Here is a 72,089-nt window from a genome sequence, read left to right as displayed (position 1 = left end):
TTCCACAGACTAATTTCACCTCAGCTGGAGAGGACACATTCTCACAGTGTCAACTGCACCGTTTCAGGACATTCTGATGTGGCATTCCAAAATAAGAGCCCCCCAAAACTCATGTTTCTGCTGTTTTGCTCATATTTTCAGAAATTCATAAAAAATAAAATACTAGTTTCCACAGACCAATTTCAACTCAGCTGGAGAGGACACCTTCTCTCAGTGTCAACTGCACCGTTTCAAGACATTCTGATGTTGCATTCCAAAATAAGAGCCCCCCCAAAACTCATGTCTCTGCTGTTTTGCTCATATTTTCAGAAATTCATAAAAAATAAAATCCTAGTTTCCACAGACTAATTTCACCTCAGAAGGACAGTTCACCTTGTCACAGTGTCAACTGCACCGTTTCAAGACATTCTGATGTTGCATTCCAAAATAAGAGCCCCTCAAAACTCATGTTTCTGCTGTTTTGCTCATATTTTCAGAAATTCATAAAAAATAAAATCCTAGTTTCCACAGACTAATTTCACCTCAGATGGACAGTTCACCTTGTCACAGTGTCAACTGCACCGTTTCAAGACATTCTGATGTTGCATTCCAAAATAAGAGCCCCTCAAAACTCATGTTTCTGCTGTTTTGCTCATATTTTCATATTTTCAGAAATTCATAAAAAATAAAATCCTAGTTTCCACAGACCAGTTTCAACTCAGCTGGAGAGGACACCTTCTCACAATGTCAACTGCACCGTTTCAAGACATTCTGATGTTGCATTCCAAAATAAGAGCCCCCCAAAACTCATGTTTCTGCTGTTTTGCTCATATTTTCAGAAATTCATAAAAAATAAAATCCTAGTTTCCACAGACTAATTTCACCTCAGATGGACAGTTAACCTTGTCACAGTGTCAACTGCACCGTTTCAAGACATTCTGATGTTGCATTCCAAAATAAGAGCCCCTCAAAACTCATGTTTCTGCTGTTTTGCTCATATTTTCATATTTTCAGAAATTCATAAAAAATAAAATCCTAGTTTCCACAGACCAGTTTCAACTCAGCTGGAGAGGACACCTTCTCACAATGTCAACTGCACCGTTTCAAGACATTCTGATGTTGCATTCCAAAATAAGAGCCCCTCAAAACTCATGTTTCTGCTGTTTTGCTCATATTTTCATATTTTCAAAAATTAATAAAAAATAAAATCCTAGTTTCCACAGAATAATTTCAACTGAGCTGGAGAGGACACCTTCTCACAGTGTCAACTGCACCGTTTCAAGACATTCTGATGTTGCATTCCAAAATAAGAGCCCCCCAAAACTCATGTTTCTGCTGTTTTGCTCATATTTTCAGAAATTCATAAAAAATAAAATCCTAGTTTCCACAGACTAATTTCACCTCAGATGGACAGTTCACCTTGTCACAGTGTCAACTGCACCGTTTCAAGACATTCTGATGTGGCATTCCAAAATAAGAGCCCCTCAAAACTCATGTTTCTGCAGTTTTGCTCATATTTTCAGAAATTCATAAAAAATAAAATCCTAGTTTCCACAGAATAATTTCACCTCAGATGGAGAGGACACATTCTCACAGTGTCAACTGCACCGTTTCAAGACATTCTGATGTTGCATTCCAAAATAAGAGCCCCCCAAAACTCATGTTTCTGCTGTTTTGCTCATATTTTCAGAAATTCATAAAAAATAAAATCCTAGTTTCCACAGACTAATTTCACCTCAGATGGACAGTTCACCTTGTCACAGTGTCAACTGCACCGTTTCAAGACATTCTGATGTTGCATTCCAAAATAAGAGCCCCTCAAAACTCATGTTCTCACAGTGTCAACTGCACCGTTTCAGGACATTCTGATGTGGCATTCCAAAATAAGAGCCCCCCAAAACTCATGTTTCTGCTGTTTTGCTCATATTTTCAGAAATTCATAAAAAATAAAATCCTAGTTTCCACAGACTTATTTCACCTCAACTGGAGAGGACACATTCTCATAGTGTCAACCTCACCGTTTCAAGACATTCTGATGTTGCATTCCAAAATAAGAGCCCCCCAAACTTCATATCTATGCGCTGTTTTGACTATACGTTCAGAAAATCATAAAAATAAAAGTCCTAGTTTCCACAAAACAAATTCACCTCAGGTGGACAGTACACCTTGTCACGGTGTCAACTACACAGTTTCAGGACATTCTGATGTTGTATTCCAAAATAAGAGCCCCCCCAAACTTCATATCTATGCCATGTTTTGTCTATACATTCGGAAAATCATAAAAATAAAAATCCTAGTTTCCACAAACCAATTTCACCTCAGATGGACAGTACACCTTGTCACGGTGTCAACTACACAGTTTCAAGACATTCTGATGTTGTATTCTAAAACAAGAGCCCCCCAAACTTCATATCCATGCGCTGTTTTGTCTATACATTCAGAAAATCATAAAAATAAAAGTCTTAGTTTCCACAGACTAATTTCACCTCAGATAGACAGTAAACCTTCTCATAGTGTCAACTACACTGTTTCAGGACATTCTGATGTTGTATTCCAAAATAAGAGCCCCCCCAAAACTCATGTCAGCTGTTTTGACTATACATTTAGAAAATCATAAAAATAAAAGTTCTAGTTTCCACAAACCAAATTCACCTCAGATGCACAGTACACCTGCTCATAGTGTCAACTACACCGTTTTAGGACATTCTGATGTTGTATTATAAAATAAAAGCCCCCCAAACTTCATATCTATGTGCTATTTTGTCTATACATTCAGAAAATCATAAAAAGAAAAGTCCTAGTTCCCACAAAACAAATTCACCTAAGATGGAGAATACACCTTCTCATAGTGTCACCTACATCGTTTCAGGACATTCTGATGTTGTATTCCAAAATTAGAGCCCCCCAAACTTCATACACAGTTTGGAATACAACGTCAGAATGTACTGTAACGGTGTATTTGACACTGTGATAAGGTGTACACCCCATCTGACATTAAATTGTTCTGTGGAAACTAGGACTTTTCTTTTAAATGATTTTCTGAATGTATAGACAAAGTGTATATATGAGATTTTGGGGGGCTCCTATTTTGGAATACAACATCAGAATGTCCTGAAACAGTGTAGCTGAAACTGTGAGAAGGTGTACTCTCCAGCTGAGGTGCAATTGATTTGTGGAAACTAGAACTTTTATTTTTATGATTTTCTGAATGTATAGACAAAACAGCCGAAACATGAGTTTTGGGGTGCTCTTATTTTGGAATGCAACATGAGAATGTCTTGAAACGGTGCAGTTGACACTGTGACAAGGTGAACTGTCCATCTGAGGTGAAATTAGTCTTTGGAAACTAGGATTTTATTTTTTATGAATTTCTGAAAATATGAGCAAAACAGCAGAAACATGAGATTTGGGGGGCTCTTATTTTGGAATGCAACATCAGAATGTCTTGAAACGGTGCAATTGACACTGTGACAAGGTGAACTGTCCATCTGAGGTGAAATTAGTCTGTGGAAACTAGGATTTTATTTTTTATGAATTTCTGAAAATATGAAAATATCAGCAAAACAGCAGAAACATGAGTTTTGAGGGGCTCTTATTTTGGAATGCAACATGAGAATGTCTTGAAACGGTGCAGTTGACACTGTGACAAGGTGAACTGTCCATATGAGGTGAAATTAGTCTTTGGAAACTAGGATTTTATTTTTTATGAATTTCTGAAAATATGAGCAAAACAGCAGAAGCATGAGATTTGGGGGGCTCTTATTTTGGAATGCAACATCAGAATGTCTTGAAACGGTGCAGTTGACACTGTGACAAGGTAAACTGTCCATCTGAGGTGAAATTAGTCTGTGGAAACTAGGATTTTATTTTTTATGAATTTCTGAAAATTTGAGCAAAACAGCAGAAACATGAGTTTTGGGGGGCTCTTATTTTTGAATGCAACATCAGAATGTCTTGAAACGGTGCAGTTGACACTGTGACAAGGTGAACTGTCCATCTGAGGTGAAATTAGTCTTTGGAAACTAGGATTTTATTTTTTATGAATTTCTGAAAATATGAGCAAAACAGCAGAAACATGAGATTTGGGGGGCTCTTATTTTGGAATGCAACATCAGAATGTCTTGAAACGGTGCAGTTGACACTGTGACAAGGTGAACTGTCCATCTGAGGTGAAATTAGTCTGTGGAAACTAGGATTTTATTTTTTATGAATTTCTGAAAATATGAAAATATGAGCAAAACAGCAGAAACATGAGATTTGAGGGGCTCTTATTTTGGAATGCAACATCAGAATGTCTTGAAACGGTGCAGTTGACACTGTGACAAGGTGAACTGTCCATCTGAGGTGAAATTAGTCTGTGGAAACTAGGATTTTATTTTTTATGAATTTCTGAAAATATGAGCAAAACAGCAGAAACATGAGTTTTGGGGGGGGGGCTCTTATTTTGGAATGCAACATCAGAATGTCTTGAAACGGTGCAGTTGCCACTGTGAGAATGTGTCCTCTCCACCTGAGGTGAAATTAGTCTGTGGAAACTAGGATTTTATTTTTTATGAATTTCTGAAAATATGAAAATATGAGCAAAACAGCAGAAACATGAGTTTTGAGGGGCTCTTATTTTGGAATTCAACATGAGAATGTCTTGAAACGGTGCAGTTGACACTGTGACAAGGTGAACTGTCCATCTGAGGTGAAATTAGTCTTTGGAAACTAGGATTTTATTTTTTATGAATTTCTGAAAATATGAGCAAAACAGCAGAAACATGAGATTTGGGGGGCTCTTATTTTGGAATGCAACATCAGAATGTCTTGAAATGGTGCAGTTGACACTGTGAGAATGTGTCCTCTCCAGCTGAGGTGAAATTAGTCTGTGGAAACTAGGATTTTATTTTTTATGAATTTCTGAAAATATGAACAAAACAGCACAAACATGAGTTTTGGGGGGGCTCTTATTTTGGAATCCAACATCAGAATATCCTGCTGAAACGGTGCCGTTAACACTGTGATAAGGTGTCCTCTCCACACGAGGTAAAATAGTTCTGTGAAATGTATTCAGTTTCACAATGTATGGACAAAACAGCGTATGAGTGTTGGAGGGCTTTAATTTTGGAATTCAGCAGCATACAATGTCAGGCTTTGAGGTTTACTATCATTTTCAGGTGAAATTGAGCTGTGAAATATTTTTTTTTTAGTTATTTTTATTGACTGACTGACTGACTGACTGAATAAATGAATGAATGTGAAATCACGTTCAGATCGGTTCACAGACAGTCTTACCGTAATACCAAGTGCGCGGACCGCGAAATATAGGGGCGGCTAGATTGACCGCTCATTTCTGGGTGGCGGCTGGCTTGACCGCAGTCAAATACGCTTCGTGTATTTCCCCGCCGTCGAAATCAGGCATAAATGTCAGCAAACACGACTCCTGGCTGCATGTCAATATCGATGGATTAGGTTTATTTGACAAGTTGTAAGGAACACATTCAATTCCAACCTTTAGTGTAATTCGTTTGTTTTTCTCGCGTTTTCGCAGTTTCTCCTATTAATCCAGTCACGCAGCAGGTTCTTTTGCCACTGGGCAAACGTCGATGCATAGCAACCCTCTATGGAAGGCCGTTTCAGCATAAAAACGTTCCAGCGTTACTCGTCGTAATTATATTTGTACTAGTAACAATTAAATTAAAGAGCTCTATAATTTAATTTGTACTAGTAACAATTACAATTATAGAGCTCTATAATTCAATTTTTACTAGTAAAAATGATGATTGTAGAGCTCTCTAATTCGGTTTTTACTAGTAACAATAACAATTATAGAGCTCTACAATTCAATTTTTACTAGTAACAATTGAATTAGAGAGCTCTCTAGTGGAATTGTAGAGCTCTCTAATTGGAATTGTTACTAGTAAAAACTGAATTATAGAGCTCTACAATTCAGTTGTTACTAAGAATACAATTGCAGAGCTCTATAATTCAATTAGAGAGCTCTACAATCATAATTGTTACTAGTAAAAAATTGAATTATAGAGCTCTATAATTGTTATTGTTACTAGTAAAAACCGAATTAGAGAGCTCTACAATCATAATTGTTACTAGTAAAAAATTGAATTATAGAGCTCTATAATTGTAATTGTTACTAGTACAAATTAAATTATAGAGCTCTTTAATTTAATTGTTACTAGTAAAAATATAATTACGACGAGTAACGCTGGAACGTTTTTATGCTGAAACGGCCTTCCATATACCCTCAGCCTCAGTATCTATGGTAGCCTATATCAACAATCGTGTGACGTATGACGTATGACGCAATGTTTTCCGTGACGTCCTGACGCAAATACCAACGGTATCGGTATCTACAACACCCTCTAGGCTTGCCGTTCAGGTGAATCTGTAACTTTGTCCTTAAGCGATTTCATTGTTTTTATTAAACAGTATAAGGACAACACAAAAACAAAGTTTTGTTCTTTTGTAGTTGTTTACCTGTTAGACCCATTTATTGCATTTTACATGAAGTTCTGTCCTTTGTGAACTGTAGGAAAACATGTTGTATTCCAATCTTGAATACATTTACTGGCGCTTGACTTGTGTGTGTAACACAGGTTTGGCTATACTTGTGGAGGACACAAATTTAATGAAGCCTTTTTAAAACCGACATTTCAGGTTAATTGAAGTGGTTCTTGTTATTTGAAAGGTTTACAAATCTGCATCATCATATCACCATATCCTCTTTTAAGACAAAAAAGCAAGAATGAATTAAAGCAGTGATGTTCATTTTAAGACGAAGGCTAGTATATACATAGAGAGTTAATGATATGAACAAGATATAGCCTAGTTAGTGTTAGAAGTGTTAAAAGACAGCACAATTACAGCGAGAAAAAATAACTATTTAACAGTAACACTTGCGAGTAGCTGTCCACGTCCGGATGCCTTCCTAAGTAAAATAAACCACCTTTTCTGACTTAAAAAAATCACATCACATGAAGCAATTCAAAGCCGCTGACAATGTTTCTATGGTTTTGTAATGGGTTTGGTTTAAAACTCGCTCAACCACATTGCAACAGAGGCGGAGCCTGCAAATAAATAGCTACAGTGGAGAAATGGACTGACATCTCAAAGTTCATCAGGTGTGATCGGGATCGGAGCTCTGCTGTTGATCTGCTGCTGATCTGCTCGGAAGGCTTCCCCGACAAACCACAGAGCAGAGGACAGTCAAAGTTCATCTGGTGTGATTCAGGGACTAAGATTTAACTGCTACTAACCGCCGTGGATCAGGATATGAACCTGAAAGTGTTCTGCCTGTCTCTCCTTCTTTTTGAAGCCTCCTGTTTCAGTGAGTACTTCTGATAAATTATTGAAGCTGTTATGAAAATGATCCAAATTATCCAGCCAATATTAACTCTGCAAGTGGCAGAACTAGCTAGATCTATTACCGGACTGATCAATCAAACTGAGATTATTCAACATTCTGGTGACAGTTTACAATAAGGTTCATTAGTTAAACATCAGTTAATGTATTAACTAACATGAACTAACCATGGGCAATACATTTGTTACTGTATTTACTAATCTTCGTTAATGTTAGTTAATGAAAATACAGTTGTTCATTGTTTGTTAGTTGACAGTGCATTGTGAACAAGATTTTAATAATGTATTAGTAAATGCTGTAGAAGAAAGGTTAATAAATGCTGTAGAAGTGCAGTTCATTATTAGTTAATGTTAACTAAAGTTAACTAATGTTAACAGATTAACCTTATTGTAAAGTTGTCACCAACAGTCTTTAAAATATTATTCAACATTCTATCAGCTTACAGGGAAAATAAAGATTTTTCCTTTTTCCCCTCTTCCCTCTTTCTTGTTGTTCTAGCTGCTGTAAAGTGTAGGTGTCCTTGGGGCTTTTTATCACTTAAAACTTTTATCTAGAAGTCAAATGTTTTTTCTTCAAAATAATTTCACCCACATTTCATTGGTTTCTCACCAAACAATAATAAATTGTGTGAAGTAATGTATAAAAATGCTATTTAATATGTCAGAAAATATATTTTATGTATCTTTCTTTTTTTTTTGTATTTTTATTTTTAGAAGAGGAAAAGTTGTGAAATACTTAACGAAATAATCATCTCATCAACCATAAATTCACTTTCTGTAAATCATTTTGGCAAGTCAAGATCTGCCAACAAAATCATACTGCAAGTAATGATTGATTGTGAAACTCTGATAGGCTGATATATTTTCTCTCCTTCACTTTCTAGCTGAGTTTGAGATAACTGTGCCCAGAGCTCCTGTCACTGGGTTTTACGGAGAGGCGCTGATCCTCCCCTGCTCCTTCCCTGTGGACTCGTGGGATCTGAGTAGCACCGTTATCACCTGGCAGCGCGGGCTGGACGTTGCTCACAGCTTCTACTACAGTCGGGACCAGCTCGACCGTCAGAATCCTCATTATGTGAACCGCACCAGCCTGTTCATCCAGGAGATGGCAGGAGGAAACGCATCACTCAAACTGGACAGAGTCACTCTGCAGGACTCTGGTGTGTACACCTGCTCCATCAGCACCAACACTGGCAGCCAGAAGAAGAGCTTTAGAGTCGATATTGCAGGTAACAAAACAACATGGACTGATGTTCATAGAAAACCATGTGAATCAATCTTGAGGTCTCACAGTGTGATTGAAACAGTCGTGTGTTTGTTTTAACGTCTGAATTCTGTTGTTTTTCAGCGTTCTTCTCTGAACCTCGTCTGCAGTTCTCCATGTTAACTGATGGAGTCAACCTGCTAGTGACATCAGATGGGGGTCACCCGTCTCCTACACTGCAGTGGCTGATGGAAAACTCAGACATCACTAACCAGACACAAACACACATCATGGAGGACACACAAACTGGACTTTATATTGTGTCTAGTTGGATAAATCTCACTGAAGTCACAAACTCCTCTCTGACGTTCATACTGAACAACAAACCTCTGGGTCAAAACATCAGGAGAGAGATCCAGCTATACTCAGGTGAGGACAGACAAAAACATTAGTACTTTAAAATGCTCTTGAATAATCAATAACATTGAGGAGACTAAAACTAATTATCCGTTTTAATTCTTTTTACAGATAAGAGCGAGAGTCAAGGAGAGTCAGCGCACAGATGCCACGGATGCTTCATATTGATCCCTGTTTTTCTGCTGCTGATCGTGATGGGTTTATTGTTAGTGTGCATTATAAGCAGAAGAAGAGAACAGACCAAACTAAATGGCTTTACTAATATGGGACTCAAGTCTGAAACTCAAATTCTAAATGGAAAATGTCAGCAGTGTCCAGGAGCATAACATCATAATGTGGTTTGACAGAGACATGGACTGTAAGAGATCACTGTTGGATGTTATTCAGACTTAAATATGGTTAATGTTCTTATTTTCATCAAAAACACCAGCTTACCATCTGTAATACAGGACATACGTATTGCTTTGTTCAAGTCTGAAACTCATAATAATCTCAGTGGAAATGTTTAGTATGTCCATAATGGTTATTCTTTTATAAAACCATTTCAACTAACAGTGATATTATTTATAAAATTTAAAGACTTTCTGTGATTTGCAGACAATAGCATTATATTTATTTTAACATTGTATTATATTTCCTAACCTTGGCAGCTTTTAACAAACAGTTTATTGGTTACGTGACACTGATTATTTACACTAGGTAACATTTCAGTTCATCTCCTAGTGATGTGTATAACACAGATAATTGTAGTGTCTCTCTCAGCCGAAATGACCAAATCTACTTGGGTGCTAAACAGTCTTAACAGAACCAAAATGAATTCTAAATAGAATTTTTCACTCATTAAATACATGCAGTGTTTTGTTTAACAAATCTATTACATATAGTTATTTATTATTCGTGGATGTTGAGTTTGTGCACTGAAACATTGCATTGTATCCATAAATACTCTGCAATTGGAAAAGATATTTCATTTTTACCTGATGGCAAGATGACATTGCAGTAAATCAACAAAGTTTTTGTTACATTATTTATTGAATCTTGATGTAAAATGGAATTTAACAAATTGCTGTACACTAATGAATGTTTGTTTTTAGACTGTGTATTAGGATTTTTAAAATTCTTTATATATATTTTTTCTACATTGTACGGAGATTTTCATTTGAGGTCTGTTTGAAACAATATTTTCCTTGCACAACTGTAATATGTTTACCTTATTACACTGTATGAAAACTGTACAGTGATCAAGAAAAAATAAAATATATATTTTCATAGTATCTCATGCGTGTTTAATATTGTTTCACAAATAATAACTGAACTTGACAGTCTATAAAAAACTTTTTTCTTTTCTGTTTCAAAATGACACCTGCTAACTCAAACGGAAAACCACATAATCAGAAGGAATTGTTCCAGGAACTACGGATACACGCAACCAGTTCTTTCAAATTTACAACCATAACAGTACTATTGACATTACAACACACAAAAACGTCAGTGTGGGTGAGGACCACAATATGTCTTTTATAATGTCACAATCATTTGTGAATAAACGTTGCTCCATTGAAATTAAAATATTTAGTCTGACTTTTCCTGAAGTCTTGAAATGTGATTGTACAAGACCAAACATGTGCTAGACCCATGATAACATTACACACAGCATGAAGAACTTGTATTTAAGATCACAACTAACAGGATATTCTTATTCAAGCATTGAAAAGGCTTTTTTGAACATAACGAATAAAAGGGCATTACCATGGAAACCAGGAAACCATGTAACAAAAGTAATTTAATATCTCAATACACAGCTTATTGGTCAAAATCAAGACATCCCTGAAATACTAGTTTTATTTATTCACCATAATGTGGTTCTGTGGTTTATTCATCAAAATGAACAAAAAATACAGACATTTTCTAAGTCCTCAACAATTTTGAATCACACCCCTTCTGAAAAATAATCATCATCTAAGTCTTGCGTAAGATCCATTTTTCTAACAATACCATGCTCCACCAGCTCATCAGATCCAGCTGGAAACTCTTCACCGTTTGAAGAGACGTCAATTAACAGGAAATCCAAATCTTCCTTTTTATTTTCAGATGAATTTACATCTTCCTCACATCCATCATGATGTTTCCGGTCATTGACCATCATAGCTGATGTCTTCATGGAATTTCCCATTCCCTGAACTGTCTTTGGCCAATAACTCATATCCTGCAGCTTCCCGTTTCCAGCCCAGCCTAAGGATTCAACATCAAACTGCTCCGTGGAGTCTAAATCTGGCCTTTCATATCCCACAAACCTCTTTGTCTTCAACCATATCTTTCCTTTCCTCCTCTATGAGTTCCACTGTGCTGGTGCGAGATGGCTGACTCTTATCATGGGCCTCTTCAGAAGATATGAGGGTAACAGAGGCAAAGTCCTCATGGGTGTCCTCTGGGGCTCTTTGGCCAGTTTGGCTTCAAACCAGATGGTGTCATCATTACTATGAGCCATGAGAGTGGAGTTTAAAGATGAGGAAGCCATAGATGTGTCAGAGAAGAGTACTTGATCACTGCTTACGAACCCTGATGCAAAGAATAAAGAGAGGAGAGGTCAAGACCTTTATTTTCTCGATGACCTTTTTTTATGCAGCACAATAAGAGCTGTCATTTCCTTTGTACTAATTTTACCATGTTAACCTAAAACCTATAAACCTAACCTTTTACAAAGGACTAATCCTAGAGCTACAACCTTCGACCTATAAAAATATATGAAATGCTGAATAATCTGATACCAAAATAGTAGAGCAGATAGAAAAGGTCAGCTCATGATATCACATCAGTAAATTAAAAGACATTAAGCTGACTATTAAAAGACAATACTATTTAACTGTTTGTGTGCTACTGCTGCTTCAATGTATATCTTTTGATTGATTTATAATCAAGTTATTACTTAATATTCATCCTTCTAAATATTGAATGATTTGAATGACTTCAAGTGTATGATTAAGCAGCTATTTTACTTTTCATCTTCAATCATTAGACTGTACCTCTTACTGTGTGAAAGAACATGTTATCAAGATGTTTTGGGGAAGTGTTTAGAGCAAGAGCTGACCAACTTTCACTTTGAAGTTGCTGTGTATCTGTGTATGTGTGCTAGTATTTTTTGTTACAGATCCTGTATTGGAGAGGTGGACAAGCGCATATCTGTGACATAGGTCACTTCGTGCCTAAACCATGGTCTTGGTGTCATCCGGATAATCGATGTGCTTCTGCCTATCAGTCCATGTGTGGACATTTTCTAAGTTGGTCTATTTCTTAACCAATCAGAATCATTCACCCTGAAGTAATGATGCAGTTTAGTGACTTGTGTAAAGTATAACTGCTGCTTCGTTGAATGTGTTTGTGGGGTGGCCTACAAACTCTTTGCTGAGTACTGAAGCTGACTTATGCTGATGAAACTACAAATTATTCTTCAGTAAAATGTTCTTCAATTTATTTTTTTAAACTCTGACTCCCGGTCTTCACTGATCATATCTGGTCTTCGGGTTTTTAACTGTAAATTCCCCTACAACAAAGTATGGGGAAACTCAAATTATGAAATAAAGGTTTTTCTCCAATGCATGTTGGCCACAATTATTGGCACAACTTGAAATTCCTATATCTCTGAAGTATATTCCCATTCATATTTACAGGTTTTTTCATGATTTCCTGTTACACAGGAGTATAAACATGAGGAAACACAAAGGCCAAATTCCCTTAATGATTCATCACAATGAGCAAAACCAAAGAATTTAGTTCTGATGTGCAGCAAAAGTTTGTTGAGCTTCACAAAATAGAAAGTAACTGTAAGAAAATAGCTAAAGCATTGAACAAATCCCCCATTTGAACCATCAGGGCAAAAATTAAGAATTTCCAGTCAGCTAAACAAGTTACAAATCTGCCTAGAAGAGGACATGAGTCTAATTGAGTGGCAAAAGACTCTCCTAGGCTCACAGCTGGAGAATTGCAGAGATTAGTTGAGTCTTGGGGTCAGAAAGAATCAAACAGCACCTATATCACCAAAAGTGGTTTGGGAGGGTTTCAAGAAAAATCATCCTTGCTCATCCACAAACAATCTCCAGCATATTCAGTTGTCAGACATGACTGGAACTTCAAAAGGGAGCTGGTTTTATAGTCAGATGAAACTAAAAAAAAAAAGAGCTTTTTGGCAGCAAACCCACCAGATGGGGTTGGTGCACACATGGATAAAAAGTGCCCCATGCCCACGGTTAAATATACTGCTGGATCTTTAATGTTGTGGGCCTATTATTTGCTGGAGGTCCTGGACATCTTGTTCAGATACATGGCATCATGGATTCTATCAAATACTAACAGATACAAATCAAAACCTGACTGCTTCTGCTAGAAATCTTATAATGGGCTGTGGTTGGATCATCCATCAGGACAATGATCCAAAACAAACATCAAAATCAACACAAAAATGTGTCACTGAGCACAAATTGAAGCTTCAGCCATGGCCATCCCAGTTCCCTGACCTGAACCCTAAGAAAATGAGTGGAGTGAACTGAAAAGATGAAGCACCAACATGGAGCTGGGAATCTGAAGGATCTGGAGAGATTCTGCATGAAGTAATGGTCTCTGATCTCTTGTCAGGTGTTCTCCAAACTCATCAGGCATTATAGGTGAAGACTCAATGTACATTTATTTTCAAAGCCCCCTTTGATCATATTTGACAAGGATACCAATAATTCTGGAGTTTACTGTACATAAATAATACTAAAATACATTTTTGATACTTTTTTGCTTTGTAATAATTATTCTTGAAATATTCTTCCATGGATATCATGTGCAGGTGTTTTCATCTTTCCAGTAATTTGACTTTTTGAGACTACAAACCAAAGTAATCTGGATATGCGGGCTTTTAATTTTTTTTTTTTTTTTTTTTTTTTTTTTTAGCGTATAACTACTCAGACTATTTATGTTAATGGTTTTGCTTTGACTTACCTTCATAAATTATTAATTTGCTTTTAGTCTGATTGCAGACAGAGTCACAGCAATCACAGACAGAATCTTTCCCTAACACAGAGATCCATCTAGAAAAGAAGAAGCAGAGAAGGGAAAAAGTCGTGAGAGACGAATCATGGAAGGCATGAATTTGCTGGATATTTACAGAATTTAGTGGTATAGAATGGAATGGAATGGAATGGAATGGAATGGAGTGGAATAGTAGTGTTAGGTGGTACAAGGGTGACTCCACCGGATACAGAGACATCACAATGGAGTGAGACCTAGGGAAAATGTAGAGAATATGAGGAAGCACACAATGAACACATCACAATGCACACTACAGCATTGCTTTGTCTTCAAAATGGGTCACCGTTGAGAAATAATCAAGATTATAAACACACCTGGGCATCTGGAGCCTCAATGAATTGGAAAGCGCCAAAGGAGAATTGAATAACATTGTCTGCCCTGGAGAATCTGAATCTTGAAGCACCTGGATTTATCCAGCTTTCCTGTAAGCACATGGATGTGTGTAAGAGAAAGCTTTGTGTTTGACAAATGTTCCACAAATTTAGCGTTTTGCTTCACTCACCCGTAATTGTCTATGATGCTGTATTTGGTGGCTTGACTCAAAGTGTTAACGGTAGCCACATAACAGCTGTTGATAAAAAGCTTGACCCCAGGATAATGGTGTCGAGTGGAGATCTGCACGTTCACATTCTGACCCAGCAGGTACACAGCAGACCTGACTGGAGAAGACCAGGAGTCTACAGCACAGGCAAACACAATATAGATAGCATCAATATAGAGCATCAGTATCATTTTACAATGCCCACATTAAAGAAAACAAGTTTACAGATTAAATCCGGGTTAGGTCAAACACATATGCTGTGTAAGTATGGGAAAGTTAAAAAAAAATAAATTCTCAACAGACAAGCTCAATTTCACAAATTACTGCATTGTGAAATGTATCATTTCATAATGCAAGTACATGTTGCATTCAAAGTTTTGCTAGCAACAGTTTGAAGACAATCTTTTTGAGCAAGTTAGTTAAACATGTTTATAGCTGGCTATGAATGAGAACACATGTGGTTAATGCCACAGACCTTTGAACTTAACTTGCTATCTCCTCTGTAGCATGCTTATAATACATTGCATAAGGCATTCCCTGCCTTAACATTAGGTTCTGTAAACTAAATATTCTGTAAAGATCTGTAAATAATAATATATAACAATGTATTATTACATTTTACCATATTAGAGTTGGTCCTTCAAGTGCTTGTCTGTGGTTGCAACTGCTTGGCTTAACTGCAACTGACAATATAATTAAAATCTTGCCTGTATGTTTAGGAAATGTAATGTACATAAAATCTATGTCAATTATACAAAATATTAGACTATTCTACACTGATCTGATTCAAATATATATATATACACAAGGTGTGTCCAGAGTATTATGAGAATGAAGTTCCCACGCTTGAGAAGTGCTCTGTGAAGGGAGAAGCTGGCCAAGGTCACTTGGGAGCCAAGGTTTATGTTAAAACACTGATCAGTTGCATTCCAGCCCTATCAGTCGACACATTCTTTTTTGACACACCCTGTTCAAGTGCCTCGTATTAAGAAAAATGCATGCAAGTTTGGAACCACAGTATGTGATAAAATTTTGTGTGAAATTGGGTAAAAGTGCATCAGAAACTTTGTAACTGGTGAGGAAAGCTTATGGAGAAGCTGCGCTATCATCTGCACAAGTGTACCAATGACACAAGGCCCTCAAAGAAAGGACGAGAAGGTATTGAAGATGAACAACAATCAGGACACCCATCTTAGTCAAAAAAGACACAGAATGTGGATGCAGTGAGGTGTGTTGTCAACCAAGACCAACGGATCACTATCAGAATGTGATTGCAGAGGAATGTTTTTAACTGGAATGTTTTTAGCTGAATGATAACACATGTAGTTTAATTTCATAGACCTTTGAATGTAACTCGCTATCTCCTCTGTTGCGTGCTTATAATACATTGCACAAGGCATTCCCTGCCTTAAAGTTGGGTTCTGCAAAAGGTAAATGTTCTGTAAAGATCTGTAAATAATAGTTTATTATAATGTATAATGTATTATATTTTATTATATTAGAGTTGGTCAGTGAAATGTCTGTAGTTGCAACTGCTTGGCTAAACTGCAACTGACAACATAATTAAAATCTTGGCTATATGTGTAGGAAATGTAATGTACATAAAACCAAATTTTATTTTATTCTACAAGGCATACAAGTTAATCTGGAAAGCATGGTAGAGGTAGTATCATGGCATGCATGTCTGCCTCTGGAACAGGCTCACTTATCTTTATTGATGACTTATTTAATAATGGCAGCAGAAGAATGAATTCAGAAGTGTACAAAAGAATCTTGCCTATACCAGTGTTCAAGAAAATGCCACCAGACTCATTGGCCCTTGCTTCATATGTCAATAAACCTGTGTTTACTCGCATTTGGATCTTCTGTACTTCTTTGCCACAGACGCTGACAGAAAAGCATATCACAGTGTGAAACCAAAGAGTCTGTTGATGTCTGTTGTTGGGTCACAGACTCGCTCCTGTGATTGCTTGCAAGGGATTTACAATTAAATATTAGCTTTTACACTTTTACATTTGCTTTAAATTAAACAATCCCAATACAGCTCACATTAGGCAGAGGGATGAAACTCTAAACATTCTGTTCTTCTTAGTTGGTGAAACATTTTGTGTTGAAACAGTCAATAATAAAATGTGACCTTCTGTACTTCTGCTTCATATTAATCTTTTAATCATATTTATAGATGTCTTGACACCACAGCTAACAGATGATATAGTGAGAATGAAGTTCCTGTGCTCAAGAAGCGCTCTCAGAAGGGAGAAGCTGGCCAGGGTTACTTGGGGTCGGGATGTCATGGTTTACATTAAAACACTGATCAGTTGCATTCCAGCCCTATCAGTCGACACATTATTTTTTGACACACCCTGTTCAAGTGACTTGTATTAAGAAAAATGCATGGGAGTTTGGAACAGCAGTATGTGATAAAATTTTGTGTGAAATTGGATAAAAGTCCATCAGAAACTTTGTAAATGGTGAGGAAAGCTTATGGAGAAGCTGCGCTATCATCTGCGCAAATCTGGAATTCTGGAATCTGAGGGTGCAAAAAAAAAAATCAAAATATTGAGAAAATCGCCTTAGCAATGCATATCCACTCAAAAATAAATTTTTGATAATATCTTCATGGAACATGATCTTTACTTAATATCCTATGATTTTTGACATAAAAGAAAAATCGAAAATTTTGACCCATACAATGTATTGTTGCCTATTGCTACAAATATACCAGTTGCTCAGAGAATCATGTTTCTGTTTTATCATGACTGTATTGACTCTTTCACTGTATGGTATAGCGGACAGTTAAACATACTATGAAAGTCAGTGGGGCTCTGGGCCTGTTTGGATACACATATTCTTTAAAATATATTTTTTGTGTTCAGCAGAAGAAACAAATTCATACAGGTTTGGAACAACTTGAAGGAGCATAAATGATGACAGAATTTTCATTTTTGAGTTGACTATCCCTTTCAAAATGTAGGCTTTTTTAATGTTTAAAATACATGATTTAAATGTTTAGGAAATTTCAAATTTATTAGGCTATATCTATATTGATTTATTACTACTATTACTACATTGATTATTGTACATTGATTTGAAACCGTTTTAATTTTTTGATGATATAATTATTTGAACTCTTTAAAGAATAATAGTAAAACTGGCAAGAACTCTCTTCTTTTGAAAGAAAACAAAATTGAATTAAAATTAAATAGCAAAATAAAAGAACAGAAAGGTTTCAGATTACATTTTGGTGACCCAAAACCAAACATTACCTTTTATAGCGACACTGCACACCCACGTTAAAACCGCGGACAGCACACTGTGCATACCAATGAATTTCTATGGTATGTAACCAATCGTGCCATGCGACGTCCTTATGCAAATACCAGTTCTTCAAGTTGCTGTCGATCTGTAACTTTGACTTTAAGAGATTTCTGTGTTTTTACTCATACTCTGTTTGGATTATTTTGACCCAAAATTGCTTTATTTCGGGTTTTTTATTATTTGATTTTTATTTGGTCACACAAATAAATAAAACAAAATCTGACACAATCCAGAACACACACAGCCCCAATGCAGAAAACACTCAAGACGCACCAATAAATTAGTAGGCTAGACTACAATGCAGACCATTCAAGATACAAAGTCCCTGCAATCTTATGGCTTAGGGCTAGTGTAAGGTCCCCCAGCAGGCTGCCCACGCAGGGCCCCTAAGAATTTGCTCATTTGCAAAACATTGGCCCCTTAGCGCTGGCCCTGCACGGGCAGCCCTCACTTAGCCCCCAAGAAGCCCTCTCTAGGCTCACACTATTAATCTACAACAATAAATCTGGCAGCATATGTGCCACACATTTACCATTAATGAACACAACAGTTAAAGATTGATAAAAAAAAAAAAAGAAAAGGTTAATGACTGGCAGATGTGTGTGCCAAACAAAAATATCCTAAATTATACTCTGTAAAATGTAAATCTCTTTGAATCTGACCACTGCATGATGACTGAATCATCAATAATTAATCAACTTCATCTGACCAGAACTTCTCTTGTAATTTTTACAATAACAAATGTGCTTCAGAAACATTAAAGTTAAGAAGTCAAGGGTCAAGAGCACAACTAAGCAAACACTCACCTCCATAATGGTGATTTCAAACTTTATTATTTTCTATAAAATATCCACATTTAAAAGTTTTGTATGAAAGAAATAGTCAAACTGGATTGTAAGAGGAGATGCTGAAATCTAGGCAGATCTGTTAGTGTTTAATGCTCTGTTGCTGCATCATGTGACTGTGTTTTCAGCTTATTTAAATAAGAAGATTTTACTTTAATTTTTTGTTTGGCAGCGATTGCTGACAGTCATTTGACTGTTTTATCATCTGTTTTGTTATTGTATTAATTACAGATTATGTTTTTAATTTGACATACATTTGAATGTAATTTAAGAAAACAGAAAATACAGTATAAAAATACAGTAATTTTTCAGTTTAAAAAAATGTGAATTACTAATTTGTCATTAATTTTTATTCCTTCTGTGCAGCGTTATAAATGGAAGGTCTTATTGAATTTCACATTCAATTTTAAAAAGCAGTCAAACAGAGCATGGGACACGAAAGTGGGCTGCGTAACCTGCACAGGCCCAAAGTTATAAAAGTTGGTCTGGGCCTGAACGGGCTTAATGTGGACAGTCTGCTAGTGTGGGCTGCTCACAGAGAGCCCGCAGTGAGCCCAAAGCTCTGGGCTCCGCCTGCACTGGGCCTGTTTAGGTTTGGTGTGGGCTGGCCCTAGCCCACTGTGCCTGCAAAAAGCCAGCATGGGACATGTTTGCAGGGGTGGTTATTTGAACAGATTTACAATGCAAAACAGTGACAGTGTTTTAGGGTGCGTTCACACTTGTCATGTTTGGTTCGATTAAAACGAACCCTGGTGCGGTTGCTCGGCTAGTGCGGTTCATTTGAACATATGTGAACGCTGCCATCTGAACCCTAGTGCGCGCCAAACAAGCGTACCGAGACCGCTGAAAAGATGGGTCTCGGTCCGCTTCCAAACGAACTCTGGTGCGGTTCAAATGATATATAAACGCAACACGGACCAAAGACATGTAACCGAACCAAAAACAGGAAGACGAGACCCTAAAAAGGTAAGAATCCTCACGCATGTCGGTTTTTCTCGTCATAGGCGCCAGTTTGCCCATCACAGGCATCAGACGAGCGTCTCCATGCAGCAAATCGTTTGTGTGTGTGACGGATGGATTCCCGCTGGTGTTTTGACTACTTTACACATTTTATAATCTCTTCACGAGTTCCAAGCTGGCCAAAATACCATCACATGCAGGCTACGCACACACAACGAGCGCATTTACCTCAGAAAACAGCATTGTTTTGGATGTTCGGTAAGTTCCGTCTCAAAATAGGCAATACGTCATAAAATCCGACCAATCATGTTGTGAATGTATCCCTATGCCTTAGGGTTCGGTATCTTTTGGTTCGGTGATAAAATTGCCAATGTGAACGCTAACCGGACCAGGACTAAATGTTTTTTTTCTTCTTTGGTCCGGACCAAATGAAGCAAATGAACCAAATGAACCAAACGAACCGAACTACAAGTGTGAACGCACCCTTAGTGAACCATTTTAAGTGTTTTGGTTTACAACTCACACAACCAGAATTTCGACATTAGAGGCGGCGCCTGTAAATAGATATAAATACAGTGGTGATGTGGACTGACATCTCAAAGTACACCAGGTGTGATTGGGATCAGATCTCTGCTTTTGATCTACTTGGACGGCTTTTACGACAAACCACAGAGCACAGTCAAAGTTAATCTGATTTACCTTTACCAACAGCTGTCGGTCAGGATATTAACCTGAAAGTGTTCTGCCCGTCTCTCCTGGACGTTGTTCTTCTGCTACAGTAGGAATATGATATGATATGACCCCAGCGGTAAAGCAATACATATCTGGTGTTATCATAACAGGATCCGCTCAGATTATTTCTCCAGCACTCTATGGAGGATCTAACTGTTGGAACTGGCAGGCGGCCATGAACAAGCTTAAACATCAAGCAACTTTGTTCTGCTGGTCTATGCTTCTTTTTGAAGTCTCATGCCTCAGTAAGTAATTGTGAGAAATTATTGAAATTTTAATTGAAGTCTAAAATGTTTGTTATGAAGCCTCTCAGAAAGTGCAGACATCCATCCAATTTTACTTGCATTATAGCTAAACAGAAACGTCACCATATTAACACCAACATATTTTCTCTCCTTCACTTTAGCTGAGTTTGAGATAACTGTGCCCAGAGCTCCTGTCACTGGGTTTTACGGAGAGGCGCTGATCCTCCCCTGCTCCTTCCCTGTGGACTCGTGGGATCTGAGTAACACACTTATCTCCTGGCAGCGCGGGCTGGACGTTGCTCACAGCTTCTACTACAGTCGGGACCAGCTCGACCGTCAGAATCCTCATTATGTGAACCGCACCAGCCTGTTCATCCAGGAGATGGCAGGAGGAAACGCATCACTCAAACTGGACAGAGTCACTCTGCAGGACTCTGGTGTGTACACCTGCTCCATCAGCACCAACACTGGCAGCCAGAAGAAGAGCTTTAGAGTCGATATTGCAGGTAACAAAACAACATGGACTGATGTTCGTAGAAAACCATGTGAATCAATCTTGAGGTCTCACAGTGTGATTGAAACAGTCGTGTGTTTGTTTTAACGTCTGAATTCTGTTGTTTTTCAGCGTTCTTCTCTGAACCTCGTCTGCAGTTCTCCATGTTAACTGATGGAGTCAACCTGCTAGTGACATCAGATGGGGGTCACCCGTCTCCTACACTGCAGTGGCTGATGGAAAACTCAGACATCACTAACCAGACACAAACACACATCATGGAGGACACACAAACTGGACTTTATATTGTGTCTAGTTGGATAAATCTCACTGAAGTCACAAACTCCTCTCTGACGTTCATACTGAACAACAAACCTCTGGGTCAAAACATCAGGAGAGAGATCCTGCTGTACTCAGGTGTTTTCAGTTAAAACAGCTCAATCATGCTTTTTTATTCTAGGACTAGCTTGAGCCTTGTCTGTGAAACTGGGGGTATGTGTCTAAAACAAATGATCAGTTTCACACCACAGCTCTTTTAACTATATCTTGCTCATAACCTTACAGTGTAGTTTAGGTTCAGTAGTGTAATTGGATTATAAATAACTGATTACATCCACTATTACTACTTGTTTATAGTGGATGTTTTCCTGAATATTTAATTAAACTTTTAATTTCTTCTCACAGATAAGAGCGAGAGTCAAGGAGAGTCAGCGCACAGATGCCACGGATGCTTCATATTGATCCCTGTTTTTCTGCTGCTGATTGTGATGGGTTTATTGTTTGTGTTCATTATAAGCAGAAGAAGAGAACAGACCAAACTAAATGGCTTTACTAATATGGGACTCAAGTTTGAAACTCAAATTCTAAATGGAAAATGTCAGCAGTGTCCAGGAGCATAACATCATAATGTGGTTTGACAGAGACATGGACTGTAAGAGATCACTGCTGGATGTTATTCAGACTTAAATATGTTTAATGTTCTTATTTTCATCAAAAACACCAGCTTACCATCTGTAATACAGGACATATACTGACAGGTTCAAGGTAAATTCACCAAACTCTCACTGTAGAAATGCTGCTTTATTTAAATGTTGGATTTGCCTATATTGTATTTATTATTACCAGTATAATTAATGTACATTGTGATGTTTTGATGTTTATTATAAATTGAATTATGTTCATTCATTTGTTTTTGTTTCTTTATGAATGGTATGATCCTTAAGGTGGGGCTACATTAAAAATGGAGGCTCCTTATAGACATTTGATCTGACAGAGTTGGAGAGTGTGTTGCAAGTAGTTGGTTGTTTGTCAATTTTGGGCCAGATTATAGGCAATAAACCAAAACAACATCTATTATGACAGTGCTATGAAGAAAAATGAATTAAAAGTGTCATCTGCAGCATTACTTTGATTCAGATCTGCTCACATTGCATTAAAGATTTCTTTTTACAGTTTTTGAAGTATTGAGCATTGTGTTAATAAACATGCCATGTCAGATGCAGCTTTTGTTCCACCTTTGTAAAGACGGCTTTTGTTGATAAAATATTATTAGTAAAAAAAACTATAGTGTTCTGAATGATTGATTGATGGCTAAATTCAGTGCAGCGACTTTACAGACAGCATATTTTACAGACAGTTTTAAAATGTTTATGATCTTTTTCTGACTGCTTTTACTAAGTGTCAATGATAAGTCCTTTATTGTACACCAAATGTAAACATTTAGGGTCCGTGTACTTTTGCGTCCATTCCTTTTTCGTTTTTTAACCACGTCAAGAAAAACAAAAAACGAACGGTTGTTGTATTTTTAAATGCTATGGTGAAAACCAAAATTTAAATTAAAACCGAATACACAAATTTCATGTGCACAAAATAAATATTGACATTTTCAGATTTTTGTTTATTACGTTTTGCATCTTTATAAACCAAAATTAAAAAAGGACAGATTAAAGTCGAAAAAATTTCAATTTACAAGTTTTCTTTTGTAAAATTGTTGTTTCCCCCACACTTTCGAGAACCATGCCTCTGAAACATAATACATGACTTAGGCTGACCACCTGGCTATTGATCTGTTGCAGGACAGTAGATGTGATTTTGCGAGACACATGAGACAGATACATTTAGGTACACCTATTACGCTATGTAAATATTGATTTATTTGTTGGCAAACTTGGCATATGCGCAGATTTCTGCCGGTGCCTATAATGTTGCGCTTATGGCAACATTAAATCCTGGAGAGAAGATAGATTCACGACTGCATGCAGGAGGACAAAGTCTGAGCGCGCAGATGTAATATCTGAGCGATAGCGCGCGCGCGTCCAGTTTTGTGCAAGAGAATCCGCTTGTGAGCGGAGAGATTCCTGCTCGCGTAGATATTTGATGCGCTCTCGTGATACAATAATGCGCTCTCGACATTTTTCATTATAATAACGCCATAAAACCCGCATTAAATGAACTATTAACGTGTGAAGAAAGTCGTGTCTGAATTTCGCAATTTTGTATTGGTCAAATCTCGTTTTTCTGTAGGTGCTCGACCATTTCCGTGTGTGGCGCTTGATCGTCGCCATGCTTTGGAAATATTTAACATCAGGATGGATGATTACATGCTTTAATCGATTTGGGCAGCTTTAAGCAGGTATTGAGGTTCTTATCCAGTATGTGAGATGAAATCCTTGCTAGTGTAGTGTAGTTGTGTTTACAGAATTTGATGAGGCCTGTTCAGTTGTCATCAGATGGAAGACCCCTCTTGCGTTGGTTAATTATTTTCATAGCTAGAATATGACGGCAGCGCAAACAGATTTTTAAATGCTCCTAGTTTTTATTATATTTCTTACTGTGGTATTGTAATTTCAGGGATGAAAAAATAAATAAAATACAGACATAAATGAAATGCGGGACACTACTTAAGTCTTGCGGGAAGCGGGACAAAGCTCCCAATTTCGGGACTGTGGTCACCCTATCTTGACTTGATTCCCGTTCTCACTCACGAGGGGTCCGACACTGCCGCATGTCCAAGAGATACTGGCAGCGCGGGACATTCTAAGTGCTTAACGTGAAAAATATTAATGTGGCTTAATGGTTATACGGGTGTGCCCCATACGTCCTGAAAAGTGAAGCTGCAGCCTCTTTGATCGCCCCCTGGAGGCTGGATGCAGTACAGTTCATAAACCGCGCCCGCTCAATGCAGACGAATGAGACTTAAGTTAAAACATAAAAATAAATTAGGCTATGCTTCAAATAAAATTTTCCAAAAGATGGTTCTGGTCATTTAAAGTAGTTGTTATCACGCTGATTTATATTCAATTGTTCGTTTTTGTGATAAGTTTGATTTTAGCTAGCAATTTGGTGCTATAGAAACGGGGCGTTTCGTCGTGATTCACAGTTGATTGACAGCTCGTCTGACTGTCGGGGCTTCGAGGGGAGAGTGAAGATAAATAAATAACTATTAATTTTCAGTTTCTGTCAAGGGTGTAGATTTGGTTTCAACTTTGGGGGGGTTGAATGTTGGTATGGTTGTATTGTACTGGGGGGGGGGGGGGGGGGGGGTTGGTTGTAACTGATTGGTTTGAATATTGGGGGGTTAACTTCCCCCCCCCCATCCCCCCCACAAACTACGCCCCTGGTTTCTGTGTTATTTCACACCGACAAATTGAGCTGTTCAACAGTAAACTGTACTAACTGACAGGATCTGATGGATATCTGAGCTTTTCTCGGTAACGTTAAATGTGGGCTTCATAGGCTAATTAATAAACGTTATTAGTTAAACGTAATAACATGTCTACGTTAGCCATGACGGGGAAAAAGCAGGTGATCGTTATCTGGCAGTTATTTTTATGGGTATAAAATAATAATTAGCAGGATAAAACTAATGATAGCCTACTCTAATTAATTCTAGAGCACTGTCTACAGCAGTCGAATTTCTCAGTCGAATTTATATAGCCTATTTAAAATACATCAATGATGACGCAGCCGTCTGGGCGGAAGTTTGATACCGCGACTCCGCCTCCGGGCAATAGGATCTGGCTGCAGCAATAGGATCTGGCTGCAGACCATAAGCGAGTGGAGCTCCACTCTCGAACAGGAAATACGTCACCTCCACTTGAATTAATAAAGGAGGACAAAGATGGCGTCGCTGTGAGTTTTTCTCAGGTAATTTTACCACAGCATCGCTACAATGGCAGACTGACGCTGTTGCGAGCTCCACTCGCTTATGGTCTGCAGCCAGACCCTTCTCCCTCCGGGCTCCACTGACGATTCCTTCTGCGCATGCCCAGGTTCCAAACTGACGTTTTTGCGTAACGTGTCAGCGCCCATCTGCGTCCGTTGTGGCTTCGGTTCAATACAATGGAAGGAAGCGGCGTCGCGACGTCCATCTTTTTTTACAGTCTATGTGGCGATATTGGAGGAGCAAATTCACTACACCTTATAAGCAGCCCACTATGAACACAATTAATAACATTAAGCATTTTCCTAGAAAATAAAACACAGTTATGAAGAAAACGCTAATGCATTAATACACTGATATTAAATTATAAAAATATATGCAGACAAAGCAGGCCGAAGGCAACGCGCTTTCAACGTTCAGCGTTTTCCACTTGTAGAAAACCGTTATAAACGCATAACTTTATATTGTCCTTCCATTTTGTTTACGTTGCAGTTATAGCAGATGCTAGTGATGACAAGAAAATGTGTGAGAAAATGTAGTTTCTCCCTGGTTGTTGTTTTAGTAGGATTAAGCCACGTAAAGCGTAATGTCCAGCGACATGACCGTAACGCATTGCTTTCAACGAGAAATTAGAAATATTTCATGTCAGACCTCCACTGAGGCAAAGGGCATGGGAATTTTGTCTTCACGAAATCACATATTCGGGTATAATTTTGTCATCATAACAAATGTTGGTATATTTTCAATTTGAACAGCATAGCATATAAAGTGACTCCTAATCCCAACAATTTCTCCGTATAAAACTATGTAAAAAACCTAACAGAGCCAGACAGTCAGTAATTTAGATCGTTTTGGCCTTTATTCACATAAAAAGCAAAATAACGGGATTGAGACCACAAGCGGGAACTCGACCATGTTAGAACGCTAAACAAGAGGCTATAAGTTATTTATCTATAAGAAATTTAATGTTTAGGTTAAAATATAAATTTACAAATAATAATAGTAATTTAATGAATGAAAATTAATCAATGTCATTTAGGCTGGCTCTTGAAGTGAGTCATTCTGACGCCAGAGGAAAAAGAACTATAGGGCGCTTTAGCGTCTGTGTGTATGACGCAAAACACTGTAAATTAAATTTAGCATTTTTACATATTAAATAACAACTTGTATATCATTAATGTTATTTTTAATAAAATATTAATCTTGCATAAAGAAAACTGGCTTGTATCTGCTAATTATATTCATCAATGTTAAAACAAAAAACAAAGAAACCGCATTTTCCATATTTCATTTAAAAAAGGAAACGAATGGACGCAAAAGTACACGGACCATTTAGTCCAATCTACTTAATTATAGTTGAAAAATTGGTCCTATGTATACGTCACTGGTGATTCATTTGTGTCACTGGTGTTACTGTTTTTTGTCTGTCACATTAAATAAAATGTGTCATATGTGACATGATGATATTTTACATTCATTGAATTCTGCTACACTCAATAACTGATTTTCAAATATTTTCATTGTTATAGCAAATAAATGGTTGCGCAATTGAATTATCATCATTCAATCACACTTATAACTAACTTGATTAAAATAAATAACACAATATTCTGTAACTCTGACTGCATGTGCTGAAAAAATGTAGAAATAATATTTCATAAAAATGTTTAAAAATGCCAGAGAAGTAAGGTAACACCAGTGACAAAAAAGGGGACATGCAGTCTTTAAATAAATGTACAAAAAAAAAAAAAAAATCATTAAGATGTCATTTATGTGTATTCATAGTTAAAGTGTAATATAATAATATGGTCTAAGTTTAAATGTTAGAAAAATAAATACATTTTAAGACATTTTGTCATACCAAAAGGGGACGTTTCTGTAGAATGACCCTTTAAACCTACCTATATTATAGTTTAAAGCGTTTACAGGCAGATTTGCTCTGTGTTTCCCCTGCGTCAAAATAAGGCACAGAAAAATGTCAGGAAACACGATTCCTGACTGCATGTCAATATCCATGGATTAGGTTTCTTAGGTTTCTTTCATAAAGAACGCTTTTCAACGAAGCTTTAGTGTAATCCTTTGTTTTACTCGCGTTTTCGCAGTTTCCCCTATTAAATCATGCAGCAGGTTCTTTTGCCACTCAGGGAGCGTGTTCTGGAGGGAAAGTGACGTTAATGCAATGCATAGCTACTCTCTGTTAAGTTAAATAAAAACAAGCGAGTCACGTGACAGTTAACAACTCACACTGTGTTTGTGCATCATAGCAACCCGCTCTTTTTTTTTTCTTTTTTTAGCAACCGCCTCCTCAAGCACAACCTTTTGTTTTGGAGGTTGCTGTTGTGTTAAAATAAATATACATTATATAAAAAAATAATAGATATTCACATTTAATACTTATTTGACTAGAGAATGTGGATAGTGGGCTACTTTATTTATTGTCAGCGTTTAAGCACACATTAGGAACTGCACAAAAATCATTTTCCACTTTAATCTATTTAAATTATTTGTAATAACTTAAATTGACTTTAAAAACTTTTAAAAGGTATCTAGGAGGTCAGTCCTCTGAAATAAAATCAACCGCCTTATTGCCTGAAGTTTGACAACCTAAACGGGTAAAGGAGGTGGGTGTATAACTCCTAAAAAACAAACACTGAGGAACGGGTCTGCTCTCTGAACGAAATACAACTTTTCCTTTATTTTCGATGAGACCTTCATTTCTGAACTTGACAGGCGACTGCCTGATTTAGACCAATGAAATCGTTTGTTTATTTGTTTTGGTTTTAAAAAAAAAAAAAAAAAAAAAAAAGGAGGGAGAGGGGGGCGGGGCCTATATAGTAAGACGGTTAGTTAAATTGACGTGAACAGGACAAGGATCACTGTATTGATCTGTTCGGACATCTTCCCCGACATACTCTCGTAGTTAATCTGTGATCAGAGACTTTGTTGTGTGATCAGGACTTGCTTGCCATTAACGGTCGTGGATCGTGATATGAACCTGAAAGTGTTCTGCCTGTCTCTCCTTCTTTTTGAAGTCTCCTGTTTCTGTGAGTATTTCTGATTTTAAGACGATATCCATAACAAAGGGCTAAACAAACAAATATGAAAAATTAAAAAAAAAAATTTTTTCAAACTAACTAACTTTTTCAAAAGACATTTCCATACCTTATAGTGCGCGTGATGTAACCTTAGGCTAATTTCGTTATCACTGTAAGTTACGCGCTGACCATGTGTTCAGTGAAAAGGCTGTTATATGCCAGAACTGGAACTGAAATTCGGATTTTGATTCACACGTTGAACCTGAACATAACTGAAGAAGAAATTATTAACCCATTCTGTCAAAGGACAGATCTGCCTTTATAGGCATCATATTCATAATATTTTAAATGTTTGTAAATGGTGAAACAGTTTTAGTAAAGTTCCAGTTTCTGGAAAAATCGAAGCAAAGTTCTAAGAAACAGAATAGGATCATAAAAACGGAGTTAAATAAAGAAAACAACTCTAATATGATCACGTATTTAATTATATTGATTTTCAACTAAATTCTTCGAGAACTATTAGAATTATTTGTAGAGATCTATTAATTGACTCATTAATCAAACTGAGGCGAGAATATTCAACGTTCCAGTTTACTGGGATATTCTCCTTGTTGTTCCACCAGTTTTGTAAAGTGTAGGTGTCCTTGGGGCTTTTCATTAATTATGTTTAAAGGAAAAACTTTAATCTAGAAGTCAAATGTTGTTTCTTCAAAATAATTTCACCCACATTTCATTGGTTTCTCACCCGAGGCAAGAAAGAGCATTACAGCTTTAACAGCTTGATCAGTCCACTGTTCCTCACCACTTAATGGCATAAAACAATTCTGTAATAAATTGTGAAGTAATATACAAAAATCTATTTTATTCAGTCAGAATAATTAATATCAGAGTATATTTTTATTTATAGAAGAGAAAAAGTTGTGAAATACTTACCGAAATAATCATCTCATCAACCATAAATTCACTTTCTGTAAATCATTTTGGCAAGTCAAGATCTGCCAGCAAAATCATACTGCAAGTAATGATTGATTGTGAAACTCTGATAGGCTGATATACTTTCTCTCCTTCACTTTCTAGCTGAGTTTGAGATAACTGTGCCCAGAGATCCTGTCACTGGGTTTTACGGAGAGGCGCTGATCCTCCCCTGCTCCTTCCCTGTGGACTCGTGGGATCTGAGTAGCACCGTTATCACCTGGCAGCGCGGGCTGGACGTTGCTCACAGCTTCTACTACAGTCGGGACCAGCTCGACCGTCAGAATCCTCATTATGTGAACCGCACCAGCCTGTTCATCCAGGAGATGGCAGGAGGAAACGCATCACTCAAACTGGACAGAGTCACTCTGCAGGACTCTGGTGTGTACACCTGCTCCATCAGCACCAACACTGGCAGCCAGAAGAAGAGCTTTAGAGTCGATATTGCAGGTAACAAAACAACATGGACTGATGTTCATAGAAAACCATGTGAATCAATCTTGAGGTCTCACAGTGTGATTGAAACAGTCGTGTGTTTGTTTTAACGTCTGAATTCTGTTGTTTTTCAGCGTTCTTCTCTGAACCTCGTCTGCAGTTCTCCATGTTAACTGATGGAGTCAACCTGCTAGTGACATCAGATGGGGGTCACCCGTCTCCTACACTGCAGTGGCTGATGGAAAACTCAGACATCACTAACCAGACACAAACACACATCATGGAGGACACACAAACTGGACTTTATATTGTGTCTAGTTGGATAAATCTCACTGAAGTCACAAACTCCTCTCTGACGTTCATACTGAACAACAAACCTCTGGGTCAAAACATCAGGAGAGAGATCCAGCTGTACTCAGGTGAGGACAGACAAAAACATTAGTACTTTAAAATGCTCTTGAATAATCAATAACATTGAAGAGACTAAAACTAATTATCCGTTTTAATTCTTTTTACAGATAAGAGCGAGAGTCAAGGAGAGTCAGCGCACAGATGCCACGTATGCTTCATATTGATCCCTGTTTTTCTGCTGCTGATCGTGATGGGTTTATTGTTTGTGTTCATTATAAGCAGAAGAAGAGAACAGACCAAACTAAATGGCTTTACTAATATGGGACTCAAGTCTGAAACTCAAATTCTAAATGGAAAATGTCAGCAGTGTCCAGGAGCATAACATCATAATGTGGTTTGACAGAGACATGGACTGTAAGAGATCACTGTTGGATGTTATTCAGACTTAAATATGGTTAATGTTATTATTTTCATCAAAAACACCAGCTTACCATCTGTAATACAGGACATACGTATTGCTTTGTTCAAGTCTGAAACTCATAATAATCTCAGTGGAAATGTTTAGTATGTCCATAATGGTTATTCTGTTATAAAACCATTTCAACTAACAGTGATATTATTTATAAAATTTAAAGACTCTGTGATTTGCAAACAATAGCATTATATTTATTTTAACATTGTATTATATTTCCTAACCTTGGCAGCTTTTAACAAACAGTTTATTGGTTACGTGACACTGATTATTTACACTAGGTAACATTTCAGTTCATCTCCTAGTGATGTGTATAACACAGATAATTGTAGTGTCTCTCTCAGCCGAAATGACCAAATCTACTTGGGTGCTAAACAGTCTTAACAGAACCAAAATGAATTCTAAATAGAATTTTTCACTCATTAAATACATGCAGTGTTTTGTTGAACAAATCTATTACATATAGTTATTTATTATTTGTGGATGTTGAGTTTGTGCACTGAAACATTGCATTGTATCCATAAATACTCTGCAATTGGAAAAGATATTTCATTTTTACCTGATGGCAAGATGACATTGCAGTAAATCAACAAAGTTTTTGTTAAATTATTTATTGAATCTTGATGTAAAATTAAATTTAACAAATTGCTGTACACTAATGAATGTTTGTTTTTAGACTGTGTATTAGGATTTTTAAAATTCTTTATATATATTTTTTCTACATTGTACGGAGATTTTCATTTGAGGTCTGTTTGAAACAATATTTTCCTTGCACAACTGTAATATGTTTACCTTATTACACTGTATGAAAACTGTACAGTGATCAAGAAAAAATAAAATATATATTTTCATATATAACATCTCATGCGTGTTTAATATTGTTTCACAAATCATGACTGTACTTGACAGTCTATATAAAATCTTTTCTTTTCTTTTCCAAAATGACATCTGCTAGTTCTAACGGAAAACCACATAATCAGAAGGAATTGTTCCAGGAACTACGGATACACGCAACCAGTTCTTTCAAATTTACAACCATAACAGTACTATTGACATTACAACACACAAAAACGTCAGTGTGGGTGAGGACCACAATATGTCTTTTATAATGTCACAAAAATTTGTGAATAAACGTTGCTCCATTGGAATGAAAATATTTAGTCTGACTTTTCCTGAAGTCTTGAAATGTGATTGTACAAGACCAAACATGTGCTAGACCCATGATAACATTACACACAGCATGAAGAACTTGTACTTAAGATCACAACTAACAGGATATTCTTATTCAAGCATTGAAAAGGCTTTTTTGAACATAACGAATAAAAGGGCATTACCATGGAAACCAGGAAACCATGTAACAAAAGTAATTTAATATCTCAATACACAGCTTATTGGTCAAAATCAAGACATCCCTGAAATACTAGTTTTATTTATTCACCATAATGTGGTTCTGTGGTTTATTCATCAAAATGAACAAAAAATACAGACAAGTCCTCAACAATTTTGAATCACACCCCTTCTGAAAAATAATCATCATCTAAGTCTTGCATAAGATCCAGTTTTCTAACAATACCATGCTCCACCAGCTCATCAGATCCAGCTGGAAACTCTTCATCGTTTGAAGAGACGTCAATTAACAGGAAATCCAAATCTTCCTTTTTATTTTCAGATGAATTTACATCTTCCATATTCTTTTCCTCTGAGATAAAGGATGGCCGAAACACATCATGGTGTTTCCGGTCACCCAGTGCGGAATCATTTATTTTGGAATGCTGCTCTATCATAGCTGATGTCTTCATGGAACTTCCCATTCCCTGAACTGTCTTTGGCCAATAACTCATATCCTGCATCTTCCCGTTTCCAGCCCAGCCTAAGGATTCATCATCAAACTGCTCCGTGGAGTCTAAATCTGGCCTTTCAGATCCCACAAACCTCTTACTGACAGCCATCAAAATCTCCACATCCCCATGTTTCTCTTCCGCCATCTCTTTCCTTTCCTCCTCTATGAGTTCCACTGTGCTGGTGCGAGATGGCTGACTCTTATCATGGGCCTCTTCAGAAGATATCAGGGTAACAGAGGCAAAGTCCTCATGGGTGTAGGACCTCTGGGGCTCTTTGGCCAGTTTGGCTTCAAACCAGATGGTGTCATCATTACTATGAGCCATGAGAGTGGAGTTTAAAGATGAGGAAGCCATAGATGTGTCAGAGAAGAGTACTTGATCACTGCTTACGAACCCTGATGCAAAGAATAAAGAGAGGAGAGGTCAAGACCTTTATTTTATCGATGACCTTTATTATGCAGCACAATAAGAGCTGTCATTTCTTTTGACTAATTTTACCATGTTAACCTAAAACCTATAAACCTAACCTTTTACAAAGTACTAATCCTAGAGCTACAACCTTCGACCTATAAAAATATATGAAATGCTGAATAATCTGATACCAAAATAGTACAAATAAAGGAAGCAGATCGGAAAGGTCAGCTCATGATATAGCATAAATTCTATTAAAAGACATTAAGATTTAACTGTTTGTGTGCTAATGATGATATCTAATTGAAATAAAGCTCAAATAAAATGAAATATTAGATGAAAAACTTAAAAAAAAAAAAAAAAATATATATTATATATATATATATATATATATATATATATATATATATATATATATATATATATATATATATATATAAAATTTATTGTCTGAAATAAATACATTTAAAAGGCACAATATGTAGGAGTTTTGGATTAAAAATCTCCAAAAACCACTAGAACAATGTTATATATTTTGTTGACTTGGATTATCCCAAATGTTTCCAAGAATGTTTAAATCCAAAGAAATAAGCAATTTTAACCAGGACATGGACCGTGTCCGTGCGTCGCCTATACCGGCATCATACCCGCGTTACCCTACTCTGTTTTATTAGACAGGTGAGCAACTGTTTGGATACATTAATCGACAGAAAACTAATAATGTTATAAAGCTCAACACAGTAAGTCTTATCGTTTAAATCCCGTTTTTATGATTTACCACGAGTACCATATTTTACCATGCCTAATATCGATCTAGCTTACTGCAGTGTGCAACAAGTGTCTCATAGTAGCCCCTGAGTGAATGCAGAGTAGCACTATGGCAACTTTCAACACACAAATTGTATCTAATATGATAAAACAGCGCTGATTTACCCCACATACGCTTGAAGAAGTGGAAGCGGCGACTGTAGCATAATAAAAGTTCAGCTGCTTTCGAGATGTGTGTTGCGCTCGTCTCTCATTAGCAATCGCTCCAGCGTCCTCATTTCTGTTCTCACAGCACTCAGCTCTGCTCTGCTTCATACTACAGTAACATTAATAACCTCATCCATGAACATGATTTTTGCCAGAGTCCCATCCTGATTCTTTTCCACTGGCTGTAGACGTGAAGAAGCTTCACAAATCTTTTGTTTCGAATCAGTGGTTCGGCTCACCTATCAAACTGCTGAAATCATGTGGATTTGGCGCTCAGAACCACTGATTCAAAACAGATTTGTGAAGCTTCAATGCAGTGTTTTGAAATTGCCCATCATGAGATACTGTTGAAAAGTTGGTTTCTTTTGGCACACAAAAATTATTCTTGTCGCTTAAAATAAATAAGGTTGAACCACTGTAGTCACATGAACTGTTTTAAATAGGTTTTTAATACCTTTATGGATCCTGAGAGGAGACAGTGACTTTGCTCTCAATAGAGACCTCACTGAGCCATCAGATTTCATCAAAAAATATCTTAATTTGGGTTCTGAAGATGAGCAAAGGTCTTGCTTGTGTAGAACGACATGAGGGTGAGTAATAAATGACATTATTTTCATTTTTGGGTGATCTAACCCTTTAATGCGAATGTCTGTGATTGCTGATGTTATATAATCCTAACACTTCTCTTTTTTACCTACAAACCCAGTTCCAAAAAAGTTGGGACACTGTCCACATTGTGAATAAAAACAGAATGCAATGATGTGGAAGTTTCAAATTTCAATATTTTATTGAGAATACAACATAGATGACATATCAAATGTTTAAACTGAGAAAATGTATCATTTTAAGGGAAGAATAAGTTGATTTTAAATTTCATGGCATCAACACATCTCAAAAAAGTTGGGACAAGGCCATGTTTACTACTGTGTAGCATCCCCTCTTTTTATTCTGCAAACGTCTGGGGTCCGAGGAGACAAGTTGCTCAAGTTTAGGAATAGGAATGTTGTCCCATTCTTGTCTAATACAGGCTTCTAGTTGCTCAACTGTCTTAGGTCTTCTTTGTCGCATCTTCCTCTTTATGATGCGCCAAATGTTTTCTATGGGTGAAAGATCTGGACTGCAGGATGGCCATTTCAGTACCCGGATCCTTCTTCTACGCAGCTATGATGTTGTAATTGACCCAGTATGTGGTCTGGCATTGTCATGTTGGAAACTGCAAGGTCTTCCCTGAAAGAGACGACGTCTGGATGGGAGCATATGTTGTTCTAGAACTTGGATATACCTTTCAGCATTGATGGTGCCTTTCCAGATGTGTAAGCTGCACATGCCACACACACTCATGCAAACCCATACCATCAGAGATGCAGGCTTCTGAACTGAACGCTGATAACAACTTGGGTTGTCCTTGTCCTCTTTAGTCTGGATGACATGGCGTCCCAGTTTTCCAAAAAGAACTTCAAATTTTGAACTTCTGAATCTTTGGATGATATTATGCACTGTAGATGATGATAACTTCAAACTCTTTGCAATTTTTCTCTGAGAAACTCCTTTCTGATGTTGCTCCACTATTTTTCGCCGCAGCATTGGGGGAATTGGTGATCCTCTGCCCATCTTGACTTCTGAGAGACACTGCCACTCTGAGGCTACGTCTACACTAATCCGGATATATTTGAAAACGGAGTTGTCGTCTAAAAACGCTCCGCGTCCACACTATCATTTTCAAACGTTTTCCAAAAGTTGCTCATCCACACTGAAACATATGAAAACGCTTACATCCCCCTACTGCGCATGAGTAAAGCTTTGACCTGCGTCATTCCCGCTAGGCGATTATTTACTTTGCGGCTCTTTGAAACTTTGAGGCAATGTCAAGGAAAGGCACTGAGTTTTTTTAAATGGACCGACAGTGTGGTGGAGTTGTTGCTGCGAGTAACACAGGAGTATAAAGTGGCCAAAGCAAGCGAGAATGTAGACTGGGAGATGTGTCTTGGCTGAATTGGTCATATGACTGCAACACATGACTAAAAATGCGTCATCGTATTCAAAAGCCTCCGTTTTCACAGTCCACACTATGACGTGAAGACGGCGTTTTCAAATTTATCCGCTTTGGAGAGCGTTTTCCAAAAGCTATGTTTTCGTTGACTTAAAACGCCATCTCAGTGTGGACGGAAGGCCAAAACAGAAAGAAAAAAAATATGTTTTCAAACGAAAACGTATTAGTGTGGACATGGCCTGAGAGTCTCTTTTTATACCCAATCATGTTGCCAATTGACCTAATAAGTTTCAAATTGGTCCTCCAGCTGTTCCTTATATGTACATTTAACGTTTCCGGCCTCTTATTGCTACCTGTCCCAACTTTTTTGGAATGTGTAGCTCTCATGAAATCCAAAATGAGCCAATATTTGGCATGACATTTTAAAATGTCTCACTTTCAACATTTAATATGTTATCTATATTCTATTGTGAATAAAATATAAGTTTATGAGATTTGTAAATTATTGCATTCCTTTTTTATTCACAACTTTTTTGGAATCGGGTTTGTACCTGAGCTATTGTTTGTGCACCAATCTTATGCACCAAAAGTGTGATTTCATTTAATTTCAATATGTGTGGTATACAATGAAAAAAATAAAATTATAAAATTAATAAATAGGGCCAAATCACAGAACCTGTAAAAACGATTTTAATGTCAGTCTCAGGTAATAATGACGTACATGTCTAGATTTTTCTGCTCACTTATGCAAGTTTATTTTAAACAGCCACTTTTATAAAATCATGTGAAATTTACTTAAATAGGGTTTTTTAATAAACTTGAATTATATCAATAAATAATTAACTTAAAGACATATGCGTCGTGCATGATTTTCGCAAACACAACACATAACTTTCTATAATGCCTAGAAAACACACACTCTCCTCTGTAAAAAAAACACATGTTAGTTTGTATGAATCAGTACATGAAATCACAGGTGTCACATAATAATAATTGTAACTCAAATGATATTTAGAAAACTAGTCCTGTCCAAATAGTTATATAGTGTCATGGTTCAATTTCAAATGAGTGTGAAGTTATCATTTGCGGGCCAAAATTTTTATATTCATCAATAAGTGGTTAATCAGTAAAAGGATTAAAGACCAATAATCAAGATAATCAAAACACTAATCAAAACACACACCCACACACGTTTGTTTTTGTGAATTGTGGTGACATTCCATAGGCGTAATGGTTTTTATACTGTACAAACCGTTCTTTCTTCCACCCTACACCAACCCTACCCATCACACAAAACTGTGTACATTTTTACTTTCTCAATGAAATCTGTATGTGAAAAATCCACATTCAAACCAAAATATCTGACTTCCTGTTAGTCAGAGCTAATGAGTGTAAATTAGAAAGTTGTCCAGCTTAATGAGAACAATATGTGTACCGAGTTTGGTGACTGTAGGTTAAACTAACCCCCCCACTTTTGTCAAAAGGTGGCGCTAGAGGCCCTCATCCCATAATTGGGTGTCAATAATTGTGGCCAACGTGAATTAGAGAAAACCATTTATTTCATTATGAAATTTCCCCCCCTCTTTCTATTGTTTTACTTCAATAACAGTTTAGAATTTTGTGATTTTTTAAAAATAAAAGAATAAACAATGAATGTACATTTATTTTCAAAGCCCTCTTTGATCATATTTGACAAGGGTACCAATAATTCTGGAGTTGACTGTACATTATTAATAATAAAATACATTTTTGTTACTTTTTTGCTTTGTAATAATTATTCTTGAAATATTCTTCCATGGATATCATGTATAGGCGTTTTCATCTTTCCAGTAATTTGACTTTTTGAGACTACAAACCAAAGTAATGTGGATATGCGGGCTTTTAATATTTCGTTGTTGTTGTTTTTTTAGCGTATAACTACTCAGACTGATTATTTATGTTAATGGTTATGCTTTGACTTACCTTCAGAAATTATTCGTTTGGTTTTAGTCTGATTGCAGACAGATTCACAGCAGTCACAGACAGAATCTTGCCCAAACACAGAGATCCATCTAGAAAAGAAGAAGCAGAGAGGGGAAAAAGTCGTGAGAGACAAATCATGGAAGGCATGAATTTGCTGGATATTTACAGAATGGAATAGTAGTGTTAAGTGATACAAGAGTGATTCATGATCTTTGAAGATGTTTAGATGTGACATATTTAGTCTTTGAAGATGTGACAGACGTTTAGTCTTGTTAACCTTTTGTCTGGGTGCCTGTAAAAACATGACTTCTGCATTGGACCAGGGCCTCCACTGGATACAGAGACATCACAATGGAGTGAGACCTAGGGAAAATACACAGAGAATATGAGGAAGCACACAATGAACACATCACAATGCACACTACAGCATTGCTTTGTCTTCAAAATGGGTCACCGTTGAGAAATAATCAAGATTATAAACACACCTGGGCGTCTGGAGCTTCAATGAATTGGAAAGCGCCAAAGGAGAATTGAATAACATTGTCTGCCCTGGAGAATCTGAATCTTGAAGCACCTGGATTTATCTGGCTTTCCCGAAAACACCTGAATGTGTGTTTAAGAATGCTTTGTGTCTGTTAAATGTTCCTCAAATTTAGCGTTTTGCTTCACTCACCCGTAATTGTCTATGATGCTGTATTTGGTGGCTTGACTCAAAGTGTTAACGGTAGCCACATAACAGCTGTTGATAAAAAGCTTGACCCCAGGATAATGGTGTCGAGTGGAGATCTGCACGTTCACATTCTGACCCAGCAGGTACACAGCAGACCTGACTGGAGAAGACCAGGAGTCTACAGCACAGGCAAACACAATATAGCATCAATATAGAGCATCAGTATCATTTTACAATGCCCACATTAAAGAAAACAAGTTTACAGATTAAATCAGGGTTAGGTCAAACACATATGCTGTGTAAGTATGGGAAAGTTAAAAAAAGTGTTTCTCAATAGACAAGCTCAATTTCACAAATCACTGCACTGTGAAATGTATTAATTTCATTTTCTGTAAATAATAGTATATTATCATGTATTATTATATTTTATTATATTAAAGTTGGTCTGTGAAACGCCAGTCAGTGGTTGCAACTGCTTGGCTTAACTGCAACCGACAACATAATTAAAATCTTGGCTAGTGTACTGATGGCACAAGGCCTTCAAGGAAGGACAAGAAGGTATTGAAGATGAACTACAACCAGGACACCCCTCTTGAAATAGTGAAAAGATGCAGTGAGGTCTGTTGTCAACCAAGACCAACGGATCACTCGCAGAATGATTGCAGAGGAAACAGGAAATGCCAAGTTAATTGTTCTGAAATCATGACTTCATGGTCTGAATCTCATGGATTTAAACATAAGAAAGTGTTTGCAAAACAGCTCCAAAACTTGTCATCTGATCAGAAGGAACACAGTCGACTCGTTTGCCAAGACCTGTTGGCCCATTTGGAAAGAGCAACTGGTTTTTTGAGTAGAGTGATCAAGGGAAATTAATCCTGGGTGTTTGACTACGATCCCAAGATGAAGAAACGAAGTTCAGAATGGCACACATCCACGTCACCTCGCCAAAGAAAGCTTGTATGAGCAAATCAGATGTCAAATCAATGGCTTGAGACAAATCATTTTTTGCATGCGTCCTGAGATTGAGTCAACTTGGATCCTTCATCACGACAACGCCCTGAGTCACAGTGCTTTGGCTGTCAAGAGATGTTTTGGCTGAAAATCACATCACAGTGCTTCCCCACCCATCCTACACCCCTGATTTGGCTCCTTGCAACTTTTCCATATTCCTAAAGATGATTTGAAAGGATGCCATTTTGGTAGTGTGGATAATATCCAAAGAGCCACTACGCAGGCTCTGAACGCCATCCCACTTGAAGACTTCCAGGGATGCTATGAAGAATGGAAAAAAAATTGCTAGGTACATACTTTAAAGGAGACAATGTTCATTTGTAACATTTTTCAATAAAATAATTTTTAAAATATTCTCATCTGGACAAAAACTTGGATACATCAGCAGATCAGCATATTAAAATGATTTCTGAAGGATCATGTGACACTGAAGACTGGAGTAATGATCCTGAAAATTCAGCTTTGCCATCACAGGAATAAATTACATTTTAAAATGTATTCAAACAGAACACAGTAATTTAAATTGTAATAATATTTCACAATATTACTGTTTTTACTGTATCTTTAATTAAATAAATGCAGCCTTGGTGAGCAGACAAACATTTTTTTATGTTTCAAGACATGTGATGTTTCTCTGTCAAGTGACACAGACAGGTAAAAAATGTGATTTAAATCTACAGTTTATAACAAAAAAAAAACTGCTCACCATCCATCAGCTGAATCCGAAAGTCACCAGATCTGCTCCTTATGATTTTGCGCAACGGTGTCCTCAATGTCGGGTTTATTATCAGACTGTGCACATGATGGTTCCTAAATGACAAACAATAACAGAACAGTGTTTCTCCTCATCCTGGACTGCTCTAAAAGACATAGTTACAAAATATTATGAAATTATTAAATTTGCATCATCTATATTTTTCTGTTATACTTATGTAGTCATAATGACATTTCCTTTTAGACTACACGACAAAGAAATTTCATAATTGTGTCTTTGTCAAAAATTTTGGAATGATTTGAGAGCTGCTCTTCATGTTGAACACACCTAATGTAGATCGTGATTTTTATCAACCCTTTAGCATTGTTAATAAGAAAACTAATTGTTGCCTTGTTTAATTCACAAACACAAATGTTCATGTAATACCTTGAACAAAATATCCAATAATAAGATCAAATAATAAAATAAACAGAATCTAAAGGTTTCATGGTTTCACAATGTTCGATTCGGTTAACTCTTAAAAGCATCTGTCGGTCATCAAGCGTCAGCCTGTGATTGCAACTGCTTGTTTAACTTTAATTAACAACATAACTAAAATGAAAATGGTTTGTAAAAAGTTCTGAAAGTTCAGAAAATGTTTCATTTTAACCATTTCATTTTGCATTCATGTTAAGGACCATCTTGAGTCTTATCGGTTTGCTTATCGAATCAATAGAGCCACTGAAGATGCCATACTGTGGTGCATCATGTTGTAAAACATCTGGAGGATCCTAAGGCTTATGCCAGGTTGTTCTTTCTTGGTCTGAGCTCTGCTTAATACCGCACATTAAGCTCTCCAAACTAAATATTTTATTTTAAATATTTTATTTACACTGTATACGCATGAGAATAGGAGTCACCATTCTGGAAATATTGACATTCAGCATTACACTGCAGAGATCGTGAACTTCTCTACAGTCTTGTGGTTAATGTTAGAAAAACAGGAATTATTTTTGATCCCAAGTTATAGTCAACCACAAACCTATCATGATGAACAATGAGCCCATTAGACTGGTTCTTTCGTACAAACACCTCGGTTTACTTATGATAATAAACTTTTATGGGAGTTGCATGAGGTGAATCTGTGTCGAAAGGTGCAACAAAAAAAGTAGTTTCTAAGGAGGCTAAGACTTTTTGAAGTTACTCAGAGGATCATGTTGCTGTTTTATCATGACTGCACTGAATTCATCTTACTCTATGGTACAGTTAAAAATACTATGGAAGTCAGGGGGGCTCTGGGCCTGTTTGGATACCCTATATTCTTTAAAATATCTTCTTTTGTGTTCAGCAGAAGAAACAAATTCATACAGGTTTGGAACAACTTGAGGGAACAGAATTTATTTTTTGAGTGAACTATCCCTTTAAAAAAATGTATTTTTTTTTTTTAAATGTTTAAAATGTTTAGGAAATTTCAAATATATTAGGCTATATCTACTATTTCTACGCTGATTATTGTACAATAATATTAAAACTGGCAAGAACGCTCTTCTTTTAAAAAACAAAACAATACTTATTCAAAACCAATTAAATAAAAAACTGAATTGAAATAAGTAGTAGTAAAATAAACAGAACGGAAAGGTTTCAGATTACTGAACTCAGTAGTGAACCGACACAAAACCAATTTAATTATTTCAATCCATATAGTATCAAATGGTTAATTCATTTTTATTGGTAGGACTAGTTAGAGTTAAGCAGACTGTTTCTGAGAGTAGCTCCATTAGTACGCTGTCCTCTAAGGGTGTGTATGTTGACCATTGTTATTTACACTGTACACTAATGAGTATAGGAGTCACCGTTCTGGGAATATTGCTGTAAAGGTTTCAGATGATACAGTCATTCTTGGTTTTCTGTACAAGGATAAGGACATTCAACATTACACTGCAGAGACGGCCAACTTTGGTACATGTTTACAGTCTTGTGAACATCTCTACATTCTTGTGATTAATGTTAGAAAAACAAGAAATGATTTTTGATCCCAAGTTTGATCCCTATCATGATGAACAATGAGCCCATTAGACTGGTTCTTTCGTACAAACACCTCGGTTTACTTATTGATAATAAACTTTTATGGGAGGTGCATGAGGGTTATCTGTGTCGAAAGGACAAAACAAATGTAGTTTCTATGGAGGCTAAGACTTTTTGAAGTTGCTCAGAGGATCATGTTGCTGTTTTATCATGACTGTATTGAATTCATCTTACTGTATGGTACAGCGGAAAGTTAAAAATACTATGGAAGTCAGTGGGGCTCTGGGCCTGTTTGGATACCCTATATTCTTTAAAATATCTTCTTTTGTGTTGAGCAGAAGAAACAAATTCATACAGGTTTGGAACAACTTGAGGAGCAGAATTTATTTGAATGAACTATCCTTTAAAAAAAAAAAAAATGTTTTTTTTTAATGTTTAAAATGTTTAGGAAATTTCTAATTTGTAGGATATACCTACATTGATTTATTACTACTATTTCTACATTGATTATTGTACATTGATTTGAAATTGTTTTCATTTTTTGTTAATTATTTGAACTCTTTAAAGAATAATAGTAAAACTGACAAGAACTCTTCTTTTGAAAAAAAAAAAAAAAAAACTTATAGGCCGCCTACTTATTAAAAACCGGTTGAATAAAAAAAAACTGAACTGAAATGAAGTAGTAAAATAAACGGAGCAGAAAGGTTTCAGATTACTGAACTGATTAAAAACTAAAACATTACCTTTTATAGCGACACTCCACGCCCACGTTCATTCTGTGATAAAGGAACGGGTTTCGGTGTGACAGTGGCACGTAGTGAAGGACAAACTTGTAAACTACGTAATCAGGAAGCACCTTTCAGTTGGAAATGAGTGATGTCATTATTTGGCACTGATGACAGACAACACACCTAGATTACTTTGAAGTGACCTGTCACCTGTTTTTCACCCTGACAGTCCGTGAGCGCGTAATTGAAGAGCAAGTCTTCATGCGGCTCCAGGACCCCGTTACTTTTGCAGGTTTCTCCGAGCGTCAGCTCCTCTGCGACGGCCGAGAAGCCGTAGAAACTCTTCTTCACCCTTAACAAGAAACCTTTGCTCGAGCAAGTCACCGACACGTCCGGGAGGCGGTTGAATTCGGACAGGTAATCTTGGCCAGGTGCGCTCTTCGCAGGTGTTTGGCCACGAATCCACAGGACAGGCACCGATCTCTGGCGCGTCAAATCTGGCGTGTTTGTGAACGGATCGCGCACTAGAAGATCCCCGCGTGCTATTCGAGGGCGATCGACGCTCTCATCTGATAAAGATAAAGATAAGGCAGTATTTAGCAATGTAGGTTTGGAGAAAATGACAAGAATCGAACCTAGAACTAGGCGAGTAATGCTGGTCACTTTCATATCAATTGTCTGTGTATCTATAATAAAGTTTTGCTTATGATTTACGTATCGTTTATCCTACAGATGGGAACTAAGCAATCAAAAAGACCTTCAGTTGATGATTAGATGTGATTGGTCTATACAGAGTGATTCGTAATTGATTTCCGCTCGCACTGTGCAGCATTGATCACTAGAGGGCGGAAGAAACCTCAACTGCAGCACCATGTGTAACCTCAGTCTGAGGACAACACCGCCAAACCCGGGGCACGTTCAAGCTCAAACCGGCGCGCAACGTTTTGCTACGTTTTCCGGGTTGAACGACATGTTTCCTGGAAACGGTCTGCAACAGGTTTGAGATACGTTTTCTCTTGTTTGATGGGTGTGTCAGAAATGTCAGCCCCATCAGCGGCAAGATGTAGATATAAACCGCGTGGTATTAAAGAGACAGCTCGCACAATGGGTATTAATGAAACATAAAAATACTATATTCTTATATTTTGCTATTTTATTGTGATGTGACACTTTAATAAACTTTTCTATAATCAGAGTAGAATATTGGTAAATATTACAATATCATATATATAGCACAACAACAGTGATCAGCTATTGATAAGCCTAATACAAACAATAAAAAATATAGATCAACACAGTCACGGAGTTAAGAAGTGGATTATCCTTCACCTGAAATGTTTGTCTTTTCATCATGAAGTGCAAGTCAAATGTTGTATAACAATAATAGAAGTTTCCACAAATCCCTTCACTCGATTGGGATGTTCTCTGTTATTCTGGACGGCAAGGGCAGTGACTGTAACATCGAGCGTATTTTGTCAGGCTCTCAAGTTTTGGAGACAGGCAAGAGTGACATCCCCCCCCAAGTGTCCTGACTGTAATCCAGAGATATCTTAACCATGCACTACAGCTCAAATTTCCCCATGGTTTGTCCCCTTATCCAAATTTACCAAATTTTAACCTAATCACTTTCTTCCTAATTCTCCCAGCTCTTTCAACCAGACAGCAATATTTAAAATGCATTAAAAATCAGAATAACAAGATGATACATAAAAGATATAAAATACATTAAAAGTGAAATAAAAACAGGAAAAGGAATTAAAAGAATAAAAAGATAATACGTTTAAAATAAAATGCAAACAGTTTTCGGACATGGCACAGTGCTCAATCAGCAAATGCATAGATAAAAAGATGTGTTTTGAGTCTGGATTTGAATGTGGCTACAGTTGGAGCACACCTGATCTCTTCTGGAAGCTGGTTCCAGCTGCGGCTGGCATAACCGCTAAAAGCAGACTCTCCTTGCTTTGAGTGAACCCTTGGTATTTCTAAATGACCTGATCCTGATGATCTGAGTGATCTGTTAGGTTTATATTCTATGAGCATATCTGCAATGTATTGAGGTCCCAGGCCATTGAGTGATTTATAAACAAGTAACAGCACTTTAAAATCAATTCTAAATGCAACTGGAAGCCAGTGCAAGGACCTGAGGACTGGTATGATGTGTTCATGTTTTCGGGTTCTGCTCAGAATCCTGGCAGCAGTGTTCTGTACGAGCTGCAGCTGTCTTATGGTCTTTTTGGGAAGACCAGTCAGGAGCCCATTACAATAATCCACCCTGCTGGTGATGAAAGCATGAACAAGTTTCTCTAAGTCTTGACTGGAGACAAAGCATCTAATTCTTGCAATATTTTGGAGATGATAATATGCTGATTTAGTTACTGTCTTTACATGGCTACTGAAACTCATGTCCGACTCCAAAATCACACCAAGATTCCTGACTTGATTTTTAGTTGTTTGACCCCTAGAGTGAAGGTACATGTTCACTTTGAGAACTTCATCTTTGTTTCCAAACTCAATGACTTCAGTTTTGTCTTTGTTTAACTGAAGGAAGTTTAGACACATCCAATTTTTAATTTCATCAATGCAGAGTCAATGGGGCTGTAGTCGTTATGTGAGAGGGCTAGGTAAATCTGGGTGTCATCTGCATAGCTGTGATATGCAATTTGGTTCTTTGTCATTATTTGGCTCAGTGGCAGCATATATAGTTTGAACAGGAGGGGTGCAAGAATTGAACCTTGAGGGACTCCGCATGTCATGGATGTCCACTCAGTCTTATGGTCACCGATACTCACATAATAACCTCTCCCTTCTAAGTATGACCTGAACCATTTAAGGACCATCCCAGAAAGCACAACCCAGTTTTCCAGCCTGTCAAGAAGAATATTGTGATCGACAGTGTCAAACGCAGCACTGAGGTCAAGTAGAACCAGCACTGTTAATTTACCTGTATCTGTGTTTAGGCGAATATCATTTATTATCTTTATGAGAGCTGTCTCTGTGCTGTGATGTGGTCGGAAACCAGATTGAAAGTTGTCAAAGTATCCATTCAAGCTTAAGAACTTGTTCAGCTGATTGAAAACAACTTTTTCAATGATCTTGCCTATAAAAGGAAGATTTGAGATTGGTCTGTAGTTGCTCAATATGGTGTTATCCAGATTGCTTTGCTCTTTTTCAGGAGGGGCTTGACAACTGCAGTTTTCAGGGATTTTGGCAAAGTCCCAGAGGGAAGTGAGGCATTTACCACTTCTGGGAGATCTGCTTCTAAACAGTTTAACACTCTTTTGAAAAAAGATGTGGGAAGTGTTTCAAGGGCGCAGGTTGATGTTTTAAGGTGCTGTACGGTTTCTTCCAAAATTTTACCATCAATTGCTTCGAAAACAGACATAATAGCTGCTTTCTGATGTTGTGATCTGGGCTGCATTTCCCAAAAGCATCGTAAGCTTAAGTTGATCGTGTGATAGCAAAATATAACTAGGCCTACACTACTTGTTCTGAGCAGGTGTCAATGAACAAGCTGTAAAACTATTTATACCGACTTCATCAGGCTCCGAGAATTATTCAAAAAGAACACAAAGAATGGCCTTCTCAGCTGCCATAGTTGCAACTCTTGCGTCATCAGAACAGGGAGTTCAACGCGCCACCGCTTCTGTTTAAAAAACGTTTTGCAACGTTTTGTCGGGGCTGAACGCAGCCCTGCAGTCTCAAACCGGTGTTGGTGTGTGGAGCTTATAGATTTAGTGGTTGGGTGGTGTTTGCATTTCGCATTTGTTTGCATAGTTGAAGGATTAGTTCACTTTCTAATGAAAATTACCCCATGCTTTACTCACCCTCAAGCCAGGTGTATTTGACTTTCTTCTTTCTGACAAACACAATCATAGAAATATTAGACCGCCTTCCATATTCTTCAAAAAGCTTATGCTGTACGTTCTACGCCTTCCCTATTCAACTTACGGAATTAACGCAAATCCAGTTCCATTTTTTCCTTAATTTGAATACGGAAGGCGGTCTGGCGGAAGCTAGATATTTTACTTTTTTATACACAAACTCATCACTTCCCTTCAGAAGGCCTTCATTAACCCCTCCGGAGTCGTGTGGAATGTTTATGTTGGATGAATGTGGATGGAGACACTTTCTTCAGCTCATACTCACTTGGTAACGCTTACTGCCATTATAAATCTCAGATGCGTCAGGATATTTATTTTCTACGATTGTGTTAATCAGAAAGAAGAAAGTCATACACTTAGGATGGCTTGAGTGTGAGTAAAGCTTTGGGTAATTTTCATTAGAAAGTGAACTAATCCTTTAAAGTGAAGGGTAGGGTTAGTGGTTGGGACGGGACTGACGCTGTTGTCCTCGGACTGCTCTGACCTGGGGTGGGTTCGATAGGGGTGACGCACATTTTTTTACAATCACATTCAACCACAGAGTTACGCTAGCTGTTAGTCATTTGTTTTCCCTCTGGATATATTGTCCAGATTTTCTTATTAAAACACTGTTTGATCTCATACTGTAGAAACAGAGATAATCAATAATGTGAAATTGATAACATATGACGATCTGGATGAGATCAGCTGATCAGAACACTACATGGTGATTATATAATCATCAAGTACATGACATCATCTGGTCACATTTTTTCTTGCCACAACAAACAGTTACAGTATAGAGAAAAACTAGCATTAAAACAACAAGAGTCAAACTGCCCAACTAAAGCAAATTCTCACCACCATGATGGTGACATCAAACCAAACTATTATTTTCAGTAAAACATCAACATCTAAACCTCTGTTAATCTAAATAAGATCTTTTGTACACATATGACAGAAATAATCTGGTGTGTAACAGCCTAAGTGAAGCTGCTAATGCTGTTTTTGAAGTTGTTTAATTACTTTGCAGCCTGACGTCAAACAAATGTTTAGATGTCAACCCAATTTTCATTTTCAATCAAAATTATGCATCTGAGCAATGTTGGAGTCCACGTCCAATAAAATGTCTAGCTGTGGTGATCTCAGATTGTGGCCATAGTATGAGCACACAGGGAGTGCGCTATGAGGTTACACTTCTAGATCACTGTGACCTCACATTGTGAGATCACTGTGAGACATATTGTTGACTGCTTTTATTTATTTTCATTTTTAGTTTAGCGAATTTAACTTCTGCTTAAAAAAAAACGTTTTTAGATTGTAATGTTACAATGTTAGAAAGTAATGTGATTTGACCTCTTTCTTGCACATAATATATAGCATAAACTACACGTTACATTCACTGTATGTTCAGTTACATAATTATGTTTTTTTTTTTTTTTGTCAGTATTTACAATAGACACACATTTTTAATAAGCACAATATAAATTGTCAGTATGTTTATAAAGCCCATAAAATAATATATTCACATATTGTACATTTTGTAGTTGTGTAATGTTCTGGTGGCGTTTGTGGTTTTGACAAAAAAAAGTAATCTCCCTATAAAACTTTATAAGTCTACAGCTGCTTTGTTCTGCTGAACAGACATTTTTGCATTTAATCATTTACAGAGAAATAAACTGGAGGTCTTTAACATCACAGACAGCTATTTAACACATGACCCATCGCCCAGATCACTCAAGATCTCAGTGTGGAAGAAATTTTTAAAGTACCATCTTTAAATTCAGTCTGTGAAACAGCCTAGACTGCCTCATTATGTGCACGATCACTTTTTTACCAAAGAAAAAACACAAACATGTACAGAAAACACTGACATTTCATGTTGAAAAAAACTGCACCAACAAACATTAAAACTTTTAATCTAAATGTTCCTTTAGTTATTGACTCTTTGGCACAGCTGCACAGCTGTTACTGTAGTAGAATTAATTTTACTTGTTAAATACTATAATCTCATTTAATCAGGTTTTAGAAAACCTCTTCATTTTCTTACTCAATATAAGGCACTATAAATAAATACAGAACCATAAAAAAAAATTGATGCAGACAATAAAGTGTCATCTTCCTCAGGCTAATAAACTGCCCCACACAAGCACATCGATTTCAGGTCTTCTTTAAAGAAATGGAAAAAAGAAATTGTTCTGTTATTAATGTTTTACCCCCAGTGCAAAAACAAACCAACAATTCTTCACCGCATTGAGGAAATATGTCCTCGAACAACTGCAACTCAACATTTCTTTTACATTCAAAATCCAAAATATGAATCCATCATCTCAAATGAGAAAAAAAAGTTGCAACAAAATGTATTAGTAGATGGTAGATCTGAACCTCATATTTATCTTACAAGTCTCCCTCTGTTGACCAGGGAGAGCTGAAACTTTTACTGAAAGCAGCAAATAGTGCCTTGTAGTTATGTTTGTACAAATATGTAGCTGTTATGACAGTAGTGCAGATATATAAGGGTTCGCCTCCATCCTTTACTGCTCCGAGTAACCAGCTGAGTGAGGAAAGTTCTGTCTTTATAGTTCAGCTGATAGATTTCCTCATTGCAGTGGTTAAGATGTATTTTGGCGCCCTCTGCAGGCCAGAGCAGGAACAGTCAAGCTGGTTTTTCATGCTGTGATATCAGGCTTCAAGGCCTCCATCTCAGACTCTAGCTCACTCCTGCAGGTGAGAAACAATACAATTACTCTTATGTTCAACACTACAAATTGCTGACATGACTAAACTGGCATTCATGACTCTTTTTTTAACCCAAGGGTTTATAAGATCTCAGTATAAAAAAAAAAGATAGAATCATAAGTGTATGTCCTACCGCAGCAGCATCTGCAGCTGTTTGTTGTTGTACTGTCTGCGTTCTTCATCAATGGGATACGTTTTAAAGATGAGGAGCCCCAGAGCTATAAGTAACACAGGAGCAGCGGACACCAACACCTTCAATGTCAGATTCACTGAATCAGACTGAACACAAACTCCTGTCACATAACCTGCAAAGCTAAAGAGACGGAAAATGAAATATGAAGGCCAGAATGTAAACCCAGATCATGATCTGTTGTCACAAAACCATGAAAGAGCTTTTTTAATACAGATGCAAAGAAGAAGAGCTACCTTAATGATAGTGTTGATACACCAAGTGACACTCCAGAGGCAAATTTGGTGAAGAAAACATAGAAGGAGTAGAAAATAGCCTCATGGCCTTGAGAGGTAGGATTCTGGACTTTAAAATCATCTACCACATCTGGAAGCATGGACCTGAAACAGAAGCACCTTTATGACTGAAATTATGAACTTGGCATTTAATGCTTAAATTCACCCTGTCTCTCATATTAGTCTATATGGGATCAGATGTGTTAAATTATATTAACTCAATCTAGGAAACTATCAAACTTCATATGACTATTTATTCAGGGATGTATATAATTTACTCTTGTGACTGAGAGGAGCACATGAAAATAGTTGCACTGCTTAAAGGGACAGTTCACACAAAAATGAAAATTATCCCATGATGTACCCATTCTTGTCTTAGGACATCTCTGAACTTTTTTTTGATCCACTTCAGAGGTTGACTACTTTATAATAACTGGCTTCTGGTAACGGCCATATGCAAATTGCAAATTGTAGTGTAAGCTTAGGAAGGGGTTTTCCTACATTGAACATTTTTTGCCGGCCGCCAAAACAAATTTTTGTCCCACCAAAGCTTTGTTTGAACAGTTATTGTGATTTTTATGCAGTAATGCAGATGACTTCTGCGCTTATGATAGGGCGCATTTTAACGAGCAGAGAGCTCCTCCCTCGTGCATGCGTACTCTCTCTATCTTCAAACTAAGCACTGTCTTTTGCTATGTCCCTCACACATATTAATCTAAATCAACTGGCACGATGCTAAAAGTTCAGAAGACTGAATCCATCCCTGCGTTCCAATGTCCATACTATCCATCCTAAATAGTATGTGAGATTAAAATAAGTGTGTCCCAAAGCATAGTATGTTGAAAAGAGTGTGCCAAAAGTCCCCGGATGGTCTACTATTTCCGGTAGATTTTCGAAGTGTGGATCCGTGCACACTATAAAGGCTAATATTGCCCACAACCCATTGCGCATTGGACGAGGATTCAGTTCAGAACTACAAATACGAGTAAAAAGTGTTAAAAAACTACAAAACATGGCGGATACGCGCAATCGACTCTGAGAGATTTGAGTGACTAATAATCAGTTTAACCTGATAGAAAATATATATATAATGTTACCCGTGTTATTTTTCATCTGCAAATACCAATGTGGACTTTTATAAAGATCCGAATGGCCATTAACTTTTAAAAGCATTATGCATTAATATGAGGACAGTTCTCCACATGAAAGACCCGCGACTGCAGATCAACGTGCTGCATTTCTCTCATACGGTAAGAAATTAACTAAATGAAATGTGGAGGATGTAAGATGATTGACAGGCCAGTTTACAGTGACAGGATGCGACAGAGAGAATTGACGCGATTGTATGACGTGTTAGTATGTCCCAAAGCTTGTCTACTCTTTTGCTACACACTCAAAAGTAAGTACTTTTTGTTCACAGAAAGAGTACATACTTTTAGGGCGTAGTATAAGTAGGCGAATTGGAACGCAGCACATGTTTCATGTGAGAAAGAGTGGTTAGTAAGCTTTAGCCTTAATAATCCACAGTATTTTGAGGTTATTTATATGACAATGTGTAGTAAATTAACTTTAGGCCTAAAATCAGTTAGTTTAGACTGGTGAAACCAGAACAAAGCAAGTTGTTGTTTGCTAGGTGCATTCAATTAAGGTAGAAAATTAGACATAGTTAAACTTTTTAATGCTACTTTTTAATATTGATTATTAATTATTATTAATACAAGTACCAAAATAATTATCATGTCTAGCAAAGCAGCATCTTTTCTTCTTACAAAGAGGGCAAGAAAGGATTACAGAGTGTCAGGTAATTTATTGTCACTACTAGGCTTACAGATCACATGGGTAGGGTACTTTTTACTGTTTGTGTGGATGACCATATCCGTCAGCCACCACCGAAGACCATTTTTGACCCAGGTTAGGTAAGAGTAGACTCCTCTCGCAGTTCAACCAAACAGGGCTGTGCAACAAACTCAAGCTCCTCTTCTCTTATATCGAAATCCTCTGACATTACCCTTAAAAAATTCTAATTTTAGACTTCTAATTCATGACAGGTGATTTGTTTTGCTCTATCCTCTGCGCTTCCGCATTCGTCAGTACGTCACACGTCAGGTCAGAGGTCACTTTTCGACCGAAACTAGACTCGCATATGGCCGTTGTTGCCAGAAGCAAGTTATTATAGTTTATAGTTTTACATATGTATATGTTTCTTACAAAAATGCATCACTTTGCTTTAGAAGGCCTTTATTAACCCCTGGAGCCGTATGGATTACTAGTATGGTGGATGGACGCACTTTTTTAGGCTTCAAAATCAAGAGTGCCATTCACTATCATTATAAAGCTTGAAAGAGCCAGAATATTTTTTAACATAACTCAGATTGTGTTCATCTGTCACAATCTGTTCATAATATACACCTAAAATGGCTTGAGGGTGAATAAATCATGGGTTAATTTTCATTTTTGGGTGAACTATCCCTTTTTGATTTCCATGTATAACAACTAGCAAGTGTCTGCCAAATGTATACATGTAAATATTCCTCAATAATTCAGTTTTGTTTATGAGAAGTCATATTTCTAAAGGCCTTTTGTTATAGATGCTTCCTTTCAATTTCAACTAATAAACGTCCTGAAATACACCTTTCTCTTTGACTACAGAACAACTTCAGTTAACAAATGCCAAACCTACCTATATCTCTCTCCTCTTCACTACTATAGATTAAAGATTCTTAAAAACACTCTGATACTTAATGTTTTTGTTATGTGCACCACAGACAAACACTCACCAGGGCAGGAGGAAGGCCGCTGCCACACTGGCACCAGCTGCGATGGATACGATGTAGGACACGATGAGATTACTTTCTACACACACCACCAGGATCATGAAGGGCACCGCCCACTAAAAACACATGCACACACACAAGATTCATCATCACTGCCATCACACACATCTCTCACTAACGTAACACCAGAATCAGATACCCACTGTGATGCCGATGTATACAGCAGTCTTTTTCCCAAACCGGCATAGGAACCACTGCCACATGGGAATGGTAATAGTGGCAGACAGCTGAGAAGACAAATCGCACAAACATTTATTTAGGCCTGACCACCACAAAACCTCATTACCATATTATGCAAGCGTGAGATCATAGTGTGCATCTGCACACACTGTTGAAGTTAAAAACAGTCTTTTCTCTGTCGCCTCAAAGTCATGCTGCATCTTAACTAAAAATCCATGCCTTTCATCACTATGGATACTGCTAACCTCATCCAAACCCGAGAGTGCTGTTATAACCCAAAACCACACAATTTAGAAGCGTAGAAAAACACTTATTCAAGCGGTCGGTTGAAAACACTCTCACCATGATGACCAGTAAGATGTTCTGAAAATCCTTTCTGAATCCCAGCGTGTACTTGATGAACAAAGCAAAATTTCCCTCCAGCAGCTGAGAAAGTAAACAGACAGACCAAATGAGATTCCATCAAATGATTGATGATTATTGTCCATAAAGTGTCTTCATTTCAAGACCAACTTCAATCTCAAACCAATTCTGAACTTCACTTTTGACCGCAGTCCTGTCCTAATGCGTACTGTGATTCTAAACCTAATCTCTTGCATGGCAGCCTCTCTCTCTGTGTGTGGCTCTTTGTTTTAACACTCATAGCCCATCACTGTAAAAGAGGTGTGTCATGGTCAGTTCCAGAAACTGCTTTCACTTATACATATCGCAGACATTCATGGCCTGAAAAATGGTTGATTTATGATGAGAGATATCGCAGATTCCACATTGTAAACAATGTGGAATCTGAGATATCGCTCATCATAAATCAGGAATTAAAATGAGTACAATTCAGCATTTCCAGACATGCATCAACATGTTTTCAATGCATCTCTAAAGTGCTTTTATTACCATGAAAGCCAGAGAAGTGAAGAGGAAGGCCAGCACCAGTTTAACATATGGCCCGTGACCTATTACCAGCCGCAGACCGGTCCGAAATGACACATGCTTCTGTGCTTTTAAACCAACCCGATCTGAAAAAGATGGAGGAAAATCATTAAATGCATCAAAACACACATTCGATGTTAATAAAAATGGTTTTCTGATGACCGTAAACAGCCTACAGTTTAGAGCAGGGTTTTCTAAACTGGGGTTTGCGAACCCCTAGGGGTTCATGAGGGAACTACAGGGGGTTTGTGATCAATTGATGAAAAGCTAATAATTCAATCATAAAAATGTAAAATGAAAAATCATTTTTTTAAATAAACATTTAATAAAAAGATTAAATATCAGAAAACCATGACAATGAAATGTGTTGCTAAATTATTTAAATATAACTATCTCAGGAGGGACTTTAAAGTAAATATTTTAGGTCAAAGTTTGACAAAAAGCCTAATAGTAGTTAAACTACTATATAAACAACAGAAGAATTGTTAGATTTATTAATAATATCTAAGGCCCCGTTTACACTAGTCTGATTTCAAAACAATTGTCGTCTGCACTGGCGTTTCCACAGCGTTTCAGAAAAGATCTTCGTCTATCCACAAGTTTTGCTACGCCTCATGAGGCCTTGTGTCAAAAGTAGGAGTGTCTTCCGGATCGAAGTAAATAAGCTGGATGTAACACTCATTCATTCAACTGATGACAGCATCAATATTTGAACAATGTTTTACAATAAAAAAAATGCACATTAACAGTAATTTATTAATTTATGTCAGGAGTGCACATCAGTCATGCTACATGACCGAAAACGCATGTCACATGACCGTTCATGCATATTGGGCATGTGTGTACAAGTGTAAACAGTTGCCTCTTGCACATGTAGGTAGCTGCAGTATTAAAAACGCAGAGTTTAACTGCACAATGGCTGCTAAAAATGACAAAGCCAGCAAAGATTGCAGTTCAGTCTCCATGTTATTGTTTACACGGTTGTCAAGGATACGCAGAGAAAACGTGGGCAGCCATGCCATCGTGGTCTCCGTTTTGGTCCGTTTACACTGAAAAGCAAACCCGGCTTTTTCAAACTAAAATGGGCTCTGCAACCTTTTTCGAAAATCTGTTTTTGAGGTTCGAAAGCGCTGGAGTAGTGTAAATGACAGGTGTAACCATAGCAAAACAAAATGCGTTTTTAAAAAAATTATTTGAATTTGGACTGCAGTACCCATTTCAACCACTAGCTGTAATTCTTAGATAAATCACCTTTAAAAATTCTCATTTTAGACTTCTAATTCATGACAGGTGATTTGTTTTGCTCCATCTTCTGCGCTTCTGCATTCGTCAGTACATCACGCGTCAGGTCAGAGGTCACTCTTCGACCGGAACTAAGTCCCTTTAAGACAAGTAATTTCACTCGGCGGCCATCTTTGAAACGACTCTCGGGAATCCAAGTGCAGCTCCTATCACATTGAATTGGGAAACATCAAATTCTCTAAAGCCGTTTACCAAGCTTTCGATTAAATTTCATATTTGAAATCACCAATGAAATTTGACAACAATCGTCTCATTAATATTGTTTCTAAATGCTCGAATCATGACAAAAAACGATATTTCCCAGGCTGGATCAAGCTAATGCGCATGCGCAGTCCTAAATGCGCGTCTCTTGTGCCTCATTTCGGAGGCGCGCATCTGACTGTTTCTATAGAAACCGGAGCTTCTAACGGCCGCTGAAGTGACGCAATGACTTTACCAGTCGGCGATTGGCTCTTATTTAGAAGGCGGGACTTATTCCGCCATATTGCGCATTGCACTTTCTCCCATTCATAATAATACGAGTGACGCGTCTTATGTTATTCTATAGGCCGTTGTTGCCAGAAGCCAGTTATTATAGTTTATAGTTTTACATATGGATATGTTTCTTACAAAAACGCATCACTTTGCTTTAGAAGGCCTTTATTAACCCCTGGAGTCATATGTATTACTTGTATGATGGATGGATGCACTTTTTTAGGCTTCAGAATGAAGAATGTCATTCACTATCATTATGAAGCTTGGAAGAGCCAGGATATTTTTAGAAAGCGCTGGAGTAGTGTAAAGGACAGTCATAACTGTAGCAAAACGTATGGGTTTTAAAATGAAAATGCACAAGTGTAAATGGGGCCTAAGATAATTGACTGAATATTTTATTATATAGGTAATACTTTACAACAAGGTTCAATTAGTTAACATTAGCTAATGCATGTGGTATCAAGAACACTGAACAAACAGCATTTATTAATTTATATGTTAATTCATGAATATACTACTGTTCATTGTGTTAGTATATGTAAAAATTAACATTAACTGAGATTAATAAACGTTATAAAAGTATTGTTCATTGTTCAATCATTATACCTAAAGCATTAGCTAATCAATGAACAAATTTAACCATAACATAACTATTACCATTATATCACTGTTACCTTGCTGTAAAATCACGGTCATGGCCTCTCGCTTACTGTTTTATTTGAATGTTTTTGTGTTCCATACTTTGTATCTTGACTCAGTGTGAATAATGTGAATGCGTATGCAAACTCACTGTTCTGCTCTCTTACTCCAAAAAACAGCACAACAGCACACAGAACATAGATCAAACTTATGACTCCAGATGCAATCATATATGCACGCCTCTGTAAAAGAGAGGAAGATATGATTATGCATGTGCAGAATGTTGATGAGATTTGAAACCATTCTCTGCTTTATACCACACCCTCTTACCTCATTAAATATTTGAGAGGTATTGCCCTGCACAGAGTGATTGGAACTATTGGTTAGATTTGTGCAGGGGGTGACGGCCATGCCCACAATCTGCCCCTGGACGGCAGTGCCAATTACTGTACCAAACACCTCTATAGTCATGCCTGAGAGAGAGAGAGAAAAACAGAATATATGTCATTGAAGCAGTCAGATTGTGAATGCTGGGAATAAACAGGCGTCACACATCATACACACACCATTCAAAAGTTTGGGGCCAGCAAATATGAGCATAAGAGAATTACAAAATCTTACCAATCCCAAATGCTAGTTTATTTTACAGATGCAGTGTGTTTTTTGTGTTTATTATGTAGCTGAATGCAACATGAAGCCATTAAAGGGTGTAAATGCTCTTACGGTACGCTGTGGCTGAATCTCGTTCACTCTGCTCAGTGCTGATGAACATGGTCAGTGCGGAGTACGGCACATGAAAGCACTAAACACACACAAACACACAGTTACTCATTGCTGGCTCACAACAGAATGCCATAAATATGCATGTAACAATGCAATTATTATGCACTCCAGTCAAAATTTTGGACACACCTTCTGATTTACTACTATACTTTACTAATAAAGTCATTAAAATGATAACATAATGGAAGTATGAGTACATGATTTAAACCATAAGATCCCATGTATGCAAGGCTTTAATCTGATTTTCCTTCATTATACAGTCCTACTCGTCCATTAAAAAAATAAATAAATAAATAAAATTGTAACACTTCAGAGTCCAATTCTCACTATTAACTAGTTGCTTATTAGCATGCATATTACTAGGATATTGGATATTTATTAGTACTTATAAAGCACAAAAATAATGCCTTATTCTACATGACCTTATCTACATCCCTTAATCCTACCCAATACCTAAACTTAACTAACTTACTAACTATTGATAAGCAAGGAGTAATTAGGGGTTTATCAAGGCAAAAGTTTAATACATTTAATGTAGTTAAAATATTAGTTAAAGAATAAAAAGTTTAATTCCTACCTAATTTGAAACATTTAAGCATAAACATTTAGAAGTTTATTACTAAGAGAAAAGCAAATTGTGTCCAAATGATTGACAAGTAGTTGTCATGTAAGTATGTAAATATATAGCATCACAGTATGTGAATGTTACATTTAATTCCTGAAGAACTACAAATGTGTGTACTAATGTACTAAATGTACTAACTGTTTGGAGAGTCTGGAAGAGACAGTAGAAGAGCAGATACCACATAATCTTTCCCTGCTCTATAGGCGGAACCACCCATATCAGGAAATAACACAACACAGCCGGTATGGTAGACACCAGAATCCTGCAGAGAGAGAAAGCCATCATCATCATCATCATCATCATCATCATCATCATCATCATCATCATCATCATCTAATTGTACTAACTCAGGCCTGTTGCAGATGTTCAGCTTTAGTTGTTTTTACAATAGAACCGATCAGTAAAAATTATGCAAAAATCCAACACAGCATCCCTGCTCGCTGCATCTCTGAGATTCACTACGGTCATAAGGGTGTGTACAACGTGTGCATTAACTCATCTGTATGAGGTTAAGTGAGGTAATGAATGTGAACCTCATCTCTGTGAGGATCACTGATTTTTCCCCTGTTGCTCTTAACAAAGGCGCCTGCTGCCTGGGTAAACAGACCCAGCGGAAGTTTGTCGGGGTGTGAAAAGCATTTCTAATCACACCACTTCATTCCAAAGCTCTGGCCACTAATCCCATCGATGAGTCTTCAAAGAAAACAATGACCACTAACAGACACTCTGAAATCGAAAGTTCAGACCGACAACGACAGCAGTGTGTACAGAGGGAAAGAAAAACATCTTATTATAATGTCGTCTTTATTCACTAAGTGAAAGTGAAGTGAAATGGATCATTTCCACTGAGCATTACAGTTCAGTACGCAATTTTTTCCATTTCCATAGTCAGAAGTTGTGAATTAGAACCCTAATTCTGAACCGTACCATACCACTTTTTTGGGACCCTTCAGTTGGGGTACCTAGCACAGTAGTGCCAATAATACCGGTACCAAAAGGGTGGAGCTACACTCACTGCAGACCGTTGATTGGTTGACAGAGAATCGTCACTTGCACGTGCAACAAGGTGAATGGCAACACACCATTGCAACACTATGTGTATTTTTTGGCTGTTTTTCCTTGCAGCCTTCGCTCAAAAAAGCTGCTGTATGTCCTCCATTGATGTTTACTGTCACTTTCTTCTTCACGTGAGAATGACGTTGATCGCTACTTCCCGGCATTCACCATGCCTATCAAGTAAGGGTACTGTTAGCAGTGGAAACGCAAGCCGGATCAGAGTTTACCATCCTGAATCATACTGTACTGTACTGAACTGAACCGTACCCAGGACCAGATTATCCAATGGGCATTATGGGCACGGGCCCATGTGCAATTGGGGCCCAAGCGAGGGGAAGAAACAATTTTTTTCAAAAGCTATTTACACTATCTTCTCCCACCAATGTCTGGTTGGGCCACTCAAGATTAGAAAACAACACACACAATTTAAATGTCTTCAGTGATGTAGTCAGTAGAGAGTCAGACTCGCACACCTAGCTTTGGACGTGATTGATGCGGGTTCAAATCGGCTTTTTGCCGAGCTCACTCTTCTCCCTTTTCTAATCAGATATCACATAGGAAAGGCATTTATCTTCAATAAAAGTGTAGAAAATGTTCAAAAAGTGGAAATAAAATGCCTAATGAATGTTTAATAATAATACAAATTGGGCAAGGTAAAGGATAGGTGCAGGGAGGGCTTTTATTCTCCCAATAACACCATGACTACAGTGGACGCGAGTGTTGGGTCACGATGAGAGACAACAGAACCCATTATAATCATTGATTTTGTCTACTGTATATGGCGCACGACATGACAAGTCAAATCTCCGACAGTAAATGGATTCCCCGTTCTCTTTCTGATGTAGTCCAAGCACTTTGCAATGGTCAATTTGTTGCGTTTAGTGTGGACAAGTAGCTGACAAACATCACGGCTGTTGTAGACACAGAGTAAGGTGGCATCCATTTAATAATTTTAATAAATATAATCATATACATTCTATATTATTATTGCATCCTGTTAAAGGAGGGGTATCACACACAGTTTCTGCCAATCTCATGTTAATCTTGAGTACCTATAGATTAGTAGTGCATCCTTCATATCTCCAAAAAGCCTTTAGTTTTATCATATTTATAAAAGATACATACGCTGTACCGAGTCTTTCCGAAAACAGCCGAGCGCCTGGAGGCGTGCCGTGTGAGCGGAGCTGAAGAGTGACGAGCATGTGCAGCTTTTGCGATCATCTGCAAGCTATCAATGGTCAGCTAAACAAATGTATTTAAACACACAATACACCATCTCATTATCCCTGGAGAATTTTTGAATCACTATAATGAATATAGCGTATAATGAATAATGAATTTATGAATTCACTACATTCGTGTTGTTTACATTATATGCACTTAGGTGCCTATTGCCAACAAAACAGACATTTGATGCAGTTTTACACACCACCTGCGGTTTCCACTCATGACCGGGATCATTATCGTTGTGACCGCTCCATCTTTCAGTTTCAAAAGATCTGTAAATCCAGCATAGAACTGGGACTTGTTTATGAAACCATAAGCTCCGTTCCCAAGGGCACGAGCAGCCACGGAAAAACACGAGATATTCTCCATTCATTTTAACCAATAAACTATCAGTGACTATGGTTATTATAAAAACAAATATCGAGAGCGCATCAATGTAATGTGTGAGCACAAAACTCTCAGCTCCTCTTAACGCTGTTTTTTTTGGGAAGCAAGGTTGTCTTTCCCTCACAACCAAAAACACACTTATTTGGTGACATTGTTGATTTCGTGAAGTCCTGTGACCTGTGCAGAGCTTGCCGATGACTTCCGTAAAGCTGAACACGCTCTCTCGCTCTGGACAACGTGTGCGCGCGTGCTCTTCCGGCAGAAGTGCCCGTACAAGGAATTTAAACCTATCTGACGTCACACAGGCCCATAATCAAAAAAAGACCGCAAAGTTTATGAGGATTTGGAAGAGTATTTTTGGCACAGAAATACTCCGTCATACGTCCAACTCGTGTTTTGAAACTTTGGCCATGTTTAGCATGAGAATCCAACAGTGTAAATATGTCAGAATACATGAAATGGCATTATACCCCCCCTGTAATGTACAAAAATACTGTACTGAACTGAACCGTACCCACACGAGGGGAAGATTTTTTTTTTTCGGAGTGTATTTACACTAAGTGCAATTAGCACGCTTGTTGGCAAACCTTATTTACACTATCTTCCCCCACTAATGCCACTCAAGATTAGAAAACGACACACACAATTTAAATGTCTTCAGTGGTGTAGTCACTAGAGAGTCAGACTCGCATACGTGTTGTACTCTGCCCTCGATTGCCCTGCAAAAACACCCAGCAACGTACAGCGATTTCTGTGATGTTCGACCTGTGAATGCAGATACAATGGCTAGATTGTATTTACATTACACTGAGATCTGATCACAACGTTTCCTTGACTTCCTCTTTACCAGAACACACAGGTCGCATGTTAAGGGCAAGTGTAAACGAGCCCATAGAGAGGTGGCTCATAAATGACTACAACTGGCTTAATTTATCACCTGAGAGAACAAAAACCTGAACAGCATACAGTTCTTTTTCTTTATTTTCGGTTTTCGGCTAAATAAACTTTACATTTTATTTTCGAATTAAAAAAAGCATAATTTTAATACATGACTAGGTAAAACGGTCTACTAAATTAATAAATGTTAATGTATCATTCCTTTCAGTGATGTCAATCTGAAAATTAAGCCAATTTTGTGAACGAGAGGTTCAGGACACAGTATTATTTTTTATTGACCGTCCATTTGACCCATTACTGTGCTGTAAAGCACAAAAATATTTTTTGTTGCTAACTGAACAGAACCAACCAGCCATCAGCAAGAGACGCAGAGGGGAACTTTATCAATGTCTGATTCAGTCCTACAGATGCATCACAGTCTGTTATTGCAGCTGCTCTGTTCTTCATTGTTAGTGTCCTACAGGAAGCTGTAAAATCCTCCCAGTCTATTACTGGGGTTGGCCACCCTAGAGATGTCCAATCCAATATCTTCATGCCATCAGAATTTTAAGAAGTGCACACCCTACAGACATCCGACGATTAGCAGAGCGGGAAAACAGCATATTTGTCACGATATTGCATCAATAAATTGACAAAGTATTTGTCAAAATAAATGTCAAATCTATTCGAATAAAATAATGTATTTTTGTAATTATTATCAGAATTTAATCAAAATATACATCACATCCTATAAAAATCATGCAGTTTTTCATATTTATAAGCCTTCTGTCATTCACATCTACGTGACTGCCAAATATTTATAATTTCTTTATAAATCTATATTTATGCAAATATTTATACATTAACTTTTATTTTTTATGTATATTTTAAATAATTTTCTTATTGTGGTTGAGGAAGCACGGGTGGTCTGATCATCATGTGCACAGTAAACTCAAAACTGAAACTCAGCAACAGTGTGACACAGCAAACCGCTGCTTGGATCCTGATTTGTCAATTGTGGTGGTGTGGTCTGCTGAGCCAATGAGAAGGCAAAAGGTTTTTTCTGCCCTCAACATCCATTTTCCCACACACGCCTCAAACAGATTTGCATTGTATTTCACTTGAACTCCTTAAATCATAATTCATTTTGTATGCCTGTATTAATATTGCATACCCTAAATATTGGTGTGACAACACTTTGAAGGTCTGAATAATTCAATTTATTTTATTAAATATACTTTCATTTTCTCAGCACTGCTAGGCTGGATAGTGTTTCACAATGAACGTATATAAAGAGAACCAGTAAGTTCCCACTAATGGAGTGTGAGGGTGCGTGTACTGCCTTTTCTTTTGGATTACTGATAGGGATTGAAGATAAACAACACTATAAACCTTTTTATTTTCATTTTGGTTTGTAGTGTTCATGACAAATCTGAGTGCATGAATGAGCAGTCAGCAAAATCCCAGAGAAATTACACCACGTGGTGCTCTTGTATACTCTAGTAACCTCCTGCAGCAGATGGACTCGGCTCAATCACCATGGCTACTGCTCAGTTCTCCATCTCAAATACGTCTCTTTCTCTCTGTGAAAACCCAGCCATTCCCAGAGGTTCAGCTCAGTAGATTTCATTTCATTTCCTCATGAATTTAGAAAATAGTATCATGGACATTTCACGTTCAGGATCATTTCATTGTGTGCATTTTTAAAAGCCACATACCAGGGCATCATGCGTCCGTGTCGTGTCCATGGGGTTCTGCTTACTAAAAACCCAACTGTCGGATCAGTCACAGCATCCCAGGCCCGACCCACAAACAGGATCACAGAAGCATTGAGGGGATCCAACTAGAAAGAGAGACTCGGCCATTAGTTACTGTAGGATTTACAAGCAAGCACTGCTCTCTAAAAGTCTCAAATACTCCAGTGTGATGAATAAAAAAATAAACGATTGTTTGAAAATCCCACAGGGATAGACAGAGCGGTTTATAAAATTGGGAGGTAGCTGTCCCGAACCCTAAGCCCTAAATTTCAACTTGTGAAAATGAAAATAGCTAAACTGTGCAGAGCTGTGTCCCTCCAGGAATTGAGTTTGAGACCACTGGTTTAAAGCAACACCATGGAACATTTGCTCATGGTTCCCCCATGTGGTTGATAAGCGCAATTGTCTGTTACCAGTGTCGTAAATACTGTCGCTGTAAGCCGACGGAAACGGCGAATGCAAAAACTGCGTTTGGAAACCATGTCCACTGACCAGGTAAATTAGCCTACAAATATCATTACATGGTTTTATTTATCATTACTCCAGAATTTAAAAGTACAATGACAAAAAGAACGGTAGTATATTAGCCTAGTTTTTTCCTCCGACAAAACCCTCTTTGGTTTCTTTGCTGGCTCTGCCATGGCATTGGTTTTGAGACTTGTATATTAGATAGTTTTGTCTTATTGTTAGCGGCTGGCTTACTCCACCCAGGCTATGAGTAAAATATGTGACGTATGCCGTAAAGCAGGTCGCACTCTTCCGCTGGCAGGAGATGGGCGGGGCTGTGTGTACCGACCCAAACACGAAACTTGCAGAGTGTGGTTGTAGCCACTAGGAGGCTGCTCAGGTAGCAGCTGCAGTAGAATTCGTCCGGTTAATAGTTGTTCTACCACTGAAATAATTTTAGAGACATTATTTTTAAGTCGAAAAACTACATAGTGTTGCTTTAATATAATGTATGTTTGATCATTGTTTAAGAATGTTGCATTTTTGGGACTTCCGGTCTGGCGTTCATCATGTAAGGTCGCAAGTTCAGGAGCTCTGCAAATAAATCTATAATTACTTTATATTCTTGATACAGCACAATTTTAAATACCTCTAGCACTTGCTAGACTATCTAGCTAGACATTTTTAGCCTTTCGTGATAATGTCGACCAAAGCTCAAAGACAGAAAAAGGCAGATTCAGTAAGCTCCAACAGATCTGCTTCAGAGTTAGTTAAGGACGATGCTAGCACAATTGATGGTGCAGCAATTATGTCAGCAATTAAGTCATTGGAAGCCGGAATACATCAAAAATTTGACTTACATGCTTCCAAAGAATGTTGCATTTTCTATGAATATTTGATATTTGTCTAAATTGTCTATTACATATACATTTGCATAATTAATCATCTGCTAGCTACAGCCATGGCAGGTCTCTGACTAAATACTGATACCTAGTAGTCAAAAGCAATAGCAAAAGTAATAGGTCAGTATTATTAAATAGCAGACAAAGATATTGGATAGCTAGGTTGGATTGTATGTTTGGTACAGAATGGGGCCCAAAACTGCTAGCGGCGCCTCTGACGAAACATGTCGTCATTGTTTTGGTAGTGACAAAAAGGAACACATAATCATTTATTTGGTGGAAATAAACAAAATTTTAGTACAGTTATGCAAATACTCATATTTTAATATATTTTAGTATGCAAGTTAAAATTCTGTACTGTGATGTTGTCGCTACCAACACATTACCGAAAATGTGCAGTCACGACCGAAACATGGGATGTTTTGTCAAAAATAAAGTATATTGAATTATCAACTAAGATGTTATTATAGTCTTTGGTTCAATGTATATTCAAATGAATCCTTACCTTTGAAATCAGTATGATAATCTTTATGCCTTTTACAAAGAAATTTTGGATTCAAAATTCAACAAACCTAATAAATTACACTTGAAATATTGTTAAAAATAACTAAAAAAACATATTTACAAGGTAGATGTTAACAAAATCTTATAGGTCAATATAAGCCTTCTTATTAAATTATTTATTATTGTGTTCTGGTAGTGACAAATGTGGGGAGAGGAAAAATATTCCAAAACTTTCGGAAAATACAATAAGATAATTAACAGCACAATTACTAGAAATGTGTACCTTGGATATTATACAATTTGCATACATATAAAATTTGTGGAGAAAGACATTTTTTTCAAGATGTTTCCAACTCAACTGCTCAGTTGTTTATATTGTTGCAAAATGTAAACTATATTCCGATCAGCCTCATTCAGCTAAATCAGATGTGACTGTAAGGCATGAGGATATTAACAATGATTTCTTTGTAAAGCTGCTTTGAAACAATGTGTATTGTGAAAAGTGCTATACAAATAAAACTGACTTGATTAAATGGATAGTTTTTCAACAATATCACACTATATTAATTTCTTCATTTGCTCGGCTGACTTGGATGAGGAGATCTGACCGACTATCATTATGGAAACTGTCACAATAATGACGCAGCAGGAGTTCTGAATAAGAGAACTGGAGCTGAAGATCGTTAAAGTCACACAGTAAGAAAACAGCTTTATGTCTGCTTTCTGCCCTCTCACATGCTCTCTTTCTGTCTTGTTTCGGCTCTGGGTCACTTCACTTGCTTTTTTTGATGATTGCAAGGAGAGATGATCTTCTCACCACTCTATCTAGACATATGTAGTGATATGGTTTAGTAAGAAATATTATAGCTGAGCCAGTTTATTTTTATAATCAGAAGGTGTTGAGGTCTTGTGGTATAGATCCTCTGTGTTCACATATGTATACTCACCAGTGCCACATCAAGCAAGAAGATTTGCAGAAAGAATCCCAGGGCAGTGCCTGTGATCTGATATGGAGCCCCTCCGATTGCAAAACACACCTTACTCCACACAGTCAGAGCTCTTTTCCTTTCCTGCTGTGGTGAGAGCTGAAAGGGGGACAAAAAGGGATATTATGAAAGGATGGACAAAGACGGTGTTTTTACCAAGTAAAACAAGAGCCATGAGAGACCAGTGAACTTTTCACCGCAAGAGGACGCGATAAAGTCCTAACTGGAAGAGCTGATTTAGTTTGGATTCTGTTTGTGTTTTTGTGACGTTCCATCTGAAGCTCTTTTTTTCCAAAAAAATCCCAGTGCTTAGCATCAAAGACCATTCAGAACTGCTGGAAGGCTTTTAACATTTCAGTCCAGCAGTAATAAGATCCTCAAGTTCATTCTGCTCTGGATCTGCAGGGACTTTACAGATAAACTGTACTTTTAACTCTTCTACCTGCATTTAAAAATCCTCCCTCAAAATAAAGGAGTAGTTCACTTTAAAATAAAAATCACCCCAAGCTTTAAGGCTCCAGTATACTTCAAACGCACGTCTTTTAGGGGTAAAACAAAGTTCGAACTGTGTGACCAGCGATATACTGTAATCAAACATCTGACGCCGCCCACACTGCTGAGAGCGACGTTTAGATGAATATGCAAATATGTGCCGTGCACTTTCTTCTCGGTAACAAAATAAACACGACATTTATTATAGAAAGCATAAGAAAAGTGTCTGATCATAACAGCATGGTAATGTTAGCACGAGCTCTGCAAAGTAGCACTCCAGTCAGTTCACGTCTTCATACAGCACTTTATTCAATGGATTGCTTAAAATCAAGCAGCTTTAGAGTATCAAACATGAAAAACAATGTCAGTGCCTCATTTTTTTACAAGCAAAACTTCATTTTGTACTATAAAGCAGCTATCTAGTCTGTTCATGTTTTCACTCATGGTGATCTTACCTCAACAAACCCTACAGATGAAATGAGTCGGAGACGCGCTCCACGCGAGTGAAGGCGGAGCCTCAGCACACACTGTTAAACGTGTAAAACATGGATATTTTTCTTACACAAACGCATCGCTTCAGAAGGTCTTTATTAACCCCCAGAAGGTGTGTGGAGTACGCTTTGCTTTGGACGGATGCACTTTCTTGAGCTTCATACTTGTTGGACCAATTCACTGCCATTATAAAGCTTAGATGCATTAAGATATTATTTAAAGTGGGGTAATGCTATTTCATGTTTTCTGACATATTTACACTGTTAAAGAGTTGGATTCTCATGCTAAACATGGCCAAAGTTTCAAAACACGAATTGGACGCATGACAGAGTATTTCTGTGCCAAAAAAAACCCTTGCAAATCCTCATAAACTTTGCAGTCTTTTTTTCCCCCCACGAGTATGGGGCTGTGTGACGTCAGATGGGTCAGAATTGCTTGAATTCCGGCACTTCTCCCAGAAGAGTGCACACACGCACATGTTGACCAGAGCAAGAGAGCAAGAGCACACCCATCAACACATGTTCGGCTTTACGGAAGTCGTCGGCAGCGCTGCACAGGTCACAGGACTTCAGGACATCAACAATGTCACCAAAGAAGTGTGTTTTTGGTTGTGAGAGAAAGACAGCCTAGCTTCCCAAAGAACCCAGCGTTAAGAGGAGCTGAGAGTTTTGTGCTCACACATTACATTGATGCGCTCTTGATATTTGTTATTTAAATAACCATAGAAACTGATAGTTGCAATCACTTTTTTATTAGTTAAAATAGGGCTGGACGATTATGGCCTAAAACGAAAACCTCGATTAATTGAACATTTTACCTCGATTACGATTAATGAACGATTTTTTTTTATTATTATTATTTTTTTTTTTTTGCCCTCATAGTTCACTGACAAGGTTTGTACTGTAAATATGATTGAAAGAGTGATCTGACATCATAGCTCACTATCAGCAGTTATTTTATCTATGGTTTGTAACATTTCTTGCAGATTTCTGCTCGTTGTAAATCAGATAAAGATAAATTAGCACAGTAGCTACCAGAGTGATTGTGTGTGTGAATTAGTCATACCGTCTCTCTATTAATTGTGAAGCTGTGGGTTGTAAATAGTTCCTTCAAAAGTAGAAAAATATATGCTATAATATGTTTTGAGTTTCTAAGCTACTTTAAGTGATAAATCACACGACAGCGCTGACAACTAGTTTCTGTTCCTCTGTGCGCGCGATCTTCACGTTTTGCGCAGCTACTGTTTGTATGACTGTTCATGCCAAATTGCAGCTGCACGAGCACGGTAGCTCGATATAATAATACACATCTGATCGTCTAAATTCGCTTGAATGTCCAAACCATAAAACAAATACGACTGACAAAGTTTAGTGAAGACGCAAAGGCTCACCGCTCACGCGCCATCACTATGTGTTGAACCGTCATTCACCTCCGGGTTTTGTTTTTATGCCACTGACTGGACGGGGCGGAGTCACGTGGCTACACACACGGTAATGTTTTTAAGCGGGAAGTATTAACAGGATTAAAAAAACGAAATAACCGAATTGGGAAAATTACGTCGATTAGAGGTTCTGAATTTCGGTTTCGATTATTTTTCGATTAATCGTCCAGCCCTAAGTTAAAATGAATGGAGAATATCTCATGTTTTTCTGTGGCTACTCACACCCTCAGGAAACCTTATGGTTTCATAAACAAGGCCCAGTTCTACGCTGGATTCACAGATAATTTGAAACTGAAAGATGGAGTAGTCACAGCGATAATGATCACGGTCATGAGTGGAAACCGCAGGTGGTGTGTAAAACTGCATCAAATGCCTGTTTTGTTGGCAATAGGCACCTAAGTGCATATAATGTAAACAACACGAAATGTAGTGAATTCATAAATTCATTATTCATCATTCACTATACGCTATATTCATTATAGTGATTCAAAAGTTATCCATGGATAATGCAATGGTGCATTGTGTGTTTAAATACATTTGTTTAGCTGACCATTGATAGCTTGCAGCCGCAGGTGGTGTGTAAAACTGCATCAAATGCCTGTTTTGTTGGCAATAGGCACCTAAGTGCATATAATGTAAACAACACGAAATGTAGTGAATTCATAAATTCATTATTCATCATTCACTATACGCTATATTCATTATAGTGATTCAAAAGTTATCCATGGATAATGCAATGGTGCATTGTGTGTTTAAATACATTTGTTTAGCTGACCATTGATAGCTTGCAGACAATTGCTACGGCTATAGCTGCACACGCTCGTCACTCTTCAGCTCCGCTCACACGGCACGCCTCCAGGTGCTCGGCTGTTTTCGGAAAGACTCTGAACAGCGTATCTATCTTTTATAAATATGATAAAACTAAAGGCTTTTTGGAGATATGAAGGATGCACTACTAATCTATAGGTACTCAAGATTAACATGAGATTGGCAGAAACCCACCTTTAATATAACTCAGATTGTGTTCATCAGAAAGAAGAAAGTCATATATACCTAGGATGGCTTAAGTGTGAGTAAAGCTTGGGGTAATTTTCATTTTAAGTTGAACTAATCCTTTAACAGTATAATGTCTCACCAATCTGACTGCTTGCACATTTGCTTAAAAGTTAAGTTTATTTTATGGCTTTAATATGCTTATAAATCATCAGCACATTTAAAACTAGCAACCAAACTTTACTACTTCCTCTAAATGGAAAAGGCTGAAATGGTCTCACATTGTGAGAATTATTAAAACTGTGTAGTTAAAACTTCTATACAATTTCAGAACAAAATCCTTACTATTGCTTGGCCTTAATTGGCTCAGCATGCTGAGGGGGGTCAACAACTAATGCTTGAACTAGGTGCACTTATTGACTATTGTATCCTTCTGGCTAGTGTAGAACACATAAATTACTGCATTAGCATTAGTCGTTGGACACTGATGACTCTGAGGTTAGTTCTTCAAAAATGGTTGTGGTCTGTGCTTTGTCAGTTAATGCTGACCAGTCATAGATGAGATTTTAAACTTCACACACATTAAATTTGCAGTCTCTTTACATGTTGAAAACCTGCACATTATCTTGAAACAAAGGTCTGTTGGGAAATTGCTGCATTAATAATATTTTACTATGCAGTTTGCCTTGGTTAAACTTAAAATAAACTTAAAAACTGTAAAATGTATGCAGAGAAAGTGAATTGAAGCAGTGCCAGACATGATATTAGTTCACTTTCAAATTAAAATTTCCTGATAATTTACTCACCCCCATGTCATCCAAGATGTTCATGTCTTTCTTTCTTCAGTCGAAAAGAAATTAAGGTTTTTGATAAAAACGTTCCAGGATTTTTCTACATATAGTGGACTTCAATGGAGCCCAAATGGTTGAAGGTCAAAATTACATGCTCATCTTGAACTAGCTCTCTTATTATTATTCTCTATTAGAATTCCGGCAGTGTAGATGCTGCTAAGCGTATTACTGCCCTCCACAGGTCAAAGTTTGAACTAAATTGTTATATACTTGCACAAGCATATTGTATATGAAAATTTAGTTCAAACTTTGACATAATGAGGGCAGTAATACACTTAGCAGCATCTACACTGCTGGAATTCAGAAGAGAGCTAGTTCAAGATGAGCATTTATGGTTAAAACATACGTTTGGGGTGGTTTAGAAAATGAGCGATGGTTTCACTAGATAAGACCCTTATTTCTCATCTGGGATTGCTGTAAACTGTAATTTTGACCTTCAACTGTTTGGATGCCATTGAAGTCCACTATATGGAGAAAAATCCTTAATTTCTTTTCGACTGAAGAAAGACATGAACATCTTGGATGACATGGGGTTGAGTAAATTATTAGGAAATTTTAATTTGAAAGTGAACTAATCCTTTAAGTAAAGATCACATTCCATGAGGATATTTTGTAAATTTCCTACCGTAAATATAAAGAAGAAGAAATAATTTTCTCAATATTTTGATTTTTTTGCACCCTCAGATTGCAGGTTTTTCAAATAGTTGTATCTCGGCCAAATATTTTCCTATCCTAACAAGCTTATTTATTCAGCTTTAAATTATGTTTAAATCTCAATTTAAAAAATGTTTCCCTTCTGACTGGTTTTGTGGTCCAGGCCAGGGTCACATATGTGAATGTCATCTTCTTTCACAGTCATCAACATTTCTGGCAACATTTACATTTTTGTAATTAGTTAGCCAACAACAGCAAACAAATAATAGTGAAATTTAAATAATGTGCAAAACCATCTGTAACTTTTAATGAATAATTCAATCACAAAGTTGACGCTGTCAGTCCCCAGCATTCCACCTAACATCTTTTGTTTTGCACAGGAAAAAAAGAAGTCAAACACGAATAACATGGGGGTGTAAATAATCTCTTTTTTCTGGGTTAACTATTCTCAAGTCAATGAACTAAAATGAACACGTCCCCTTTAAATCCGGCTTTTCTTCGTGGTCGTCACAGACACGCCTCAGTAAAACCAGTGTGTATATGAAACAAATATGCATATCCCCAAATATAGACCATGGGGATAGCCTATATTTCTGTATTTACAAATATGACATTAATGCCATTTGTCGGTAGCAAGTAAGCTCTTCCGCATAAAATAACGGTTGCGCGCGAATGGCACGTGCATCTGTAATCATTATTCAGCATCAATCTAAACTCCCGCCTTATCAATTAACCCCACCATTTACTCTAAGAGAAGCCTACCTAGTTGGAGCCAATATATATTTTCTTATATATCAATGATTTAATTCCTAACCAGGTAACCTACCTTAGCAATTTTGATTCCATCTTGACTCAAGGTTTTGGCTGTAGGTAACAAACCGGATGAGAATTGCTCGGCTCCCTCTCCTCTTGCCATAACACTCAGAGGTAATATGTCGCAGGAGCAGAGTACGCTGCTTTATCCTTGTGTTCTGATCAAGTAACACTATTTGACAGGGTGCTGCTTCCACGGTCGAACAAAACGAGATGCTGTTCTGCCTCCACTTCTGCCTCGTTTGAATGCTGAAGTGTCCCTCGCGTGTCCACGCCCACGCGCTTTTCATTTTTATGTCACGCATAGAAAGATGTGCACACGCGGTTGCTCTAAATAATTTTTTTTATTAATTCACATTTAATTCATGATCTGCATGGAGTAAGTGGTACATTTTTCATATTTTAGCTGCACTCAGATGGAGGACTCTAATGAAGAGAGGAGAGTCTGCAAAAAGGTACCAGATTAAGAGTGAATGTTTATGC

The 72,089-nt window shown here is 37.4% G+C and overlaps 4 protein-coding genes across 4 annotated transcripts; 2 read left to right on the top strand and 2 right to left on the bottom strand.

The window, feature by feature from the left end:
- The first annotated feature begins 20,323 nt into the window (after positions 1–20,323).
- Positions 20,324–22,403, top strand: LOC137020160 (CD276 antigen homolog). The gene is made up of 4 exons (XM_067385391.1): positions 20,324–20,673; positions 20,835–21,179; positions 21,299–21,583; positions 21,851–22,403. Exons 1-4 carry the CDS (start codon positions 20,493–20,495, stop codon positions 22,063–22,065), a joined length of 1,026 nt encoding a protein of 341 aa, XP_067241492.1. The 5' UTR covers positions 20,324–20,492; the 3' UTR covers positions 22,066–22,403.
- Positions 22,404–28,210: 5,807 nt separating this feature from the next.
- Positions 28,211–31,451, top strand: zgc:153911 (uncharacterized protein LOC768172 homolog). Its single transcript, XM_067385392.1, has 4 exons — positions 28,211–28,372; positions 29,441–29,785; positions 29,905–30,189; positions 30,289–31,451. Exons 1-4 carry the CDS (start codon positions 28,318–28,320, stop codon positions 30,501–30,503), a joined length of 900 nt encoding a protein of 299 aa, XP_067241493.1. The 5' UTR covers positions 28,211–28,317; the 3' UTR covers positions 30,504–31,451.
- A 308-nt stretch (positions 31,452–31,759) lies between these two features.
- On the bottom strand, positions 31,760–43,569 carry si:ch211-67f13.7 (uncharacterized protein LOC565426 homolog). Its single transcript, XM_067385390.1, has 8 exons — positions 43,111–43,569; positions 42,916–43,028; positions 40,160–40,263; positions 38,446–38,620; positions 38,258–38,375; positions 38,050–38,135; positions 37,773–37,861; positions 31,760–32,829 (listed from the first exon to the last, which is right to left on the bottom strand). Exons 1-8 carry the CDS (start codon positions 43,567–43,569, stop codon positions 32,102–32,104), a joined length of 1,872 nt encoding a protein of 623 aa, XP_067241491.1. The 3' UTR covers positions 31,760–32,101.
- A 4,920-nt stretch (positions 43,570–48,489) lies between these two features.
- Positions 48,490–71,824, bottom strand: mfsd2aa (MFSD2 lysolipid transporter A, lysophospholipid a). Its single transcript, XM_067385389.1, has 14 exons — positions 71,620–71,824; positions 65,832–65,969; positions 62,993–63,117; positions 57,867–57,990; positions 57,044–57,122; positions 56,651–56,793; positions 56,472–56,562; positions 53,870–53,991; positions 53,321–53,404; positions 52,942–53,025; positions 52,742–52,854; positions 49,926–50,069; positions 49,633–49,812; positions 48,490–49,481 (listed from the first exon to the last, which is right to left on the bottom strand). Exons 1-14 carry the CDS (start codon positions 71,707–71,709, stop codon positions 49,430–49,432), a joined length of 1,569 nt encoding a protein of 522 aa, XP_067241490.1. The 5' UTR covers positions 71,710–71,824; the 3' UTR covers positions 48,490–49,429.
- Between the last annotated feature and the right edge of the window lie 265 nt (positions 71,825–72,089).

The sequence above is a fragment of the Chanodichthys erythropterus genome, chromosome 5, assembly GCF_024489055.1.
Source record: "Chanodichthys erythropterus isolate Z2021 chromosome 5, ASM2448905v1, whole genome shotgun sequence".
NCBI classification, from domain to species: Eukaryota; Metazoa; Chordata; class Actinopteri; order Cypriniformes; family Xenocyprididae; genus Chanodichthys; species Chanodichthys erythropterus.
This window is presented reverse-complemented; position numbering and strand designations above follow the sequence as displayed.

Bases quoted from the DNA above. Each gene is read 5' to 3' on its own strand.
- si:ch211-67f13.7 (XM_067385390.1), bottom strand. From the start codon at position 43,569: ATGAAAGTGACCAGCATTACTCGCCTAGTTCTAGGTTCGATTCTTGTC. The intron at 38,621-40,159 runs GTGAGCAGTTTT...CCTGTGCTGTAG, and splicing joins TCGGATTCAGCTGATGGATG to ACTCCTGGTCTTCTCCAGTC. The intron at 37,862-38,049 runs GTTAACAAGACT...CTTCTTTTCTAG, and splicing joins TACAGGCACCCAGACAAAAG to ATGGATCTCTGTGTTTGGGC.
- mfsd2aa (XM_067385389.1), bottom strand. From the start codon at position 71,709: ATGGCAAGAGGAGAGGGAGCCGAGCAATTCTCATCCGGTTTGTTACCT. The intron at 65,970-71,619 runs GTAGGTTACCTG...TCCCCCTTTCAG, and splicing joins ATGGAATCAAAATTGCTAAG to CTCTCACCACAGCAGGAAAG. The intron at 53,026-53,320 runs GTGAGAGTGTTT...TTGTCTTCTCAG, and splicing joins ACATCTTACTGGTCATCATG to CTGTCTGCCACTATTACCAT.
- zgc:153911 (XM_067385392.1), top strand. From the start codon at position 28,318: ATGAACCTGAAAGTGTTCTGCCTGTCTCTCCTTCTTTTTGAAGTCTCC. The intron at 28,373-29,440 runs GTGAGTATTTCT...TTCACTTTCTAG, and splicing joins TTTTGAAGTCTCCTGTTTCT to CTGAGTTTGAGATAACTGTG. The intron at 29,786-29,904 runs GTAACAAAACAA...GTTGTTTTTCAG, and splicing joins CTTTAGAGTCGATATTGCAG to CGTTCTTCTCTGAACCTCGT.
- LOC137020160 (XM_067385391.1), top strand. From the start codon at position 20,493: ATGACCCCAGCGGTAAAGCAATACATATCTGGTGTTATCATAACAGGA. The intron at 20,674-20,834 runs GTAAGTAATTGT...CCTTCACTTTAG, and splicing joins TTTTGAAGTCTCATGCCTCA to CTGAGTTTGAGATAACTGTG. The intron at 21,180-21,298 runs GTAACAAAACAA...GTTGTTTTTCAG, and splicing joins CTTTAGAGTCGATATTGCAG to CGTTCTTCTCTGAACCTCGT.